Source organism: Euphorbia lathyris, chromosome 4, assembly GCF_963576675.1.
Source record: "Euphorbia lathyris chromosome 4, ddEupLath1.1, whole genome shotgun sequence".
Taxonomy (NCBI): domain Eukaryota; kingdom Viridiplantae; phylum Streptophyta; class Magnoliopsida; order Malpighiales; family Euphorbiaceae; genus Euphorbia; species Euphorbia lathyris.
Genome location: NC_088913.1, coordinates 92,660,989 through 92,733,077, shown reverse-complemented (window position 1 = coordinate 92,733,077; position 72,089 = coordinate 92,660,989). Strand labels below are relative to the sequence as shown.

The window sequence follows — 72,089 nt, the reverse complement described above, 5'->3', positions numbered from 1 at the left end:
TGTTATGTTACGTTACGTTATGTTACTCTAAGTTACGTTACTCTGAGTTACGTTATGTTACGTTACGTTACATTACTCTAAGTTACGTTACTCCGAGTTACGTTACGTTACGTTACGTTACGTTACATTACGTTACGTTACGTTACGTTACGTTACGTTACGTTACGTTACGTTACGTTACGTTACGTTACATTTCGTTACGTTTCCTTACGTTTCGTTGCATTACGTTACGTTACGTTACGTTACGTTACGTTACCCTGAGTTATGCTACGTTACTCTGAGTTATGCTACGTTGCTCTGAGTTATGCTACGTTGCTCTGAGTTACAGTACTCTAAGTTACATTACATCATTACATTATATTACTCTAAGTTATGCTACGTTACTCTGAGTTATGTTACGTTACATTATGTTACGTTACTCTAAGTTACGTTATGTTACATTACGTTACTTTACGTTACTTTGAGTTACACTACGTTACTCTGAGTTACGCTACATTACTCTGAGTTACGCTACTCTAAGTTACATTACGTTACTATGAGTTATGTTACATTATGTTACTATGACTTACGTGACGTTCCTATGTTTTATGTTACGTTACTCTGAGTTACGTTACGTTACGTTACGTTACGTTGAGTTACGCTATGTTACTTTGAGTTACATTACTCTAAGTTACCTTACTTTACGTTACAACTATGAGTTACGTTATGTTATTCTGAGTTACGTTACATTACTCTAAGTTATGTTATGTTACTCTAAGTTACGTTACGTTACTCTAAGTTACGTTACTCTAAGTTACATTACGTTACATTACTATGAGTTATGTTATGTTACTATGAGTTACGTTATGTTACTATGAGTTACGTTACGTTACGTTACGTTACGTTATGTTACGTTACGTTACGTTACGTTACGCTATGTTACGTTACGTTAAGTTACGTTACGTTACGTAACGTTACGTTACGTTACGTTACGTTACGTTACGTTACGTTACGTTACGTTACGTTACGCTACGTTACGTTACGTTACGTTACGTTACGTTACTATGAGTTATGTTACGTTACGTTACACTATGTTACTCTGAGTTATGCTACGTTGCTCTGAGTTACAGTACTTTAAGTTACCTTAGTTTGCATTACGTTACATTACTCTAAGTTACGTTACTCTTAGTTACGTTACGTTAAGTTACGTTATATTACGTTACGTTATGCTACGTTACATTACGCTATGTTGCGTTACGTTACGTTACGTTACGCTACGTTGCGTTACGTTACGTTACGTTACGTTACGTTACGTTACGTTACGTTACGTTACGTTACGTTACGTTACGTTACGTTACGTTACGCTACATTACGTTACGCTACATTACGTTACGCTACGTTACGTTACGCTACGTTATGTTACGCTACGCTACGTTATGCTACGCTACGTTACGTTACGTTACGTTACATTACCTTACGTTACGTTACGTTACGTTACGCTACGCTACGCTACGTTAGGTTACGTTACGTTACGCTACGCTACATTAGGTTACGTTACGTTACGTTGCGTTACGTTACGTTACGTTACGTCACGTTACGTCACGTTACGTCACGTCACGTTACGTTACGTTACGTTACGTTACGTTACGTTACGTTACGTTACGTTACGTTACGTTACGTTACGTTACGTTACGTTACGTTACGTTACGTTACGTTACGTTACGTTACGTTACGTTACGTTACGTTACGTTACGTTACGTTACGTTACGTTATGTTACATTACGCTACGTTTCCTTACGTTTCGTTGCATTACGTTACGTTACGTTACTCTGAGTTATGCTACGTTACTCTGAGTTATGCTACGTTGCTTTGAGTTATGCTACATTGCTCTGAGTTATAGTACTCTAAGTTACATTACATCATTACGTTATGTTACTCTAAGTTATGCTACGTTACTCTGAGTTACGTTACGTTACATTATGTTACGTTACTCTAAGTTACGTTATGTTACGTTACGTTACTTTACGCTACTTTGAGTTACACTACGTTACTCTGAGTTACGCTACGTTACTCTGAGTTACGCTACATTACTCTGAGTTACGCTACTCTAAGTTACATTACGTTACTATGAGTTATGTTACATTATGTTACTATGACTTACGTGACGTTCCTATGTTTTATGTTACGTTACTCTGAGTTACGTTACGTTACGTTACGTTATGTTACGTTACTCTGAGTTACGTTACGTTATATTATGTTACGTTACGTTACGTTACGTTACGTTACATTACGTTACGTTACGTTACATTACGTTACGTCACGTTACGTCACGTCACGTTACGTTACGTTACGTTACGTTACGTCACGTTACGTTATGTTACGTTACGTTACGTTACGTTACGTCACGTTACGTTACGTTACGTTACGTTATGCTACGTTGCTCTGAGTTACAGTACTCTAAGTTACCTTAGTTTGCGTTACGTTACTATGAGTTGCATTCGGTTATGTTACTATGAGTTACGTTACGTTATTCTGAGTTACGTTACGTTACTCTAAGTTACGTTATGTTACTCTAAGTTACGTTATGTTACTATAAGTTACATTACGTTACGTTATATTATGCTATGTTACGTTACTCTAAGTTACGTTACGTTACGTAGCTCTAAGTTACGTTACTCTTAGTTATGTTACGTTACTATTAGTTACGTTATGATACGTTATATTATGTTACGCTACATTACTTTAAGTTACCTTACTTTACGGTATGTTACTATGAACTGCATTACGTTATGTTACTATGAGTTAGGTTACCTTCTTATGAGTTATGTTACGTTATTCTGAGTTATGTTACATTACTCTGAGTTACGTCACGTTATGCTAAATTACATTACTCTAACTTATGTTACTCGAAGTTATGTTACGTCAGGTTGAGTTACATTACGTTACTCACAGTTACTCTACGTTACTCCGAGTTACTCTACGTTACTCTGACTTACATTACTCTAAGTTACCTTACTTTATGTTATGTTACTATGAGTTACCTTACTTTACATTACGTTACTATGAGTTACGTGAGGTTTCTATGAGTTATGTTACGTTATTCTGAGTTACGTTACGTTATTCTGAGTTACGTTACGTTATGTTACGTTGCGTTACGATACGTTACATTACATTATTCTCAGTTACGTTACGTTATGTTACGTTACGTTACGATACGTTACGTTACGTTACGTTACGTTGAGTTACGCTATGTTACTCTAAGTTACATTACTCTAAGTTACCTTACTTTACGTTACTACTATGAGTTACGTTATGTTATGTTACTATAAGTTACGTTATGTTATTCTGAGTTACGTTACATTACTCTAAGTTATGTTATGTTACTCTAAGTTATGTTACGTTACTCTAAGTTACGTTACTCTAAGTTACATTATGTTACGTTACTATGAGTTATTTTATGTTACTATGAGTTACGTTACGTTACGTTACGGTACGTTACGTTACGTTACGGTACGTTACGTTACGATCGTTACGTTACGTTACGTTACGTTACGTTACGTTACGTTACGTTACGTTACGTTACGTTACGTTACGTTACGTTACGTTACGTTACGTTACGTTACGTTACGTTACGTTACGTTACGTTACGTTACGTTACGTTACGTTACTATGAGTTATGTTACGTTACGTTACGTTACGTTACGTTACACTACGTTACTTTGAGTTATGCTACAATACTCTGAGTTACATTACTGTAAGTTACCTTACTTTACATTATGTTACTATTATGAGTTACGCTACATTATGTTACTATGAGTTACGTTACGTTATGTTACTATGAGTTACGTTACGTTATTCTAAGTTACGTTACGTTACTCTAAGTTACGTTGCTCTAAATTATGTTACGTTACTATGAGTTACATTACGTTACGTTACGTTACTCTAAGTTTCATTACGTCACTCTAAGTTTCATTACGTTACTCTAAGTTTCGTTACCTTACTCTAAGTTTCGTTACTCTAAGTTACGTTACGTTACTCTGAGTTACGCTATGTTACTCTGAGTTACATTACTCTAAGTTACGTTACGCTGCGTTACGTTACTATGAGTTATGTTACGTTATGTTACTATGACTGACGTGACGTTCCTATGTGTTATTTTACGTTATTCTGAGTTACATTACGGTATACTAAGTTACGTTACTCTGAGTTACGTTATGTTACGTTACATTACTCTAAGTTACGTTATGTTACGTTACATTACTCTAAGTTACGTTACGTTACGTTACGTTACGTTACGTTACGTTACTCTGAGTTACACTACTCTAAGTTAGGTTACGCTACATTACATTACTATGAGTTATGTTACGTTATGTTACTATGACTTATATGACATTCCTATATGTTACGTTACGTTATTCTGAGTTACATTACGGTACACTAAGTTATGTTACACTAAGTTAATATACGTTACGTTACGTTATGTTACTCTAAGTTACGTTACTCTGAGTTACGTTATGTTACGTTACATTACTCTAAGTTACGTTACTCCGAGTTACGTTATGTTATGTTATGTTACGTTACGTTATGTTACTCTAAGTTACGTTACTCTGAGTTACGTTATGTTACGTTACATTACTCTAAGTTACGTTACTCCGAGTTACGTTACGTTACGTTACGTTACGTTACGTTACGTTACGTTACGTTACGTTACGTTACGTTACGTTACGTTACGTTACGTTACGTTACGTTACATTTCGTTACGTTTCCTTACGTTTCGTTGCATTACGTTACGTTACGTTACGTTACGTTACGTTACCCTGAGTTATGCTACGTTACTCTGAGTTATGCTACGTTGCTCTGAGTTATGCTACGTTGCTCTGAGTTACAGTACTCTAAGTTACATTACATCATTACATTATATTACTCTAAGTTATGCTACGTTACTCTGAGTTATGTTACGTTACATTATGTTACGTTACTCTAAGTTACGTTATGTTACATTACGTTACTTTACGTTACTTTGAGTTACACTACGTTACTCTGAGTTACGCTACATTACTCTGAGTTACGCTACTCTAAGTTACATTACGTTACTATGAGTTATGTTACATTATGTTACTATGACTTACGTGACGTTCCTATGTTTTATGTTACGTTACTCTGAGTTACGTTACGTTACGTTACGTTACGTTGAGTTACGCTATGTTACTTTGAGTTACATTACTCTAAGTTACCTTACTTTACGTTAAAACTATGAGTTACGTTATGTTATTCTGAGTTACGTTACATTACTCTAAGTTATGTTATGTTACTCTAAGTTACGTTACGTTACTCTAAGTTACGTTACTCTAAGTTACATTACGTTACATTACTATGAGTTATGTTATGTTACTATGAGTTACGTTATGTTACTATGAGTTACGTTACGTTACGTTACGTTACGTTATGTTACGTTACGTTACGTTACGTTACGCTATGTTACGTTACGTTACGCTATGTTACGTTACGTTAAGTTACGTTACGTTACGTAACGTTACGTTACGTTACGTTACGTTACGTTACGTTACGTTACGTTACGTTACGTTACGCTACGTTACGTTACGTTACGTTACGTTACGTTACGTTACTATGAGTTATGTTACGTTACGTTACACTATGTTACTCTGAGTTATGCTACGTTGCTCTGAGTTACAGTACTTTAAGTTACCTTAGTTTGCATTACGTTACATTACTCTAAGTTACGTTACTCTTAGTTACGTTACGTTAAGTTACGTTATATTACGTTACGTTATGCTACGTTACATTACGCTATGTTGCGTTACGTTACGTTACGTTACGCTACGTTGCGTTACGTTACGTTACGTTACGTTACGTTACGTTACGTTACGTTACGTTACGCTACATTACGTTACGCTACATTACGTTACGCTACGTTACGTTACGCTACGTTATGTTACGCTACGCTACGTTATGCTACGCTACGTTACGTTACGTTACGTTACATTACCTTACGTTACGTTACGTTACGTTACGCTACGCTACGCTACGTTAGGTTACGTTACGTTACGCTACGCTACATTAGGTTACGTTACGTTACGTTACGTTACGTTACGTTACGTTACGTTGCGTTACGTTACGTTACGTTACGTTTTGTTACGTTACGTTACGTTACGTCACGTTACGTCACGTTACGTCACGTCACGTTACGTTACGTCACGTTACGTTACGTTACGTTACGTTACGTTACGTTACGTTATGTTACGTTACGTTACGTTACGTTACGTTACGTTACGTTACGTTACGTTACGTTACGTTACGTTACGTTACGTTACGTTACGTTACGTTACGTTATGTTACATTACGCTACGTTTCCTTACGTTTCGTTGCATTACGTTACGTTACTCTGAGTTATGCTACGTTACTCTGAGTTATGCTACGTTGCTTTGAGTTATGCTACATTGCTCTGAGTTATAGTACTCTAAGTTACATTACATCATTACGTTATGTTACTCTAAGTTATGCTACGTTACTCTGAGTTACGTTACGTTACATTATGTTACGTTACTCTAAGTTACGTTATGTTACGTTACGTTACTTTACGCTACTTTGAGTTACACTACGTTACTCTGAGTTACGCTACGTTACTCTGAGTTACGCTACATTACTCTGAGTTACGCTACTCTAAGTTACATTACGTTACTATGAGTTATGTTACATTATGTTACTATGACTTACGTGACGTTCTTATGTTTTATGTTACGTTACTCTGAGTTACGTTACGTTACGTTACGTTATGTTACGTTACTCTGAGTTACGTTACGTTATATTATGTTACGTTACGTTACGTTACGTTACGTTACATTACGTTACGTTACGTTACATTACGTTACGTCATGTTACGTCACGTCACGTTACGTTACGTTACGTTACGTCACGTTACGTTATGTTACGTTACGTTACGTTACGTTACGTTACGTCACGTTACGTTACGTTACGTTACGTTATGCTACGTTGCTCTGAGTTACAGTACTCTAAGTTACCTTAGTTTGCGTTACGTTACTATGAGTTGCATTCGGTTATGTTACTATGAGTTACGTTACGTTATTCTGAGTTACGTTACGTTACTCTAAGTTACGTTATGTTACTCTAAGTTACGTTATGTTACTATAAGTTACATTACGTTACGTTATATTATGCTATGTTACGTTACTCTAAGTTACGTTACGTTACGTAGCTCTAAGTTACGTTACTCTTAGTTATGTTACGTTACTATTAGTTACGTTATGATACGTTATATTATGTTACGCTACATTACTTTAAGTTACCTTACTTTACGGTATGTTACTATGAACTGCATTACGTTATGTTACTATGAGTTAGGTTACCTTCTTATGAGTTATGTTACGTTATTCTGAGTTATGTTACATTACTCTGAGTTACGTCACGTTATGCTAAATTACATTACTCTAACTTATGTTACTCGAAGTTATGTTACGTCAGGTTGAGTTACATTACGTTACTCACAGTTACTCTACGTTACTCCGAGTTACTCTACGTTACTCTGACTTACATTACTCTAAGTTACCTTACTTTATGTTATGTTACTATGAGTTACCTTACTTTACATTACGTTACTATGAGTTACGTGAGGTTTCTATGAGTTATGTTACGTTATTCTGAGTTACGTTACGTTATTCTGAGTTACGTTACGTTATGTTACGTTGCGTTACGATACGTTACATTACATTATTCTCAGTTACGTTACGTTATGTTACGTTACGTTACGATACGTTACGTTACGTTACGTTACGTTGAGTTACGCTATGTTACTCTAAGTTACATTACTCTAAGTTACCTTACTTTACGTTACTACTATGAGTTACGTTATGTTATGTTACTATAAGTTACGTTATGTTATTCTGAGTTACGTTACATTACTCTAAGTTATGTTATGTTACTCTAAGTTATGTTACGTTACTTTAAGTTACGTTACTCTAAGTTACATTATGTTACGTTACTATGAGTTATTTTATGTTACTATGAGTTACGTTACGTTACGTTACGGTACGTTACGTTACGTTACGTTACGGTACGTTACGTTACGATCGTTACGTTACGTTACGTTACGTTACGTTACGTTACGTTACGTTACGTTACGTTACGTTACGTTACGTTACGTTACGTTACGTTACGTTACGTTACGTTACTATGAGTTATGTTACGTTACGTTACGTTACGTTACGTTACGTTACGTTACACTACGTTACTTTGAGTTATGCTACAATACTCTGAGTTACATTACTGTAAGTTACCTTACTTTACATTATGTTACTATTATGAGTTACGCTACATTATGTTACTATGAGTTACGTTACGTTATGTTACTATGAGTTACGTTACGTTATTCTAAGTTACGTTACGTTACTCTAAGTTACGTTGCTCTAAATTATGTTACGTTACTATGAGTTACATTACGTTACGTTACGTTACTCTAAGTTTCATTACGTCACTCTAAGTTTCATTACGTTACTCTAAGTTTCGTTACCTTACTCTAAGTTTCGTTACTCTAAGTTACGTTACGTTACGTTGAGTTACGTTACGTTACGTTGAGTTACGTTACGTTACGTTGAGTTACGTTACGTTACCATGAGTATGTTATGTTAGTCTAAGTTACGTTGCTCTGAGTTATGTTATGTTACTCTGAGTTATGATACGTTACGTTACTATGAGTTATGTTACGTTACGTTGAGTTAAATTACGTTATGTTGAGTTACACTACGTTGAGTTACGATACGTTACTCTGATTTACCTTACTTTACATTACGTTATGTTACGTTACGTTACCTTACCTTACTTTACCTTATGTTATGTTATGTTACGTTACGTTATGTTACGTTGTGTTGTAGTATGTTATGTTGCATTACATCACGTTATGTTACGTTACATCACGTGAGGTTACTTTATGTTACGTTACTATGAGTTACGTTATGTTACTCTGAGTTACGCTACGTTACTCTGAGTTACATTACTCTAAGTTACCTTCCTTTACGTTAGGTTACTATGAGTTACGTTACATTCTGTTACTATGAGTTACGTTATGTTCCTATGAGTTATGTTACATTATTTCGAGTTACATTACATTACTCTCAATTATGTTACGTTACTATGAGTTACGTTATGTTATGTTATGTTATATTATGTTACTCTGAATTACTCTAAGTTACTCTAAGTTACTCTAAGTTACTCTGAGTTACTCTACGTTACTCTGAGTTACATTACGTGACTATAAGTTACGTTTTGTTACCATGAGTTTCGTTATGTTACTATGAGTTACGTTACGTTATTCTGAGTTACGTTACTCTAAGTTACATTATGTTACGTTACTATGAGTTACGTTATGTTATGTTACTATGAGTTACGTTATGTTACTCTAAGTTACGCTACATTACTCTGAGTTACATTACTCTAAGTTACCTTACTTTATGCTACATGATTATGAGTTAGGTTATGTTATGTTACTATGAGTTACGTTACTCTGAGTTACGATACATTACTCTGAGTTATGTTATGTTACGTTACGTTACGTTACGTTACGTTACGTTACGTTACGTTATGTTACGTTACGTTACGTTACGTTACGTTACGTTACGTTACGTTACGTTACGTTACGTTACGTTACGTTACGTTACGTTACGTTACGTTACGTTACGTTACGTTACGTTACGTTACGTTACTTTAGGTTACGTTACGTTACTTTACGTTACGTCACGCTACACTACGATACGTTACGTTGCATTACGTTACTCTGATTTATGTTACTTTACTCTGAGTCACGTTACGTTACGTTATTTAATATTATATGAGTTTTTATTATGTATAACAACAAAACAAATTTTTTTGAAGAAGAAGTTGATTCAATATTAAATATAAATCGAAAGTTTGAAAGGATGATATGAAATCTTTGAAGGATTGAAGTTGTTAGGTTATTGATTTGAAATGAGATCTAGGTGCAATAATATCCACGTTCCATCCCTTCATTCTTTTAAATCCTATTTAAAAATATTCATTTTTATCATAGCATTGATAAATTAAAAGAACATAAATATCTAAATATGGATTAATTAGATGTGAAAGTACAAAACTAAACCTTGAATTTCACAATTGCTGTTATATTTAGAGCATGATATTACACATGGTTGTCAAAACCGGACCGGTCAAACAACTGGAAAAGATAAAGGATCAAGGGTTTGAGGTTTAATCGAGATCCAACCGGTAATAAAAAATCATATGCAAATTATATTTTTATTCATATGTAATTTTATAACATAGTATAGTATCAACTATATTCATAAAAATTATACTAATATAATAACATTTATTTACTATCAAAACATGATATCAAATTAATAAATTTAACATGACAAATAAATATAAAAATTAAAGAAAATATATACTTTTAAAATTAATAGTGATTATTTTTTTATTAATAACTAACATGTAAATATGCTAATAGGATATGTATTTTATAATTCAACTTAAATTTATATTTATTAGATTTTTAAAATTTATTTGTATATATTCAAAAAACTTTTCTCTATTATCGATAGTTTCAAAGGAGAGTCCCTTGCCAGAGCCTCTCAGTGTTGTGATGTCCATCTCGTGGGATGGAGCAGGCCAAGAGAGGGGGTTGTGAAGCTGAATACTGATGGTTCCTGCCTCAGTAACGGTAAGATTGCGGCTGGAGGTGTGCTTAGAGATGTAGGGGGCGTCTGGCTTTCTGGGTTCTCCCAGAATTTAGGGTTGGGTTCTTCCTTTTCTGCGGAGCTCTGGGCTATTCTTACTGGAATCAATCTTGCTAAAAGGCTGGGTGTTAAGAGGCTCTCTGTGGAGTCTGATAATTTGGAAGCAATCAAAATGATTTCTGAGAATCATTCTATGGGTCTTAACAGTCGCAACCTCATCAAAGCTATTATAAGGCTTTGCTCCTCCTTTGAGTTCGTAGAGTTCAGACACATTTTTAGAGAGCAGAATCGTGTTGCTGATCGCTTGGCGGCGGCGGGCCATGAAGGGACGTTAGGCGTTACTACCCTTCCTGTTTCCCCTAGTTTCATCTCTCATCTTCTCTTAGAAGATAGGATTGGGGTTAGCTTCCCTAGGCTAATTCCTGGGTAGTTTGTTGTTATTCGTTTTTCTTTTCCTTTTCTACCAAAAAAAAAATCTAAATGCTAATTTACTGTATTAATATTGAGAAAATATAATAATTGTTTAATGATATTTATCTAAATAAAAAAATAATACTAAATCATATTTTAATTATTTAAGTTATAACATTATTATTTATTCTTAAATAGTTAATACAAGACATAAGTGAAATAGTAGTGTAGTGGTAAGTATTAGAATTTATAGACTAAAGGTCTAAGGTTGGAATCATATCTTTGTCAAAATTTATATATATTTTTTAAGTAAACATGTCTAAAAGCAAACCGGACCAAACCGCTTAACCGACATTGGGTCAACCGATTCATGGTTGAACCGGCAGGTTTGAGCGGGTCTGAACGGTTTTCAAGGATTTAATAACCGGACCACCTCCGATCCGAAATTGTGACCGGTTCTGATCGAACCGGGTTGGACCGGCCGGATCGTTCCGGGTTTGATAACCTTGATATTACATTCATTTATAGTGAAAAAACTATTCCTTAGAATTTGGATTGAATCTTGTATGTTGGAATGAATCTCCAACATTTGTTTTTTTAATTATTTAATTTTACTATATTTAGTGACTTTTATGTTATAGTTATTTTATAAATTTGAATAAATCAAATTGAACATTACCTAACGGATCGTGATAGAGTAGGATATATTTATTCTCAAATAGATAATAAAAACATAGTCATGAAAAAACAATTGACAATATTATAATATTTAATATTTAATTTATTTGATTAATTATTTTGTAAGTATTAAGGGATAAAGTGTAAAAATACCCCTCATGTTTACAACTAGAAGTAATTTTACTCTTATCATCTAAAATAGTGTAATTTTATCCCTAACTTTGATAGCCAAGAGAAATTTTACCCCTAAAGTAGATAAATTGGAAAAAATTGAAAAATAATTCATAAATTATTTTCTCGGTCATGAATCTTGGCATCTAAATTTCACATGTATCGTCATTTTATCACTCATTAGTAATAGTTTATAAACATATGATTAAACGTGAAAAAAATTAAAAAAAATATACCATATTTTGTATGAGCTGGGAAAAAAATTTAAATTTTTTTCCGAATTCATAAATATTAATTTCTAATTCTATTATTAAATCACAAAAATATGATACTTTTTTTAGAACCAACTGATACACAATTGGTGCAGAATAAAAAATAAAATATCAATGTCTTATAATAATATCTGAAATTAACCCAACTTGCCAATATTAGGGGTAAAATTGCTTCTGTCTACTAAATATTAGAAATAAAATCGCACAATTTTAGATATTAAGTATAAAATTACTCCTAACTGTAAATGTTAAGTGTGTTTTGCAGCTTATTCCAGATATTAAAATTAAATAAAATCTATAATTTATCTTTACTATTGATATCTTTAATACATTTGAAGGAACTCTGATCTTTTTTTTTATTAATTTATAAAGAATGTTTTTAGTAGATGATTTTTTTCATTATCTGTAATTTATTATACTTTTAATCTATATAGATATATTTTTTTTATCAATTTCTTTTTGTTTTATAGAAAAGAAAATAAACTTGTAAAAAACAAATGTGATATGTAATGATTGAAATAAAATTTGGTTCTCTAATTATTTATTTTTTTATAATGGAGTCTTTAAATATAATTTTCACACACATTGACCCCTCAATGTGTGTGAAAATAAAAAAAATTTAGGAGTTTAATTCTTGAAATCTTAAAAGTTCAAGAAGTTAATCATGTACGTTTTGATACGTATTTTTTATAATGGTGTATTTTGACTTTTTTTTTACTTAACATTTTATTACTTCTAAGAAAATCATTCATTACTTTCTATAGTTTTTATTTATTTATAAAACTGCAATAAATAAGTAGATTTCGTTACTAAATAATTCAATTTGTTACAGTATTTTTTATCATAGTAAAGCGGTTGTAGCTGATACATTGCATATGGCTATAAAGTACACTTGTTGAAGCAAAAACTAGTAAATAGCTATGAAAGTGTTATAATTGTAGCTATTTGTATATATTAGCTACAAAAATTAATTTATAGCTAACTTTTGTAGCTGCTAATTATTAATATTGCTATAGATGGGTAAACTTTGTAGCTAAATATTAATTAGCTACAATATTTTTATCATAGTTGAATAGTTGTAGCTAATACATTACGTGCTGCTACAAAAATATATTTACCTAAGCAAAAATTGGTTAACAGCTATAAAATGTATATCTGTAGCTATTAGTATACATTAGCTACAAAAATATTTTTCATAGCTAATATTTGTAGCTATAGATCACATTTGTTGTAGTGAGGGGATCTATTTTATTTCTGATAAATGCTCCTACTTGTGTATTATCTGTTCTTATGATAAATTCTATGGGTAACAAATGATACCTAAACCCTTTAATTCCATTTTTAACAGCTAGTAATTCTTTTTCATTGATATGATAATTTTTCTCTGAGGGTTTCCAAGTTCCTGATCTATATCCACATATTAAAGGAGTTTCTTTGTCTATATCTTCTTTTTTTATATGTGATGAGTACTGCTCCCCACCCGATATCACTAGCATCTGTATATAATTCTAATTGATCATTATCTTTAGGTAGTCTTAATTTTGGAAGAACTTTTACTGCTTCTTTTATTTTTCTTATAGTATCAGTATGAGTTGTCGTCCATTCAAATACTTTATGTTTCTTAATTAGCTCTTGCAAGGGTTGTCGTAATTTTGGTAAGTCTTTTATATAATCTGATGCATAATTTATTATTCCTAGAAATTGTTGGACTTCTTTCTTAGTATCTAATTTTTCCTTAAAATTTTCGATTCGAGTTACGATATGATCTTGTAGTTGTAATCCTTCACTATCTATTATATATCCTAAATATTCTATTTTATTTTTAAAGATTTCTGATTTCTTTTCAGATAGAAGGATTCCATGTTGTCTTACTGTTTTTATAAATGCATCTAGGTGCTGTAAATGGTCTGCTATATTATTACTGTAGATTAATATATCATCGACATAAACTACACAGAATTCATTTAATTTTCTAAATATCGTATCCATTCTTCGTTGAAATATCTAGGGTGCATTTTGTTGGTCCCTTGTAAGGTTGCAAATATAGTTCCAAGGGGGGGTTAGGAACTATTTGACCTTTTTAAAGTTAGGGCAGATTTCTTTGTCTTAAGAAAAGAATATATGACAGCGGCGCTGAGTAATCAGCAAGACACTTACTTAGTCAACAGGTGACTAAGTCAGTTTCTTGGCTTAAGTTAGGAAATAGAACTTAGAGTCTATTCCTGAACCAAGTCGTTTGCAGCGCACAACTCAGCTTGACCTCTTTTACTTGGTCAGTTTTAGTTTATATTAAGCAAGCAATATATTAAGGAGTTAAGGGTTAGAAATACTTCACTCAGTGGAGTTATCCAGGTTCGGCTTCTTCTAAGCCTACGTCCTGTCCCCGGAACACGTTCCGAGATTTCCAATTCACTACTGAGCTCTTTAAAGGTAGAGCCTCAAAAACCCTTTACAAATCAGAAGCTGAGTATAACAAGAGTACCTTCCTCTATACCTCTACTCACTTCTATTTTAATTCACTAAGTACTAAAACCGAGTACTCAGCTTCTCCTTTCTAATTCTAGAAATGATTAAGATTTGCCCTAAACAACAATTGCTAGAACACCTTAGATGATTGAAGATCAATCACTCTAGACTTTTACATAGATATGAAATTGTAGTGTAAGATTTGCTTTGCTTTTGGATGCAGAACTTTTGTATGCTTTTTGGTCAGCGTAACGGCTTTTTACTTAAAAGTTCTGTATAAATGAAGATTCTAAAGGCTCTATTTATAGAGAGATGTGAAGGCATCTGGTTATTTCGAATTTCGAAATAACCGTTGGAGGGAAACGGCTACATGTCGTTTTCACTCAGTCTGTCAGCAGTTCTCTTAGCCAATCAGATTCCAACATCTTCTGTTCTTCGATCAGTGTGGCAGTATGTTCCTCCAATTTAGGTAACGTCAAACAGACAGCTTCCTGCGTCTTCTGTTCTTTACTAAATGAGGAAATACTTTGTCTGGAAGTTGCCTTATGCTCAGCGGCTGTCTTGTACGTTTGGTCGAGACAGCTCAGCAGCTTCTTGCCGAAGTTGTCTATGTGGATCTTCTGGATCCTTCTTTGCTCAGCTGCGTTTCAACACTCAACGATAGCGTTTTGTAGTACGAGGGCTGAGTGGTCTTGGCCTTGTTTGACTTGGGCTTTGACTTTCATATAGGGCTTAGGCCTTATGATCTTTATGTCTTATAACAATTATAAACTCAACATTGAACAAACACATTAGTAACAATAAATCGAAGCATTTAAACTTAGTGTGTTGTAGAATATTTAGTTGCACTTAAATAATTTTGTCAAATCAAAATCATGTGGAAAGGTGTTTCAACAAACTCCCCCATTTTGATGTTGGCAAAACTATTCAGCAAGGAACTCAGCATTGAGCTCCCCCATGATAGTTGACCGATTTGACTAAGTAAACTCCCCCGTCAGGGCTGAGCTACTGACTTAGTTTTATTCTAAACATTTTAAGGTTTAATTGAATAAGTCTAAGGTCAGTTTTCAAGTATAGGTCAGCTTATGGGATATATTCTATTTTACTCAGTTTTCAGCGGAAGATTTGTATAGTAAAAGAGTGCTGAGTAATTAATTTGTTCAATTGTTCATTTTAGACAAGTTCAAACATTATTTTTACGCAGCATACATTCAACATGCATTCTACTCATTTACTGAGTTTAATTTGTATTTAGAAGATGCATTCATAATACTTAGCATTGAAGGATAAATAACACAGGTTGAGTTAATAATGCAAGTATTGTATAAATGACATAGAACAGTCAGCATACATATTACATGAAGAAAGAAACAATAAGCTAAGTGTAGACTAAGTTGTGGTTGGCTATCTATTTCTTCTTCTTTTGCTGACTGTTGCCTTCAGCTTGAGTTATTCACTGATCTTTCTTCTCCCCCGTTTTGCCAGCACTGGGTGGAGGCAGTTTGAAAGAATCCAAAAGAACAGCTCTGGTGAGCTCAGCAGAGAAGGTCTTCAAACGATCAGCACTCTCATCTAATCCATCAAAGATAGGAGCACCGTTGCTGAGGACATCAGGATGAATACCAATATCAGCAACGCTAAGCATACTGAGTACATAAGCTTGTCCTTTTCCCAGCCATGTCATTATGTCTATCAGCGCAGCAAATGAGTTGTGCAAGGTTTTGAGAAGTGAAGTGTCATAGTGCTCGCGCTGAAGATTGGTGTGTCTAACATGGTCAAATATCTTCTGGGAAGTGGTCAGTATTTGATCCTGTTTGAGCTGGTCGGTGTCCATTTCTTCTTTGTGCAGATTGAGTAGACGAACTGCCTCACTGAGTTGCTCCATTGAGCACTGAGATGTGTTTGCTAGCTGGGCATTCGTTTTGTTTTGTTCAGTATGAAGCTGAGCAAACATCATCTTCAACTCAGAGGAAGTGGCAAGATTTGGGTTCACAGCTGACAGGTTCTGAATTTGTGAAGATAGTGAAGTAAGGCATTGTACCGTCTTCAGCTGGATCTCAGCCAGCTTAGCAATTGAGTCCTGCCTTGCTTGCTGTGCTTGAGAGGATAGTAAAACACTCAGCAGATCCTTTAGCTCCTTAACTTCAGTTAGGAGTTGAGTTACTTGGGAAGGCTGAGTAGTTTTCAGATTTGAGATGGCAACAGCAGGAGGGGTTGAGTGCTGAATATCTCTGATCAGAGCCTGCACTGAGTCAATGATACGTTGACTGGACTCAGTGACATTCATGGTGGCCTGAGAGATTGGAGGGATAGCAGTTTGACCGGATATAGAAGTAGTGGAAGTGTTGATGTGGTCAGTGACTGGAGTTGGAATTTCACTCTGCACTTGATTGGGTTGGATAGGTGTTGTGACAACAGGTGTATTCCTGGTTGAGTCAGCAGTGACTGGTATGGAGTTGTCTTCAAGATTTTGCTGAGTTTGGATTGGAGGGTCGGCAGGAGCAGTTGGTTCGGCTTGTTCATGGGTAGAAACAGAGGCTTGTTTTTCTGCTACTTGTGAAGGATGAGATGGTGCAGTAGGATTAGGCTTACTGAAGAATCTCATCTTGATCTTTGAAGGATCATTTACTGGAGTGCTGACTGGTTGGTTTAGAATGGTTGCCTTTACCAGTCTTCTTCGTCTCTTCTGCACAAGAGGAGGATCAGCTTGAGTGTTCTCAGCTGGAGGTGGAGAGACATCTGCATTCAGATCAGCAGTGTGCTGGTCAGTTTGCACTTCGTGTTGTTCAGCTTCATCAGCTGACTCAGTGCGAGTTTGATCAGCTTGATCATCTTCACTAACTGTCTCCTCGGAGTCAGCTCCTTCCTCTTGTTCTCATGCGGCTACTTCATCCTCAGTATTATCATTCTCAAGCTCTTCCTCGAGCTGAGAGATGAACTATTCGTTCAGTTCTACTTCATGTTCCCTTTGCTCAGCTTCTTCATCACAATGCTGAGCATGTTGTGATGCCGTGGTGACAACGAAGTCAAGTGGTAGGGCATCGATGGGTGAAAGGGAAGAAGTCTTCTACTTCTTCTGAGGAGGATCAGTTGTATCCTCAGGTGCAGGCTCATCTTGCCTGCTGCGTTTTTCGGCTGACTGAGTATTGTCTTGACTTGACTCAGTAGCCGATTTGGACCTCTTGGACTGGGGCTCAGCTTCCTTGGATGGGGTGCCAGTAGGCTTCCTTTTTCTGAGAGCTGTAGCTTTTATCCTTCGTCCTTTGGTTTAAACAATTACCTCAGCAGGTAGCTCATCTTCAGCTTGGTCTTTTGGCTGCTCAATGAATTTGCCTTTCTTCAAAGGCTGATTAAACTTGAGAGCACGTAGTGATGCTGCTGTGATCTCAGATCCCTTTATACATGCTTCTCCTTGTAGGTCTAGCTTATGGTCAAGTAAGATTTTAGTGATCAGTGAGCCCAGCCTAAGATTATTTGTGCTGCGCAGGAATCCAGCCACTAGAAATACTTGCATGTTGATCGGCTTGTATGTCAGCATGTGCCAGATGAAGCACATCTCGAAATGGGACGCTGAGCTGGAGCAGTGGATCTTTTGATAGATCAGGTTGATCAGCAAGTAATGGGCCATCTTCTGATGCTGACCCATTGACGAGCTGGATACTTCTCCAATGTACCCAGCAGGCTTGCAGAATATTTGATCGTAGTAGATGTCCTCCTGGTCACCATTCCTTCTTAGCTCGGCACCTTCAGTCTTGAGGCTGAGTAAGGATCCCAAATAATTTGGGTTGATGAAGATGGTCTTTCCCCGTACTTCAGTGACTAAATAGTCATGGTTCTTGGAGTCAGCTTTGAGGTTATGGTAGAATTCCATAACCAAGTCAGGGTAGGTTGGGAACCGTAGGGAGAATAACTCAGTCCAGCCGTTGTTCTTGATTCAATCGCAGAACGTCTGGGATACCCAGCGGGAGGGTTCCACTTTCCATTCTCGTACATTCTCGAATACTCGAATGTATTGTCTGGCTTTGGCTGGTTTCGCTTGAATGTCTTTTCCTTTGCCATGTCCAGCAGCTTTGGAGGGTGAAGGCTGAGTTGAGGGATTGTTTCTTGTTTGTTCATCGGTGGTGGTCTTGGAACGACCGGTACCGGAGATGTTGAAGGAGGCTTTAGTCATCTTGGGAGAGAAGTTTGTGATTTGAGGACTTAAGTTCTTAAGGAATTCTGAAGCTTTTGAAAGTTCAGTACGCGTAAAGAACAAGTAGTGGGGAAATGCCCACTATTTATAGACTTGACAATTTAGGGTTTCCGTTTGAATTTAGGTCAGTTTTGCCCTTGGGTTGTCCAATCGGCAGAAATCCTGACATTTATGACACTTCATGACATATTCGGCGCATGCGTTGTACATATGTCATTACGCGTGCGTTTGCATTGAATGCTAATGATTACTTTTACTCAGCGTTTGTTGTTGCAAACGTTCCATATTCTGAGTAGTCAGTTTTGTTCAGCGGATTGTTAGTGAGATAAGTTACTCGGTCTAAGATAACTTACTCAGTGTGCATTAATTACTGAGCATGTGATTTTGAATAATAGATTTTAAGCACTTAGCATGTTATCACTCAGCATGCATATATCACATTTGTACTTAGGAATTTAGGACAGTGGGTTAAACATACCAATGGCTTCTCTCAGTATGCTGAATTGCTCTCGTGTTAGAGGCTTTGTAAAGATATCAGCAATCTGCTCATCTGTTGGCACATAGGTCAGCTTGATTTCTTCCTTGAGTACATGATCTCTGATGAAGTGATGTCTTATGCTGACATGCTTCATCCTGCTGTGCTGGATTGGGTTCTTTGAGAGGTCAATTGCACTTTTGTTGTCGCATTTAACTTCAATTGTCTTTGTTTGAACACCATAATCTTCAAGTTGTTGCTTAATCCATAGGACTTGAGCAACACAGCTTCCAGCAGCAATGTACTCAGCTTCAGTGGTAGACAGGGCTACTGACGCCTGCTTCTTGCTGAACCAAGATACAAGACAACTTCCTAGGAAATGGCATCCTCCAGAGGTGCTTTTTCTTTCTAGCTTGTCCCGTCCATAGTCAGCGTCAGTGTATCCGATGAGTGTAAAATCATGAGTATTTGGATACCACAAGCCTGCATTCACTGAGCTTTGCAAATATCTAAGGATCCTTTTTACAGCTATGTAATGGGATTCCTTAGGGTTAGCCTGATATCTCGCACAATAACATACTGAGAACTGAATGTCCGGCCTACTTGCTGTTAAGTAAAGTAAAGATCCAATCATACCTCGGTACAACTTGCTGTCTACTGACTTGCCACTTTCACCAGCGCAGAGGACAGTGTCAGTGCCCATAGGAGTGGATATTGGCTTGCAATGTTCTAGTTCATATTTCTTCAATATCTCCTTGGCATATTTAGTTTGACTGATGAAGATGCCATTCTTTCCTTGTTTGATTTGAAGTCCAAGGAAGAAGTTGAGTTCTCCCATCATTGACATTTCGAACTCAGTCTGCATTTGCTTACTAAATTCCTTGCACATAGATTCATTAGTAGCACCAAATATAATATCATCTACATATATTTGAGCCAGCAGGGTATCTTTACCCTTCCTCTTAATGAATAAGGTTGTATCAGCTTGACCCCTGACATAATTTCTAGTCAGTAAGAAGTTGGTTAGCCTCTCATACCAAGCACGTGGTGCTTGTTTGAGACCATACAGAGCCTTTTTGAGTTTGTAAACGTGGTTTGGGAACTTAGGATCCTCAAACCCTGGAGGCTGATTAACATAGACTTCCTCGTTTATAACTCCATTAAGAAATGTACTCTTAACATCCATTTGAAATAATTTAAAATTCATATAAGATGCATATGCACATAAAATCCTAATTGCTTCTAGCCTTGCCACTAGGGCAAAGGTCTCACCGTAGTCAATACCTTCTTGCTGACTGTAGCCCTGAGCTACAAGTCTTGCTTTGTTTCTGACCACGTTTCCTTGTTCATCCAGCTTGTTCCTGAAGACCCATCTTGTTCCAATGGTCTTCTGGCTCCTTGGATGTGGTACTAGTTCCCATACGTCATTCCTCCTGAATTGGTCGAGTTCATCTTGCATGGCATTCATCCAGAATTCGTCATGCTCAGCTTCAGCAAAGTTCTTCGGTTCCTGAACTGAGACGAAGGCCACATTGCTGAGGTACTTCCTGAGTTGATTCCTAGTCATTAGGGTATTTCTAGCTGAGTCAAGAATTGCATTTTCTGAATGCCCTCTTGGGACTCTTATCTCCTTGGGTAGATTCGTGTCTTGTTCTATCCGTGTTTCAACATTCTCTGCAGAAGTAGATTGGTCAGTGAAAACAATTTTAGGTTCACTCTTACTCTTGGTCAGCCGTGTTGGTCCCTTGTAAGGTTGCAAATATAGTTCCAAGGGGGGGTTAGGAACTATTTGACGTTTTTAAATAAATTGGGCAAACTTCTTTTACTTAAGAAAAGAGTATATGACAGCGACGTTGAGTAATCAGCAAGACACTGGCTTGGTCAACTGGTGACTAGGTCAGTTTCTTTGCTTAAGTCAGGAATAGCACTTAGAGTCTATTCCTGAACTACGACTTTTGCAGTGCACAACTCAGCTTGACCTCTTTTACTTGGTCAGTTTTAGTTTGTATTAAGCAAGCAATATATTAAGGAGTTAAGGGTTAGAAAAACTTCACTCAGCGGAGTTATCCAGGTTCGGCTTCTTCTAAGCCTACGTCCTGTCCCCGGAACACGTTCCGAGATTTCCAATTCACTACTGAGCTCTTTAAAGGTAGAGACTCAAAAACCCTTTACAAATCAGAAGCTGAGTATAACAAGAGTACCTTCCTCTATACCTCTACTCACTTCTATTCTAATTCACTAAGTACTAAAACCGAGTACTCAGCTTCTCCTTTCTAATTCTAGAAATGATTAAGATTTTTCCTAAACAACAATTGCTAGAACACCTTAGATGATTGAAGATCAATCACTCTAGACTTTTACACAGATATGAAATTGTAGTGTAAGATTTACTTTGCTCAAAGTTCTGTATTTAATAAGGATTCTGAAAGCTCTATTTATAGAGAGCTATGAGGGCATATGGTTATTTCGAATTTCGAAATAACCGTTGGAGGGAAACGGCTACATGTCGTTTTCACTCAGTCTGTTCAACAGTTCTCTTAGCCAATCAGATTCCATCATCTTCTGTTCTTTGGTCAGTGTGACAGTATGTTCCTCCGAATCAGGTAATGTCAACCAGACAGCTTCCTGCGTCTTCTGTTCTTTACCAGAAGAGGAAATACTTGGTCTGGAAGTTGCCTCGTGCTCAACAGTTGTCTTGTACGTTTTGTCGAGACAGCTCAGCAGCTTCTAACCGAAGTTGTCTACGTGGATCTTCTGGATCCTTCATTTGCTCAGCTGCGTTTTAACACTCAACGGCAGCATTTTGTAATACGCGGGCTGAGTGGTCTTGGCCTTGTTTGACTTGGGCTTTGACTTCCATATAGGGCTTGGGCCTTATGATCTTTATGTCTTATAACAATTGTAAACTCAACATTGAACAAACACATTAGTAACAATAAATCAAAGCATTTAAACTTAGTGTGTTATAGAATATTTAATTGTACTAAAATAACTTTGTCAAATCAAAATCCTGTGAAAAGGTGTTTCAACAAACTCCCCCATTTTGATGTTGGCAAAACTATTCAGCAAGGAACTCAGCATTGAGCTCCCCCATGATAGTTGACCTATTTGATTAAGTAAACTCCCCCATCAGGGCTTAGCTACTGACTTAGTTTTATTCTAAACATTTTAAGGTTTAATTGAATAAGTCTAAGGTCAGTTTTCAAGTATAGGTCAGCTTATGGGATATATTCTATTTTACTCAGTCTTCAGCGGAAGTGTTGTATAGTAAAAGAGCGCTGAGTAATTAATTTGTTCAATGGTTCATTTTAGACAACTTCAAGCATTAATTTTTACGCAGCATGCATTTAACAGGTATTCTACTCATTTACTGAGTTTAATTTGTACTTAGAAGATGCATTCATAATACTTAGCACGGAAGGATAAATAACACAAGTTAAGTTAATAATGCAAGTATTTGTATTAGATAACATAGGATAGTCAGCATAGATATTACATGAAGAAGGAAATAAACTAAGTCTAATAGGCTATCTATTTCTTCTTCTTTTGCTGACTGCCTTCAGCTTGAGTTCTTCGTTGATCTTTCTTCTCCCCCGTTTTGCCAGCACCAGGTGGAGGCAGCTTGAAGGAATCCAAGAGAACAGCTCTGGTGAGCTCAGCGGAGAAGGTCTTTAAGCGATCAGCACTTTCATCTAACCCATCAAAGATAGGAGCACCGTTGCTAAGGACATCAGGATGAATACCAATGTCAGCAGCGCTAAGCATACTGAGCACATAAGCTTGTCCTTTTCCCAGCCATGTGATTGTATCTGTCAGCGCAGCAAAGGAGTTGTGGAAAGTTTTGAGAAGTGAAGTATCATAGTGCTCGTGCTGAAGATTATTGTATCTAACATGGTCAAATATCTGCTGGGAAGTGGTCAGTATTTGATCCTGTTTGAGCTGGTCGGTGTCCATTTCTTCTTTATGAAGGTTGAGTAGACGAACTGCCTCACTGAGTTGCTCCATTGAGCATTGAGATGTGTTTGCGAGCTGTGCATTGGTCTTGTTCTGTTCAGTATGAAGCTGAGAAAATAGCATCTTTAACTCAGAGGAAGTGGCTAGATTTGGGTTCGCAGCTGACAAATTCTGGATTTGAGAAGATAGAGAGGTGAGGCACTGTACCGTTGTCAGCTGGATCTCAGCCAGCTTAGCAATTGAGTCCTGCCTAGCTTGCTGTGCTTGTGAGGATAGTAAAATACTCAGCAGATCCTTGAGTTCCTTAACTTCATTGAGAAGTTGAGTTACTTGAGAAGGCTGAGTAGATTCGATGTGTGAAATGGCAGCAACAGGAGGAGTTGAGTGCTGAATGTCTCTAATCAGAGCCTGCACTGAGTCAATGATTCGTTGACTGGACTCAGTGACATTTATTGTTGCCTGAGAGATTGGATTGATAGCAGTTTGACCAGATAGAGAAGAGGTTGCTGGGTCAAGGACTGGAGTTGTTATTGGGTTCAGCACATGTGTTGATTGTGTGGGTGTTAGCTCAGTAGGTGCAGTTTCAGTGGTGCAGTCAGGTTGGATGGGTTCAGAACTAACTGGTACTGTATTGTCTTCGAGGTTCTGCGCGGTTTGGATTGGTGGGTTTGCAGAGTTAGGTTGTTCGGCTTGTTCCTGAGTAGAAACAGAGGCTTGTTTTTCTACTGCTTGTGAAGGCTGAGTAGATGGTGCAGAAGGAGTTGGCTTACGGAAGAAAGTCATTTTGATCTTTGAAGGATCATTCAATGGGGCGCTGACTGGTTGGTCTAAGATACTGGCCTTTACCAGTTTTCTTCTTGTCTTCTGTACAAGAGGAGGCTCAGCTTGATTTTCATTAGCTTGAGATGGAGAAACTTCTACATTCTGATCAGTAGTGTGCTGGTCAGTTTGCTCTTGTTGTTGTTCAGCTCCATCAGCAGACTCAGTGTGAGTTTGCTCAGCTTGATTTTCTTCACTAGCTGTCTCCTCAGAGTCAGCTTCTTCCTCTTCATTCTCAGTATCATCTTGCTCAAGCTCTTCCTCGAGTTGAGAGACGAAATGTTCGTCTAAGTCCACTTCATCTTCCCGTTGCTCAGTTTCTTCAGCATGATGCTGAGCATAATGCGAGTCCGCGGTGACAACAAAGTCAAGGGGAAGGACATTTATGGGTGAAAGGGTAGAAGTCTTCTGCTTCTTTTGAGGAGGATCAGTGGTATCCTCAGTTGCAGGCTCATCTTGCCTGTTGTGCTTTTCGGCTGACTGAGTATTGTCTTGGTTTGACTCAGCAGCCGATTTGGATCTCTTAGACTTAGGCTCAGTTTCCTTAGATGGGGTACCAGTAGGCTTCCTTTTTCTGGTAGCAGGAGCTTTTGTCCTTTTTCCTTTCGCTGGAACAATTACCTCAGCAGGTAGCTCTTCTTCAGCTTGCTCTTCTGGCTGCTCAACGAATTTTCCCTTCTTTAAGGGCTGATTGAACTTGAGAGCACGCAGTGATGCTGCTGTGATCTCAGATCCCTTTACACAAGCTTCTCCTTGGAGGTCAACCTTGTGATCAACTAGGATCTTAGTGATCCGTGAGCCTAGCCTAAGATTGTTTGTGCTGCGCAGGAATCCAGCTACTAGAAACACTGGCATGTTAATTGGCTTGTAGTTCAGCATGTGCCAGATGAAGCACATCTCAAAATGTGATGCTGAGCTGGAGCAGTGGATCTTTTGATAGATCAGGTGGATCAGCAAATAATGGGCCATTTTCTGATGCTGACCCATTGACGAGCTGGATACTTCTCCAACGTACCCAACAGGCTTACAGAAGGTTGGATCGTAGAAGATGTCATCCTGGTCACCATTCCTTCTTAGCTCGAGACCCTCAGTCTTGAGGCTGAGTAGGGATCCCAAGTAAGTTGGGTTGATGAAGATGGTCTTTCCCTGTACTTCAGTGACTAAATAGTCATGGTTCTTGGAGTCAGCTTTGAGGTTATGGTAGAATTTCATAACCAAGTTAGGGTAGGTTGGGAACCGTAAAGAGAATAACTCAGTCCAGCCGTTGTTCTTGATCCAATCGCAGAACGGTTGTTCTGAGTCGATGAAGGTCTGGGATACCCAGCAAGAAGGTTCCACTTTCCATTCTCGTACATTCTCGAATACGCGAATGTATTGTCTAGGTTTAGCTGGTCTCGCTTGAGCTTGAATGGCTTTTCCTTTGCCATATTCACCAGCTTTGGAGGGTGAAAGCTGAGTTGAGGGATTACTGTTTGTTTGTTCATCGGTGGTGGTCTTGGAATGACCGGCACCGGAGATGTTGAAGGAGGCTTTAGTCATTTTGGGAGAGAAGTGTGTGAATTTAGGACTTAAGTTCTTAAGGAATTCTGAAGCTTTTGAAAGTTCAGTACGCGTAAAGAACAGGTAGTGGGGAAATACCCACTATTTATAGACTTTTCAATTGGGGTTTCCGTTTGAATTTAGGTCGGTTTTGCCCTTGGGTTGTCCAATCGGTAGAAATCCTGACATTTATGACACATTCGGCGCATGCGTTGTACAGGTGTCATTACGCGTGCGTTTGCATTGAATGCTAATGATTACTTTTACTCAGCGTTTGTTGTTATAAACGTTCCATATTCTGAGTAGTCAGTTTTGTGCAACGGATAATTAGAGTAATAGTTACTCGGTCTGAGATAACTTACTCGGTGTGCATTAGTTACTGGGCATGTGAATTTGACAGATAATCTTTAAACACTCAGCATGTTAACATTCAGCATGCATTATATCACATTTGTACTTAGGAATTTAAGACAGTGGATTAAACATACCAATGGCTTCTCTCAGTATGCTGAATTGTTCTCGTGCTAGAGGCTTTGTAAAGATATCAGCAAGCTGCTCATCTGTTGGCACATAGGTCAGCTTTATTTCTTCCTTGAGTACATGATCTCTGATGAAGTGATGTCTTATGCTGACATGCTTCATCCTGCTGTGCTGGATTGGGTTCTTTGAGAGGTCAATTGTACTTTTGTTGTCGCATTTAACTTCAATTGTCTTTGTTTGAACACCATAATCTTCAAGTTGTTGCTTAATCCATAGGACTTGAGCAACACAGCTTCCAGCAATGTACTCAGCAGCTTCAGTGGTAGACAGGGCTACTGACGCCTGCTTCTTACTGAACCAAGATACAAGACAGCTTCCTAAGAAATGGCATCCTCCAGAGGTGCTTTTACTTTCTAGCTTGTCCCGTCCATAGTCAGCGTCAGTGTATCCGATGAGTGTAAAGTTATGAGTATTTGGATACCACAAGCCTGCATTCACTGAGCTTTGCAAATATCTAAAGATCCTTTTTATAGGTATGTAATGGGATTCCTTAGGGTTAGCTTGATATCTAGCACAATAACATACTGAGAACTGAATGTCCGGCCTACTTGCTGTTAAGTAAAGTAAAGAGCCAATCATACCTCGGTACAACTTGCTGTCTACTAACTTACCACTTTCGTCAGCGCAGAGGACAGTGTTAGTGCCCATAGGAGTGGATATTGACTTACAATGTTCTAGTTCATATTTCTTCAATATCTCCTTGGCATATTTAGTTTGACTGATGAAGGTGCCGTTCTTTCCTTGTTTGATTTGAAGTCCAAGGAAGAAGTTGAGTTCTCCCATCATTGACATCTCGAACTCAGTCTGCATTTGCTTACTAAATTTCTTGCACATAGATTCATTAGTAGCACCAAATATAATGTCATCTACATATATTTGAGCAAGCAGGGTATCTTTACCCTTCCTCTTAATGAATAAAGTTGTATCAGCTTGACCCCTGACATAGTTTCTAGTCAGTAAGAAGTTGGTCAGCCTCTCATACCAAGCACGTGGTGCTTGTTTGAGGCCATACAGAGTCTTTTTGAGTTTATAAACGTGGTTTGGGAACTTAGGATCCTCAAACCCTGGAGGCTGATTGACATAGACTTCCTCGTTTATCACTCCATTAAGAAATGCACTCTTAACATCCATTTGAAACAGTTTAAAATTCATATAAGATGCATATGCACATAAAATCCTAATTGCTTCTAGCCTTGCCACTGGGGCAAAGGTCTCACCGTAGTCAATACCTTCTTGCTGACTATAGCCCTGAGCTACAAGTCTTGCCTTGTTTCTGACCACGTTTCCTTGTTCATCCAGCTTGTTCCTGAAGACCCATCTTGTTCCAATGGTCTTTTGGCTCCTTGGATGTGGCACTAGCTCCCATACATTATTCCTCCTGAATTGGTCGAGTTCCTCTTGCATGGCATTCATCCAAAATTCATCATGCTCAGCTTCGGCAAAGTTCTTCGGCTCCTGAACTGAGACGAAAGCTACATTGTCGAGATACTTCTTGAGTTGATTCCTTATCATCAGCGTATTTCCAGCTGAGTCAAGAATTGCATTTTCTGAATGCCCTCTTGGGACTCTTATCTCCTTGGGTAGATTCGTGTCTTGTTCTATTCGTGTTTCAACATTCTCTGCAGAAGTAGTTTGGTCAGTGAAAACAATTTTAGGTTCACTCTTACTCTTGGTCAGCCGTTTTGTGACGGACTCAGTAGCTGGTTCTTGATCAGCAGGTGCTGAGTTTGGTTCATCTTCAATCAGTGGCTGGTATCTTCCTGCAGGGTCAGTTTCATCGAATTGCACATGTATAGATTCTTCTAACACTTGGGTTATCTTATTAAAAACTCTTGATAACACTGGAGAAATTTCTGATCGGATCACGTCCCTGTGAGGCGCCGTTGGGATCGGCCGGGGACACTCCGATGCTAAAGTCAGTAACAAATATGGAGAATAAACTGTATGGACAAAGCTTAGCGAAGAGTAAGAATATCTACCTCAATAGCCTAGACGTAGGCTATTTATAGTTTGATGGATTTGTAACTTCTAGGTAACTAGAGAGTCTCCATTAATGCTCATTTAATGGCGGTTACAAGTTACTCTTAACCTGGCGGGTTAAGACTATCATTTAATGATCATTATGGCCGAGTTGACGGTTAGCCGTTACTTAGGTAAATGGAGAGATTCGCCATAGAGATCCGCCAGCGGATCTCTTAGAGCTAACCCAGGGAGATCCACCGGGCGTCTTCCTATGCCACGTGGCATACTTGAGGCGATTATCTCTTTTGGTCCTTGGGATAATATCCCGATGTTATCAGAAGCCCCCTTAAAAGGCTTTTAAAGTCCTTCAGGGCTTTTGGACTTCTGCGCGCCGTTCTATACTTCGGTGAGCATTTTGTTCGATACTCTTTTATGGCCGACACGTATAGTGACATCATAGTTGTGACGGATGATTTGATTTCGTCTGTTCGTTAGATTTTGTCCCTTAGGTGGTATCTTTACTGGTGGCGAATCTATGAATGCGGAGGAGGATCCTCAAGTAGTGAGGGCGAAGAAGAAAGGGGATAACCCTATTTTTCCGTTTTCACTTAAAGATTGGAGTAGGTGGCCAGCCATACTCCATTATATGAACCTTTGTGAAGGGTTTGAAGCTGTTCTATTCCTTCTTGGAGGAAGTAAAGCTGCCCAGGGGTTCAATTTGTTACCTATCTTTGAGGTGAAATGATCCGCCCGCAGGACTTATAAATCCTTCTCTGGGAAGGATATGAGAGTGTAGAGACCTTGCGTCCAAGGATCGTTTTAACTCTATCGGTGACTATGATCCGCCTAGTGGCGGATCTATTGTGAATGTAGAGAACTCGGGATGTTCTTTTTGTAACATACTGAAATTGCAACAGTAAAGGATATAAAGTTGATCAACCATGTTTATTAATGGAAAAGACACCTTATTACAGCGAATAGGTCTTTTATAAAGGAGCTTCACTTGATAACCGTTTAACAAGAAAACCCACATGGGAAAAAAAGCTTGCTAAAGGAAAAAAGAGTACTCAAGACCGTGAGCGTGCTTCATTTTCTGACGAAGTATTTGCGGAGGTTTTGGAGATTCCACGTGCGTGGTAGCGTATTGCCCTCCGTATCTTGTATTTTGAATGTGGCTGGTCCAACCTTCTCCACTATCTGGTATGGACCTACCCAATTGATCCCTAACTTGCCTTTGCCTTCTCGAGATTGGATTTTATCAGCTTTACGAAGCACCAGATCCCCCATCTTCAAATCCACAAGCTTGACATTTTGGTCATGATAAGAAGCAATCCGCTGCTTATACGCTGCCATGCGCACATAGGATTGGTTTCTACGGTCTTCAACCCGATCTAGGCGGTCCCTTAACCGTTTATCATTGTCCTCTTCGCAATAAAAGGCCACTCGATCACTGGGGACTTGTATTTCAACTGGGATTACGGCCTCCACTCCATGAGAAAGGGCGAATGGCGTTTCTCCTGTAGCAGTTCTAGGAGTTGTACGATAGGCCCACAAAACACTCGTAAGCTGATCCGCCCATTTTTTGTCGTGTTCTCCTAGTCTCTTTTTTATCCCTTTTACAATCGTTCGGTTGGTTACTTCGGTCATTCCATTGGACTGAGGATAATAAACGGAAGCGAATCTGTTCAGGATGCCCAATCCCTCACAAAAAGCCTTGAATTTGCCACAGTTAAATTGTGTCCCGTTGTCGGTGATAATAGTATGTGGAATGCCGTATCTTCCCATGATGTTGTCCCTAACAAACTCCACTATCCGCTCCGCTGTAATGGAGGAAACAGCCTCGGCTTCCACCCATTTGGTGAAATGGTCCACCGCCACTATTACATACCTCTTTTGCCGGCGAGTTGGAGGAAATGGGCCAACAATGTCTATTCCCCAGAGGGCGAACGGACGGCCTTCTATGATTGGTTTTTGGATGTGCTTGGTGGTGTGTGACTCATTTGCATGAATCTGGCAACTGTGACAAGATTCTACCAAACTCTGGGCGTCTAACTCGGCCGTGGGCCAGTAGAAACCTGCTAACCTGGATTTTTTCAAAATCGTGGCGGATGCCTCGTGTGATCCACAAGATCCCTCATGTAGCTCTTTAAGGATTTGCTGTCCCTCCTCAGGTAGAATGCACTTCAGCCAAGGATGGCTAAAGGATTTTCTATAAAGACCCTCATTGATCAAGGAGAAATAAGCTGCCCTTCTGATTATCCTTCGCGACTCTTCTTTATCTTCAGCTAATGTTCCATTTAGCAAGTATTGGCGGATAACCGTCCTCCAATCATCTTCCACTGTTGTGAGTAGGGTTACTTCTGTAGATACAAATGCCGGGGCCATTTTTACCTCGAAGGGACATTCCGGATCCGCCCAGTTTGCCTCACAAGAAGCCATTTTGGCCAATTGATCCGCCTCTGTGTTGGATTCTCTTGGTATGTGAACCAATTCCCATCTGGCTTCTTTAGCTTCAAGGTTATCTAGCAATTTTTTGACTTCTGCTACATATTTGGCCAGGATCTCGTCTTTTACCTCGTAATTCTTGATGACTTGGTTGACCATTAGTTTTGAATCGCTGTAGATCACGATCCGCTCCGGGGTGATCTCTTGAAGTATACGTAGACCCAATATCAGGGCCTCGTACTCAGCAGCATTATTAGTGGCATGGAAATTTAATTTTGCTGCGTACCGCAATTTTATGTAATGGGGACCCTTGATCACAACTCCCACCCCTGCTCCCTCCGCCGATGAAGCCCCGTCGGTATACATCGACCATTCTTCTGATGGAGGTTTGGGATGAGATATCCCCTCATCAGTGAATTCATTCACGAAGTCCGCCAGGACTTGACTTTTCAATGATGACCTGCTTTCATATCTTACATCAAATTCGCCTAGGCGGATCGCCCATTCCATCAACCTTCCCGAAGTGTCCGGCTTCTGCAATACTTTTCTCATTGGTATATTGGTACGAACTATTACTGTATGCGCCTGAAAATATGGCCTAAGGCGTATTGTCCTGGTTACAACAGCCAGTGCCATTTTATCTAGTCTTGAATATCTGGTTTCAGCATCTTTCAAAACCTTGCTCACGTAATAAATTGGGAACTGTTGGCCATCCTCCTCTCGTATCATGACCGTGCATACGGCTTTATCCGTGACCGATACATACATGTATAAATCTTCTCCCTTCAAAGGTCGACTCATCATAGGTGGTTCTGTGAGGAACCGCTTGATTCCTTCAAAGGCATTCTGACAATCTTCATTCCACTCGAATGCTTTTTGCTGTTTGATAACTTCGAAAAAAGGCTGACATCTACGGGCTGAGCAAGAAATAAACCTGCCCAAGGCTATGATACGCCCGTTAAGGCGTTGTACCTCCTTGATGTTCCGGGGCGCTTGCATCTCAAGAACTGCTTTGACTTTGTCAGGGTTTGGGCTAACTCCTTTTTCACTGATCATGAATCCTAAAAATTTTCCATATGTAGCTCCAAAAGTGCATTTCTCGGGATTTAACTTGATGTTGTGGTGTCGCAGTACGCCCAGTACTTCCTTTATATCTTCTGCATGCCTTTCTGCCGTCGTGCTTTTAATGATCATGTCATCTACGTAGACGGAATAATTACCACTTTTATTGTCTGCGAATATCTTGTTCATCATCCTCTGATAGGTAGCTCCCACATTCTTGAGCCCGAAGGGCATAACTTTGAAACAATAAGTGGCCTGATGTGTTACGAACGAGGTCTTGATTCTATCCGAGGGCTCCATAGGGATTTGATGATAACTAGACTTTACATCAGTAAAGGAATACATTGCGTGACCGGCAGTTCCATCTACAAGCATGTCTATGCACGGTAGAGGATAATTATCTTTGGGGCAAGCTTTATTAAGATCTGTGAAATCGATGCACATACGATAAGACCCGCCAGCTTTCTTGACTAGTACGACGTTCGCCAACCACTGGGTATACAGCACCTCCTCGATGGCATCCGCCTTTTGGAGCTTGGCGATTTCATCCTCAATCACTTTTTGCCTTTTCGGACCATGGTTTCTCCTCTTCTGAGCCACAGGAACCGCGTTTTTGTCAATGTTGAGTTTATGGGTGATCACGTCTGGGCTAATCCCGGGGAGTACTTCATCCTTCCACGCGAAAACATCTTCAGTTTCGCCAAGTACTTTGGTGATTGCGTCTCTGATCTCACCTTGTAGACTTTTAGCTATCCGCACCTGCTTCCCATCCGCCACAGGGTACATTTCGATTTCCCCCAAAGCCATTGTGACGCGTTCCTCCTCATCCTCCTCCTTAGATTGAGGGCAAATCATTAAGGATGCAGAATATGTCTCTTGGGCCACTTTTTGACAACCTTTGACCATCATTCATCCCTTGACCGTGGGAATGTAGAGTGTTAAATGGCGAATGGAGATAAGAGCTGCAACTTCGGAGATAAAAGGTCGTCCAAGGATAATATTGTAAGCTAATTGTCCATCTAAGATCGAAAACTCCAAATCTTCTCTCCAAACTTGATCATCCCCAGTAAGCTCGCAGTCCAAAGTAACCTGACCTTTCGTCTGAATGGTATGACCAGTTACTCCTAAAATATCGACCATAGTTGGTTCTACCCGGACATGATCAATTTTGAGTTTGGCGAATGCTCCTCGCGTAATGATGTTACATGAACTTCCCGTATCAATCATTACGCGCCTTATTTCCCAACCTTCAACCCTCATGGTGACAACCAGTGCGTCCGCATGGGGTGCAATCTTCTGACCTGTATCTGAAAAAGGGCGGTTTAATGACATTCTCTCAAGGGTGGTCATCCTTGCCTTCTTTGCCGTTGGCTGATAACCAGGTCCGCCAGCTATGACGTTAATTATGTTTTTTCTCTTCCTTTTCGTCGAGTCCTCCTTGAGTCTATCATCTTCTCTTCCTTCTATTTGGATAAATCGATCCAATTTACCTTGTCCACCGAGTCGTTTGGTTTTTCGAGTCAACTTCCAGCGAGCATCCGCATAGCCATTTTCCTTGTGACATTTATAACAATTCTTAGGAGTGGTCGTATCTGTGCGACCAACACTTGGCGGTGTAATTATCAGTGATTTAATCTCAGAGGAGGAATTTCGTCTTTCCTTCGTCATGATGTTTCAGTGTGAACAAAAAATCCTTTATTTGACCAAGGATTCCACGTTCACCGCACCAATTGATAAGACTGGAGAAATTTCTGATCGGATCACGTCCCTGTGAGGCGCGGTTGGGATCGGCCGAGGACACTCCGATGCTAAAGTCAGTAACAAATATGGAGAATAAACTGTATGGACAAAGCTTAGCGAAGAGTAAGAATATCTACCTTAATAGCCTAGACGTAGGCTATTTATAGTTTGATGGATTTGTAACTTCTAGGTAACTAGAGAGTCTCCATTAATGCTCATTTAATGGCGGTTACAAGTTACTCTTAACCTGGCGGGTTAAGACTATTAATGATTCATTTAATGATCATTATGGCCGAGTTGATGGTTAGCCGTTACTTAGGTAAATGGAGAGATTCGCCATAGAGATCCGCCAGCGGATCTCTTAGAGCTAACCCAGGGAGATCCACCGGGCGTCTTCCTATGCCACGTGGCATACTTGAGGCGATTATCTCTTTTGGTCCTTGCGATAATATCCCGATGTTATCAACTCTGTATGCTTTGCTGTTTGTTGAGTAGCCTAGAAAGATAGCCTCATCAGCTTTTGAATCAAATTTTGCTAAGCTATCTTTGGTATTTAAAATGAAACATCTACAGCCAAAGGCACGAAAGTATCCAATATTGGGCTTTCGTCCTTTCCAAAGTTCATAAGGGGTTTTCTTAAGTATAGGTCTAACTAGAGCCCTATTAAGAATATAGCATGCTATGTTAACAGCTTCACCCCAAAAATACTTTGGAAGCCTATGCTCATCCAGCATTGTCCTGGCTATTTCAACCAGAGTTCTGTTCTTCCTTTCTACAACCCCATTTTGCCGAGGTGTTCTAGGAGCAGAAAAATTATGGTCAATGCCGCTGGCTTCACAGAATTCAACAAACTTTTGGTTTTTGAATTCTCCACCATTATCACTACGGATATGAGCTAATTTTAGGTCTTTCTCATTTTCAATTTTTTTAACCAAATTTGAAAATGTCTCAAAGGTCTCATCCTTGCTGGTCAGCAAGATAACCCACGTGTACCGAGAGAAGTCATCTACAATGACCAAGGAAAATCTTCTTCCACCCAGACTCAGCGACTGGACTGGACCAAAGAGATCCAAGTGTAGTAACTCTAATGGACGTTTAGTTGAGACAATATTCTTACTATGAAAAGATTGTTTGGTTTGTTTTCCAGCTTGGCAAGCGTGGCATAGTTGATCTTTTTGAAATTTAAGTTCAGGCAGTCCCTCAACCAATTGCTTTCTTGCTAATTTGGCCAGGAGGTCCATGCTTACATGACCAAGTCTCCTGTGCCATAGCCAGGAATTTTCTTCCTTTGTGACTAAGCATACAGTTTTTGAAAACTTCTTTTCTAGGTTTAGCATAAAGACGTTATCTATCCGAGGGGCAGTTAAAATCAACTCATTTGTTTTTCCCTCATATAGTTTACATCCAATAGCATCAAATATAACTTTTCTCCCATTGTCACATAGCTGAGCTACGCTGAGTAAGTTATATTTGAGTCCGCTGACTAGGGAGACAGATTCAATAATAGGATTACCTCCAATGGTGCCTGACCCTACTATCTTACCCTTCTTGTTGTCTCCAAAACTTACGCTTCCTCCTCGTTTACGTTCAAATGTGATGAACTGAGTTTCATCACCTGTCATATGCCTTGAGCATGCGCTGTCAATATACCACATTTTTGACTTCTCGGCACATCTCAGGCTTACCTGCATTGTGATCAGTTTCCTTTAGGTACCCAATTCTTTTTGGGTCCTGACTTGTTAGGTTCAACAGGTAAAGCATCATATTTTATCTTATGGCGACATACATTGATAGTATGGCCATTTTTTCCATAGAAGTCACAACCGACCTTCTGTTTATGATTTTTTACTGACTTGTCAGCACCCCAGTGCTGAGCGTGCCAGCACACCTTAGTGGTGTGTCCTAACTTCCCACAAAAGTCACACTGGACTCTTCGCTGGGGATTTCGTATAGCTGAAATCAATACAAGAACTAAAAGTTTAGTACATATTAGCAAAATAAATGAGAACAAATGTGAACTAATAGAACCACAAACTTATAATTGTCCAAATAGTACTAAAGAAATAATCATAACTAGAAGTATAAGAATTAGATTTAAAATTCAAGATTTAGAATATGAGATAATTGTAGGAGTAACAGAATATGATAGTACATATGCACTATTATTAGGATACAACTTTTTAAATAAAATAAAATATAAGATAAATAATGAAGGAATTACGATAGAAGATCAAGACAAAATCAGGTATATTAATAAAATATGAACATACGACAACAACTTGATAAAAAAGAGCGAAAATTACAAACAATAAACAATATTATGACAGAAACAATAATAGAATCTCAAATAAACTACTTAGAAATTGAATCTAAACAGCAAAGATTAGAAAGTGAGATTAAACAATTAAAATCTCTATTAGAGAAACCTAAGAAAGAATGGATCAAACTCGAGGATGGATGGACAAAAAGAATTTATAAAAATGAGTGACTCTAACCAAAAATTAGACCAAATATGAACAGAAATTGTAGCTAAAGAACAATTGAAGAACACTCTTAGTCTAATACAAGAAAATCAAATCCAAATCCAAGAAATGATAACACAGGAATTAACAAAACTATGGAATACATCGGAAATACCCACTTTTAAGATAATTTTAGAAAAATTAAACATGTTAGTAGCAAATATTGATAAAAGAAAAAGACCCTTAGAAGAAGAAAGCTCTAGCATTACTTTAGGAGAAAACCTAAATGTTACTATAACACAAACTAAAACCCCAGAAATAGTACCCATAGATGCATGGAGACGAAGTAAAGAACCAATAATGATGGATATAAGTGAAATAAAACCTAAACTCTCTGAAAAGGTGAATAAAACCTTAGATCTTTTAACCGCATTACATAAAAAAGGACAATTCTAATGGCAGAACAAGAACATAGTGTAATAACATTTCTTAAGAATCACGCCCAAGAAATTATTGAAAAAGAACGATACAAGTATGAACCGCTAAAAAATAGAAAACATAAAGAAAATGATGTAAAAACATCCAATATAGACGTACGCACCGAAGTAGAATATCTTCAACTAAAGGTAGAAAAACAAAATCAAGAATTAAAAGACCTGCAAAAAGAAAATATTAAATTAATTATAAATTCTAATACAGAATGGGTAGACAAATATAAAAAATATAAGCATAAGTTTAAAAACACTAAAAAAGAATTAAAGGAAACCAAATTATAATTAAAACAAACAAAATCAGAATTAAGCCACATTAAAGACGAATTAAAAGAATTAAATGAAGAAGTAGACGTCTTAAGAACAATGGTTAAAAAAGTGAAAGGAAAAACTATTCACATTAGTAATAGTAGTAGTGATAGTTCAGATAATCAAAGTGAAGGTGAAACTAAACTAAAAATTATTGGATACATAGAAGAAGAAAATAAGGATGAAACAAAATTAATAGCAGAAAATAACGAGATAATAAAAGCATCAGAACAAATGAAAAATATTAATGCCATTATAGAAGAAGAACCAGAAAGTGATATAGAAAATACCGAATACACTAGGTATGAAGAATCAGATATAGGATCAGAAAATATAGTAAATGAAGATGCAGATAATTATCCAGAAGAAAAAATGATAGACCTCAATTTAAAAGTGGTGACTAAAAAGGCACCTACAATACCAAGACATATACCAAGAGGACAACAAGGAGACTTTAAAGAATTTATAGATCTATGTCTCAAGGATTAAATCCAAATGGATACTTTTTAGACTTAGATAATGTCTATGATGAACAAGAAATAAGTAGACGAATAAATGATTGGAATTTAGGAATGTATATAGCCTTAATGAATTCATCTCACACTGAAAATTTAGATTATATGTATGACCTAATATCTAAAACAATGATAGGAAAAGTAGGATTTTGGATGGAATCAATAACTCATCAGTTAAGACCACAAATAGAAGCTTGTGCTCATGATTGGAAATCAATGTTATTATTATTTGATATGGTATTAAAAAGAGAATTTTTAGGAGAAAGATGGTTAGTAGCTAGAGAAACAGTATTAGCTGAAAGAAAAGCCGAAATAATAATGAATTTGAATAACATGAAATGTTGTAAAATCAGTAAATTACCAGAATATACTATCAGTTTTACTAAGTTCTTTTATGAAGCTAGATTCTTACCACAAGAAGGATTGATATATCAACAACTATATTATGACCATTTACCAAACCCGTACAACATAGAAGTGTCAAAAGAATATACTCAATTAGAACCAAAAGAAAATACATTAGGAGAAAGAATAAGAGTTTTACGAGCTTATCTTATGAGAAAATGTGAAGAATATAGAGTTCAACAAAAGGTTAAAAAGGATAAGAAACTAGGATTACGAGAAATATGTGGATTCACTAAAAAACGATTAGTTTTTGGTTGTGATGATAAAGTTAGACGAAAATATAGACGATATAACCATAATCGTAATTATAGAAATAATCGTAATTATAGAAATAATCGTAATTATGGAAATAATCCTACATATAAGAAGTCTTATACTAAAAATGATGATTATGGACGATTTCGACGAAAAAGATTTAGCCGATATAAAAATAATCTAGAAAATAGGAACAGATTTAGATATAAACGAAAGTTTAGGAAAAGACGAGAAAGACCCTTAAGAGATAAAAAAAATACTAAGCTTACAGAATGTAAATGTTGGAACTGTAATGAGAAAGGACATTATGCCAATAAATGCCCTAAATTAAAACAAAAAGGTGTCAAGTATATAGGAACAACAGAATTTATAATGAGTCTAGAACAAATAAGAGCAAATGATGATACATGGCATAAAGAAGATGAATTTTATATTAGTGAAATAGAAGATTCTAATTCTGAAATAGAACAATTAGAATATGAAGATAGTGAAACTGATAACTAATGGTAGCTATATATGTAGAAGCCCCAGTAGAATATAAACCTAATAAGATTATAAAACGTCGTATATTTATAGATAGTGGAGCTGATATATGTTTAGCGAAGAAAGATGTACTAGTTCCCCATAAATGGAAAAGATCTAAAGGACATAAGGTCAGAGTTACAGGATTTAATGAACAAATGAAAGAATTAGATATTATAGCCGAAAACATGAGATTAATACTTAACAAGACAATCTTTCGATTACCCATAATTTATCAAGAAAATAATATGAAACAACATATATTATTAGGAAATAATTTCCTTGAACTCAATTTTTCCAAGTTGAAATTGTCAAAAATATAGATTTTAGGGTTATAGGTTCAGAATCTCGATAGGGATTTTTAAAATCTCTGGACGAACAGCGAAGCAGGAATTTCAGGAATAATTTTTCTCCCTGAAAAGTGCCTGTCGCGACCGAGATTCCTGGAATCTCGATCGTGACACGTGATTTTATGGCCAAAAATTGCACTAAAATTTACACCTTTCCCTATTCCAACTCTAAATTATAACCTTTTCTTCTCCCATATTAATTACTCATCAATCACACCTATACATCACCTCCCACTTTCACCAATCATCCAAAACCAAAGATTTTTCATCTTCCCCACATATCTTTCCCTATTCATCATCTTCTCCACACTCAAACCCTAACCTTATCCCACCATTATTCTTATGTTCTCTCATCTCTCTACTTTCTCAACAAAATTTCAAGCAAAAATGCCTAGACAAAATAGAGTAGCACATAAAACACAAGCCACTCAAGCTAATCGATTACGAGTCCAATATGGAGCGACTTTCGACATCGAGACGGATGTGGAAGGACGTCGCTATAGACATTTTTCTGAGAACAAGATGGAGTTCACCGACATGTAATTTTTAGATTTTGATACGGTAAGTGCTTTTCCTTCTCCGAGTGGATTGATGAGTTTTTAACCATTCTTGGTTGGAAGAAGTTTGCTAGGATGTGTTTTCTGCACATTGAGTCGGATATTGTGAAACTTTTAGTCACTTTGAATTATGATAAGAAGCATGGAATAATTTTTTTTAGAAATAAGGGTATAAGATTTGAGGTTGGGTATGAGGAGATGGGTGAATGGTTTGGCTTTCCTACACAAGATTTTTATCACAAGCCAAAAAAAATTAACGCACACACGGTTTGGAACTTTTTGACGGATTTGGATGTTTTTCGTCCGAAGAACACTTCAAGCAAATTGATTAATGATAATTGTGTCTTTTATTTTCATAAGTTTTTATCCTATTCCCTATTTGATAGAGTTGAAGGGTCAAAAGTGCAAAGTCGTGATTTGTTTGTGCTTGATTGTATTTTTAAGCATTTGAAGATTGATAGTATCAGAATGATGTTCGATAATTTGCACCGAGCTTCTGTTTCCAAAAATAGGCAAGTTCCTATGGGTAATTTAATTACCGGAATTGTTTTGGGAGCACGGGACGAATTAGCGGATTTTCAAAACCTCCCTCATAATTTTGGATTGCCTCTCTTGGATATTTCGGCACTTCAAAGGGCCAATTTAGTGCTTAAGCTAGGACCACCTGCATTTAAATCGTATAAGGAGAGAACTATGAGTCTATTTGCTAGTTTGGGTGGTGGTGCTTCGAGTTCCCATGGTTTAGGTACACAAGAGGGTATTGATGATAATGAAGAGGATGAAGAGGAGGAAAATGTTGGAGGGCAAGAGCAAGAGCATGAGCAAGAAGAAGAAGAGCCACGAGTTAATGTCGAGGCTAATGTTGAAGAGCAAGTAGGTTGGCAACGGGTCTTGGACCAAGTGAATGCGAACAATCGTCAAATGAATTTGAGGTTGGATGAAGTTGTTGCCGACAATCGACAAATGAGTTCAAGAATCACCGTAGTGGATGTAAACATCCATAATTTGAGGAGGGAGCACACGTTCAAAACAACACGTATGTTCATCCGGATAGAAACGACTCTTCCCCAGCGGACGACACTTCAACAAGACTCTTCATCAACTATAAATAAAGGGTTCATTTCATCATTTAAGAGAGTTAGATAGTCAAAAATTCTAGTTTGTAATTTTGTAAACTCATACTTAATGTACACAAGTTGTTCAATTAGTTAGATACAAACACAGATATTGTCGTTTAAGTTCGAGTATTGTTCAAAGTCAAGTTTACACTCTGTAGAAGACCGATCGTAGTTTCTATTTCGAGGATTCAGCGAGAAGAACCATTGCATGAAGCGCTCCAGGGTTTGACAAGCCTACGAAGTTTGAGGAAAGGATTGACAACCCGGAACTCAAATTAGTTAAATGCTATCCAATTTTCTTTTTCTCTGTTAACTTGTGACGATTCATAACAAATTAATAAATTATCTTTTCAATGCAAGTCATTTCTATTGTTGTTATTTTCAAGTCTGATCTAGCGACATTCTTAAAAGTAATAAACCTGGTGTTTTTAATAAAAACCTTTTACACAAATTATATTTCCAAGAAAACTATGTTGAACACTTAAGATAATTAAGATTTATATTTGATATCTACGACACTATGGTTTATCAAATATAAAACACCAATTTGATTAAGGTATGCGATCTTGTCCGACCGTAGAAAGATTGTCTGCAGTTCAACGCCCATTAATTGAATTAATCGAAAAATTGTTACACACTGATAATCAAATCAAAGTTATAAGTTGCTTTCTTGCTTTGTGTTTACAAGTTTTGAATTTACTTGTTCCTAAAACATAATTTCTGCAATTGTATTCTAAACTATTGACAGAATTGGATTCTGAATCCATAACCTTTTAATCCATTTAAACCAATAAACGATTTTCTATTAAACCAAGATAAAACGAATTTAATCAAATTAAATAAGTTTTTATAACTAAGCGTTCCTTGTGGGTTCGATATCTTTTATTACTACAAGCGAAAGTCGTGCACTTGCGGAAATCGCTCAATAAAGGTGCTTCAACCATATTTTTGCCTTGTCTTTTAAAGAGAAAGAGAACAGCTTTAACCTGATCACATCATCCACTACCCCTCTATTCATTCTGAAAGTGTTACATATGGTAACAAAATCTTGAATATGAGCGTTGGGGTCTTCATTTGGGTACCCACTGAATTGGACAGCAGCTCGTAGCATTTGTATCATTGATGCTTTGACTTCGAATAGGTTGTTCCCTGATGGTTGTCGAATCCACCAAAAATAAAATATAACTTCACAGCCCTCAGGCTTGCACAAGGGTAAGCAAAGGTCGTACCCAAAGGACTAATACTGATCTAATTTGTAAATATAACCAAGCAAATAAATAAAAAGTAAAAAGGGGGGATTGGAATAGTTGATTGCTAAATTAACAAAAGTAATAAAGTTGAGTTGAATTGAATAAAATGATTAATTAGAATTTCAGCTAAGGGATTCTCAGGCAAGGAATTTAGTTAGTCTTGATCATTGACAGAAATGATGTTTCTTCTAAATTACATATCAGATTAGTTTGGTATATTCTTCCTAAATAACGAATTAACCAAGTAAGACTGTAGTTAACTCCTAATTAACGAATAACCTTACCTCAGCGGCCAAGATTCAACCTATTAACAGCGTTAGGAATTAGAAGAACCTAATCTAAGCCAACTGATTCTCAGCGATATCGATTCAGAAACTTAATTACTCATTCACTTGATTTGATAAAGTCAAAAATAGATGTATTAATGTCACATGGAGAGTTCTCAGTTGTCAATCTGATTATCCCCAAATACAATCTAGACTTCAACTTTATAGCATCAATTGCTACTTATTCAGATTCAACTAAATAATGACTCGTTGATTACCTAGTTTAATCAGACAACTATATGCCAGTTTAATCAAATCAACAATCGGCCTTATCATTCAAAAGCAAACTAATAATTGAGATAAAATCCCTAAGCACAGTGAATAAACAAATGATATGAATAAAGAGAAAATACTAGAAGAGAAACGATCTCACAATACTTGAAGATTCATGCCTTTGAATTATCCCTTAACCGAAATAAAGGGGTTTAGCTACGAATAGCCATAAAGAACAAAATAAATGTTTCTGAGTTCTTCCTCTCTCAAAGATACGTTCTCTGGGAATGTAAAAAGTCTAAGAAAAGAGAGAGAGAGATAATCTAATCTAATGTTTTGTAGAAAAAATATATCCCTAAAAATTAGTTAACCAAAGAATATCTTTCCCAATCACAAATCTTTTCTAATCTTCCCATATCTCCTAATTTCGTGCATGCTTAGTCATTCCTAATTGTCCAGGTTCATTCTTGATAGAATAAAGGAGAGTCCTGATCAATTCTCGAGTCTGCGATTCCTGAAATCCTTAGTCTTGGGCAAGACTAATTCCATTTTCGTTTCAGCTCCTCTAAATCAGCTCCAAATTCCCTTTTAGTCCAAATTTGTTTGAAGTTAAGTCCAATTCCGCTCCTTTTAATCATTTGAGTCCTGTGAAGACAAATCATACCAAAACAAGCAATAATATCCGAAATAACACTAAATTAATTAAATAACCTAGCACTAAAGTGGACATTTGAACGTTGAATTTGACACTTATCAGAACACCCCACACTTACCCAATGTTTGTCCCTAAGCATATTAGATCATGTCAACAGTTCTTTACTCTTATGATTTCGTGTTTACCAACCTTTCCCGATCCCCCCTCATAATGTAAAGATTATCAGTCATCAACTCTTAAAGCCAAGACACTATTCATGTTTAAACATGCAATGTAACCACTTGAAAAATCTCAGCAAATAAGCTTTTGACCATGTACATAAGGTATGAATTAAAATCAACAACACCCTCACGGAAATCGCTCATTGCACTCAAGTGTTTAGGCTATAATTAATTTCAAGAAATCACTCATGTCGCAACCTAGAATAAAATTACCATAAGCTTGCCAATATATCAAATCTCCACCACTTAGTATGAATTCAAGATACTAAATCAAAGGGACTTAAAACAGGGTGTAGCGTAGGCTGGGGTTAAGGTTTGGAAAAGAAATAAGGAAGAAAGGGAAATCGAGAGTAATAAAAATGTACGTTTACTCTGAAAATGGCCAAAATGGAATCAAGACACGATTATTTACAAACGACTCACAATTCTTAAACTTCAGATTGAATGAATGCTTAAGACAAACTTAAACAACTATAGACATACTAAAATGAATAAGTTAACGAAACATTTTTTTTTCTTTTTTTTTTTCTTTTTGCTTCTGTTTTTTTCTCTTTTTTTGTGCCTCTGATATTTTCTTTTTCTCTTTTTTTTTTCTTTGAGGCTTTTTTTTTCTTTTTTTTCTAAAGATAATATTTCAAACTAGAATAAGAAAGCTACTACTTTCCAAGCTAATGTCCATTTAGACACCTTTTGAAGCACAACCACATATAAGCAACAGTCTTGTGCTAAATCCTCATACTTTGATGAGCTTGTGGTTAATTCGAATACGGAGATTGCTTAAAGCAACAGCTAAACACATAAATAAGCGAGAGAATGTACAGACTCTGATGGCTAGAACATCCCTGGCCAAGGGATTTGAACAGGGGTGTGTCAAGAATGGGGAAAGGCTCAAATGTGGCTAACTAAGGGCTGGTACTGTTATTTTTTGTTAGTCCTGGACAAGACTAAGGGTGCAAAGTTTATTTTGAAATGGCTAACAGAAAAAAAAACCTATTGCCCTTATCATTTTTAATACTCGAATACATCAATGTGGTCTCGAAATGCATAACATGGCAAGTTCTAGAATTTCAAACTAGAATTGGACAACACTCAGAAAAATATAGAACAAAGTGTAATGTTTTTGTTCTTGCATTTAGGCTCAAAAACTTTCCAAAAATTGGGGTAAATTGGTGTTGTTTCATTCAAAACGTCTGTCATGTAATGGGAAATTAATCAAGTGGTTCATATGCATGCTCAAGACAATTGTGCAACCCTGACCTTTTGAAATCGACAGCTCTACTCAAAATAAGACTTAGGGGTTTAAGAACTAAGTTGGCAACCTAGTTTCAACCGAGTGCAAAACTGAGAGCTAGCATTGTTATTTCTAGGGACAAAACAAAGGGTGGACACCCTACACTATTGCATACAAAAATAGACAGAAATTTTGGAAAGAACATGCAATAAATGAGGCAATGAAACAGTATATCTCCATGAAAGTTAGACAAAATCAAAACAAACAAACAAAACACACTTCTATATCAAAAAACCCTTCCCCACTTTCTCCTCGCACTGTCTCGGTGCGGAAATCACACAATTAGGGGCGAAGGGCAGCAAACAGGAGAAAAATAAAGTGAAAGAGAAATTGTGCTTACTGCCCTTTTTGGAGGAGGGAACCTCCTGTCTCATCTTTCTATGGGAAGGTTTGAAAAAAAGTTCACATACTCGAAGTAAGCCTCTTGATTTGCACGTATTTCCTTGATCTCATTTAACATTCCTGTATCAAAAAAAACAAAGATTGCCCTCCTCGGCGTAACAAATGCATATTTTTCAAAACTTCTGTATCAAGAGGTGGTGTGGTACAGGCTATGTGTCTATCAGTTTGTGCAACATTCACAAAGATTCACAGCCAAAGATGTGATCAAATATCCCAAATATAAATACTTGGGTCATCGTATCCTTATTTCTAGCTGCGTAATTAATGGCCAAGAAAGGATGCATCAAACAAACAACAGGATTGAGAAAATAACGAGCTTTGGTCTTAGATGGCTTGAACTTGGGTGCAGACTCAAGTGTAAAATCCTTAAAAAATATATATATGTTCATCAAAATCACATATGCATCAGATTTCACAAATCAGGAATACAGAAATACACCAATCTCAATGCAAAACTCGGTTATGGACCAGTGATGATCTTGATTTATCAACCTAAAATGAAAACAATCAAAACCTATATCCAATTTTCACGAATCATACTGAAACTCAAAGATTCTATAAAATTCATGTATCATCTCATCAAAGATGGGATAATTCATGGCAAAGAAGTTCTCCCAAATTGTTCCACTAACAAATTTATCAAAATTAGATTTCAAATTTAACTCAACCAAACCAAAATAGCATCATTTACACAAAGTGAACTTTCAAAAGGCTTGGTTTTCAGAGACACATACCTGGCTTGGTGGATTGAGTCTGCAAATTGTAGATTGGTGCTGGATGTGGAACCGATTGACGCTACTGTGAAGTTGCAAGATGTCGCGAATTGAAGGTTGTGGCTTGAAGGATGCGATTGAAAGATGAAATTGAAATGGGAATTTAAAGGAAGTGGCTGTGGTGTTCCAATTTGTGGAAAATTGAGGGAGTGAAGAAAAAGAAAAATGAGTGGGATGGTGGGTGAAGTGAATGGAGGGTGAATTGTGAGGGTGAAAGAAAGAAATTTGAAATGGCCGTGGTGGAGTGATTGGGAGTTGAAAATGGTGAAGGTAGAAAATGAGGGAAGGAAGTGGCGATGGTTATGAGTGAGTGGCGGTGATATGAGGGAGTGAGGGTTTCGTAATTCCAATTTGGAATTGGGGAAGGCAGGGAATGGAAGAGAGATAGTAGGATGGTGGGGTAGCATAGGTTATGAAGGATTTAATTGTGATTTTTTTTTCCTTTTTTACCCCTCACATCTCTAATTTTCATGATAAACATTCTTGGGCTTCCATTAACTCCATAACTCATTCTTTTGGGCCTTTATTCCTCCATTCTTTTTTTTTCCTTCACACCTGAAACTCAAAACTCAACAATTAAAGCCTTTGGAGAAGATGATGTTAGTTAAGTTAGTTATTTAAAATAAAAATAAATCAAATGAAAACAAAATTGTGAACATTAGTCTTGGGCAAGACCAAAACTGGGCTGCCTCCCAATAGCGCCTCTAGTTAGCGTCTATGGCCAGACGTAATCAAGCTCCAGTGTTAGTCTCCTGGGTCAAGATATTGCACTTCTTCGAGGACTCCAATTGGGATATTCTCATAAAACGGCTTAAGTCGGTGGCCGTTTACTTTTTGCACATTCCCATTCTGGTTTTGGTGCCTGCAAAATGGAAGGTGAAAGGCATTGAGTGGTGCGTGAAATTGTCTTAACATTAGAATTCTTCGGTTTCAATTTCAGAGCTGCCATCTCTTGCATAACTTCCCGCGCATCTTCTCTAAGCTCCACGCCCTTCTCCTTTATTTTGCTGTTCATATCTAAGCTTTCTTCTATCACTACCGGCAACTTGTCTTCCCTACATACTTCAAAATCTTGTTGTGTTATTGGTTCAACAACATCTATACCACAAACAGAATGCACTTCATTAGGAAATTTCATGGTGTCATAAACATCAAATTGAACAATTTTACCATCAAACTCCATAGTTAGTGTTCCTTTGTGAACATCAATTTTTGTCCGAGCTGTTGTTAGGAATGGTCTACCTAATAGGATTTCTGATGAATCTGAAGGGTGATCTTCATCTTCCATGTCTATGACATAGAAATCAGCTGGAAAAATTAAACCATTAACCTGAACTAGAACATCTTCCAACAAACCTTCGGGATAAACAATAGATCGGTTAGCAAGTTGAAGCACTACTCCTGTTTCCTCAAGAGGTCCAGCATATAAAGACAAATAAATAGACATAGCACTACAAGAAAATAACAGCATACCAACGACATTTTACCAACGACACAAATGTCGTTAATAATAGCTATAACATACCTACTACTTACATACTAAATTATTCAATCAATACAATAAAAGAAAATACCCAGAAAATACAAACGACTTACATACGACATAAGTTACCAACGACTTATGTCGTTGGCAATACTAATAACATTAGATGGAAATGACATGTCGTTGGTAGTATAGAGAACATACCAACAACATACAAACAAAATATTTATTTGAAAATTATAAAAAAAAATATATTTTTAAATTTTTATTACTAAAGTATCACTTAAAATATAAATAAATTACTAATAAAAAAAGGTTAAGATGCAAAAATACCCCTAACGTTTTGGGTTAGGAGCAATTTTACCCCTAATGTTGATAAATTGGGTCAATTTGAGAAATAATTCATCAAACTGTCTTCTCGATCATGAATCTTGTCATCTACACTTCACGCATGCGTTATTTTATCAAAAACATATGTTGGGATGTGAAAAAAATAAGAAAAAAATATTAAAAATATACTGTCTTTTGTACGAATTAGACAAAAAAATTTAAAAAATTCACCGAATTTATAAATATTAATCTCTAATTTTATTATTAAATTACAAAAAAAATTATATCCTTTTTTTAGAACAAATTGATATGCAATTGGTGCAAAATAAAGAAAAAAATGACTGTATTTTATAATAGTGTCTGAAATTGATCTAATTTATCAACGTTAGGGGTAAAATTGCTCTTCGCTACAAACATTAAGGATAAAATTGCACCATTTTAGACGTTAGGGGTAAAATTGCTCCTAACCCAAATGTTAAGGTATTTATACACCTTAACCCATAAAAAAATAAACAATAAAATAAAATATCCAATTTTGCCCCCCAAATTTCCCCCTTTATTCTCCCACTTATATGCCAAACTTTCCCCCTAAAATTTTTCACTGTGCAGCAATTTTACCCTAATCAAAATAGATGGGAACATCACCTCTCATTCTGCCGCTCACGTAGTTCCAAATTTCTCATCTTCTAGCTTCAGTTTCTTATATTCTCCCAAATCTCCGTTTGTCGCATTTCCCCCAATTTCTAGCTTCTTTCAATCTGACCACACTGTTCCTCAAAACCATGTAATCTCTTAATGTTAAGCCCAAAATATACCTAAAATATCATTAACATTTACATCATTTTTATTACGAATTTGTGTTATTTATATTTGTTTAGATTACTTTTACTTTCGAATATCTTTCTTTCTTGCAAGGTACTTGAATATTTGGTAAAATCCAAATAGGAACGAAAAATGATCAAAAACAGAAGAAAAGCCCTTCAAAAGGAGTCAAAGACGACGTAAATCGAAAGCGCCAAGTCGAGGACACGAACGAAAGCAAGAAGTAAGGAAACCTGCCGGGCCGCGACAGTGGATCCCAGACCCGCGGTCGCGACACGCGCGGTACAACCAATTCTCCCCTTCGTCCGTTGCTCAGCTCAGTGCTACGTCATTCACGGCCGCGGATTACTATCCTCGGTAAGTGCAGAAAATTTACAAAGAGCATTTAACACATGCTGAGAATCCAAGAAACGCGTTCGTTCAAGTGGATAAAGACGTCCTTTCACAACGGACACGACTCTTAACCAACGGATACATCACTTCAAACACAACCCTTCAACATCTATAAATAAAGAGTTGATGTTGAGAAAAAGGGTAATGAAATGCTATAATATAGATATAGAAATCAGAGCGTAGAACTTATGTCGAAGTTCTAAGTAAAAACATTTCGAGAGTTAGAAATTAGATTCTGTACAAAACAAGATGAGGTACACATATTGTTTATAGTTTAATTACAACTCAGTAGCGTTTAGACATTGTTCCAGTTTTAGTTTGCATCATGGTAGTGGCCGACCGAATCCCTATTACGAAGTTACAGCGAGAAGATTGAGTAAAGTGTTCGCCCCCGAGCCTGACAACCTCCTAGGAAACCCAAGGAAGCGGAACCGATCAAGCCCTTCACTTGCACGCCCTCGAAGAACTCGATGCTTCTTATTCTCTGTAAACTTGTATCAATTTACATTTCATCTAATAAAGTTCGTTCTATTCGACAAATCGTTATGCAGCACTTATGGTAACCAATCTAATATAAGTGAGGCTGGTGTTTTCATTAATATGCACTTGAATTCAAAATCATTACAAGGAAACTTTGTTGAACACTTAGGCAAATTATCATCTCGAAAGAGTGTTAATTTGAGTAAGGGCAACTATTCCGAAAGGGTTTTGTTGAGTTCAAAGCCAATTAATTAGAGGTTCCGTCATTTATTTCATCATCATAATAATACAAAGTTTAAGTTGTTTTCTTTGCTTAATGCAAATGAACAAATTCATTCCTTTTTCTAATAAGTTCTAAATGTTCCTGTTTTGTAAAATTCATCCTTAAAATCAGAAGATCTTTCTAACAATCGATTTATTCTAAATATATAATCTTATTCCAGCATTTTCAAGTACTCAAAGTTTTCAAATTCAATCAAATAAATTTCCTAAATTCAATTAATCCAATTTTCACTTTTATTTACATTTTATAAATCTAACAAGTTCGAAATTAAAGATTCAAAAATAAGTTTTTTCGTTAAAAAACGTATCTCTGTGGGATCGATATTTTTATTACTACAAGCGAAACCGTGCACTTGCGGAAATCGCTCAACAAGTTTTTGGCGCCGTTGCCGGGGATACGCCAAAATTTTTGACAAAAATTTTATTTTTCGTATTTTATTTTCGAATCTAGGTTTACACATTATTTTTATACAACTTTTACATTTTATTTATTTTCAGTTTATATAACATATTTGTTTTCAATTTTGTTTTGAAGGTAGTTTGGGCCGTGCAACGATTTCAAGTTCATGCGCAGTTCGCGAAGTTCGGGCACACCACTAGACCTTCTTGATCCAGAAATTGAAAGAACACTTAAGAAAAACAACAAAAACAAAGACAAAACACCCTTAAAAACCAAAGTAGTCCAGCCAGAAAATATGGCCGATCCACCGACACTTATGGATTATGCTAGGCCAGGAATGGCCGGTGTAACTAATAGTGTAGTTAGACCCCGTATAAACGCAAATCAATTTGAAATTAAGCCTGCTTTACTTAATATGTTGCAAAACAACGTAACGTTTTACGGACTACCTAACGAAAACCCTAATGCCCATTTGACAAATTTCTTAGAAATTTGTGACACTTTTAAAATCACTGATGTAACAGCCGAAGCAATCAAACTTCGCCTCTTTCCTTTCACTTTGAAGGATAAGGCAAAAATTTGGTTAACTTCTATGCCTGCTGCAACATTTGAAACTTGGGACCAATTAGCCCAAGCGTTTTTATCAAAATATTTTCCTTTAGCAAAAACCGCAAGAGTCATCAAAGAATTGACATCTTTTACCCAAAATGATAATGAAACTCTTTATGAGGCTTGGGAACGTTTTAAAGAACTTCAACGTTTATGCCCACACCACCAACTGCCAGATGCACTTTTAATGCAGACATTCTATAATGGATTAAATCCTACAACTAGAGGTTCATTAGATGCTATGTCTGGAGGGTTATTTATGAAGAAGACGTCCGCCCAAGCAAGAGAACTTTTGGAGGAAATGGCAATCAACAAAAGTATGTGGCCCGCAGAGCGTGGACATATACCAATGACGAAACCATCATCCTCAGGTACATCATCGGTTAAAGGTATAATGAATCTTGATCCAGTTGCGATGTTACAAGCCCAATTTTCTGCTTTATCGCACAAAATTGATAGGTTTATGGCACCGTGCGATCCTAATGATCCGATCCAGACAGACATTGATTACGAAGGTATGAATGAGATAGAACAGGTAAATTTTGTCCAAGGACAAAACCAAACTACTAATCCTTATTCTAATACTTATAATCCTGGATGGAGAAATCATCCTAACTTTAACTGGAAAGATAGTAATAATAATAATAATGCAAATGCTAATCAATATCGTGTAAATAATTATCAAAATCAAACAAGAGATACGATTAGCACTTTATCTTCAAAAATCGACAAATTTATAGATGCTATGAATGGAAAGGTAAGTAATCAAGACGATGGTTTTAAACGGATCGAAAATAAATTCGATCAGCTTATCAAAAACCAATCATCTAGCATCCATAATTTGGAGGTTCAAATTGGACAACTTGCTAAATCAATTCCATCCCGTAAAGAGGGAAGTCTTCCCAGCCAAACGGAAGAAAATCCGAAAGAGCATGTTAAGGCTATCACTCTTCGTTCGGGGAAAAACTACTTAGGTCCGAAAATGCCCGGAAATTCAACTTTACCTGGAAATGATTCACCAAAATCCAAAGAAGATACATTAAAACAAAAAGATACACCAATTGACTCTAATCCGAAACCCTTTGTACCAAAGCCACCTTTTCCACACAGGGTCCGAAATAAGGACCATGATAAACAACTGTTATCATTTTTGGACAAACTTAAAAATTTGCATATAAATTTAACATTCATGGATGCAATTACGCAAATTCCTAACTATGGAAAATTCTTGAAAGATTTAATTTAAAAAAAGATTAGTTGGGAAGGAATTTCATCCATTTCACTTTCTGAAGAATGTAGTTCGATAGTATCAAGCAAATTACCTACTAAACTCAAAGATCCCGGATGCTTTACCATTCCGTGTACTTTGGGAAATATGGAATTCCCAAGCTGTCTTTGTGATTTAGGAGCTAATATAAACTTGATGCCATTGTCTATTTTTGAGAAATTAGGATTAGAAGAAGACATCAAGCGTACCAATATGGTTTTGCAATTAGCGGATCAATCCATTAAAAGACCATATGGTATAATTGAAGACGTTTTGGTAAAAGTTGACAAATTTATTTTTCCTAATGATTTTGTTATCTTAGATTTTGCTTATGATGCTAATTGTCCGCTAATCTTTGGTAGACCATTCATGAACACGGGACGTGCTCTAGTTGATGTGTCGGAAGGAAAAGTAGTTTTACGAATAGGTGACGATAAGATCGAGTTCGATATGAATCAAGCGATGAAATATCCTATGGAGGATTTCGCTTGTATGAAGCTTGATTTAATTGAAGAATGTGTTAATGACATTGTTCAAAGAGAAGAAATAATAGAACCTGTAATGGGCGAAGAATTAGAAGATAAGGACCCAGAGCCTTTGATTCGAGAAGATGGACCAGTTCCGCCTTCAGTAATAGTTCCACCTAAATTAGAACTTAAAGAACTACCAAACCATCTGAGATACACTTTCCTAGGCGGAAGTGATACTCTACCTATAATCATCTCTAACAAATTAACAGAAAATCAAGAAGAAAAATTGAAAGAAGTTGTTAGAAATAGAATAGGAAGTATGGGATGACAGATTTCAGATTTAAAAGGAATTAATCCTAGTATTGTAATGCATAGGATTCACTTAGAAGAAGATAAGCCACCTAAAGCGGATAGACAAAGACGTTTAAATCCGAATATGAAAGAAGTAGTCAAAAATGAGATTACTAAACTCTTAGACAATGGAATCATTTATCCTATTTCGGATAGTGAATGGGTTAGCCCAATCCATTGTGTACCCAAAAAGGGAGGCATAACTGTAGTAAGGAATGATGGAGGTGAATTAATACCTACGCGAACCACCACTGGTTGGAGGGTTTGTATAGATTATAGGAACCTAAATAAGGCAACTAGGAAAGATCATTTTCCTTTACCTTTCATTGATCAAATGATCGAAAGGATAGCCGGTCATGCATTTTATTGTTTTCTTGATGGCTATTCCGGATTCTTTCAAATATATATTTACCCGGATGACCAAGATAAAACAACCTTCACATGTCCTTATGGAACATTTGCATATAGGAGAATGCCTTTTGGTCTATGTAATGCACCAGCAACTTTTCAACGTTGCATGACTGCAATTTTTAATGATTTCATCGAAGATATCATGGAAGTATTTATGGATGATTTTTCAGTTTATGGAGATTCTTTTGATGCATGTTTAAAAAACTTAGATAGAGTTCTTTCTAGATGCGAAGAAACGAATTTGGTATTAAATTGGGAAAAATGTCATTTCATGGTCGACGAAGGAATTGTTTTAGGTCATAAAATATCTGAAAAGGGATTAGAAGTGGATAGAGCAAAAACTTCAGTAATAGAAAAATTACCCCCACCAACAACTGTCAAGGGAGTAAGATCATTTCTAGGACATGCACGTTTTTACAGACGATTTATAAAAAACTTTTCTGTAATCTCCAAACCACTTACTAATTTGCTTATGAAGGATTCAACCTTCGATTTTAATGAAGATTGCATTAAAGCTTTCGAGACATTGAAAACAGCTTTAGTCAGTGCACCCATAATCGCTAAACCCGATTGGGATTTACCTTTTGAAATCATGTGTGATGCAAGTGACCTAGCTGTAGGATGTGTTTTAGGTCAAAGAAAGGATAAAAGATTACATGTTATATATTATGCAAGTCACACATTGTCCGGTGCACAGTTAAATTACACAACAACAGAAAAAGAGATGTTAGCCGTAGTATTTGCATGTGATAAGTTTAGGTCATACTTATTAGGATCTAAAGTTATTATTTATACAGATCATGTAGCTTTACGTTATCTGTTTGCTAAGAAAGATGCAAAACCGCGTCTGATTAGATGGGTTTTGTTGTTACAAGAATTTGATATAGAAATTAAAGACAAAAAAGGGGTAGAAAACCTTGTCGCCGATCATCTATCAAGACTAGAAGATGAAAACGGTCCTATAGGTGAAACTGTCGGTATACGAGATGATTTCCCCGATGAACATCTCTATCATGTAGAAAGTATCATGTCACCATGGTATGCAGATTTTGCTAATTATCTTGCAACCGATATCGTTCCGGAAGGATTATCTCCCCAACAGAGGAAGAAATTTTTCTTCGATATTAAACAATATTATTGGGAAGATCCCTTTCTATTTAAATCATGTGGTGACGGGATAATTAGGAGATGTGTTGGAGAAAATGAATATGAATCTATAATAACAGAATGTCATTCCAGCTCGTATGGAGGACATAATGGAGTTAATAAAACGGTAGCTAAAATATTAGAATGTGGTTTCTTTTGGCCTACAATGTTTAAGGACGTTGGTTCATTTATTTCTCGTTGTGATAAATGCCAAAGAATGGGAAATTTAGGAAGGAAAGATGAGATGCCCCTCAAAAACGTGTTGGAAGTTGAAATCTTCGACATGTGGGGAATTGATTTCATGGGACCTTTTCTGCCTTCCAATGGTAAAACTTACATATTAGTAGCCGTTGATTATGTTTCGAAGTGGGTTGAAGCAATTGCAGCCCCTACGAATGATTCTAAAGTAGTTATTACTTTTCTTGACGATATATTTTGTAGATTCGGTTGTCCTAGGTACGTTGTTAGTGATGGCGGTACCCATTTCATAAATCGGAATTTCGATATGCTTATGAAAAAATATGGAGTACGCCACCGCGTGTCAACGCCATACCATCCTCAGTCGAATGGTCAGGCGGAGATCTCAAATAGAGAACTCAAATGGATTTTAGAGAAAACTGTTTCGTCATCAAGAAAAGATTGGTCACAAAAACTCAATAATGCGCTATGGGCATACCGTACTGCATTTAAATCACCAATAGGAATGACTCCGTACCGTTTGGTGTATGGAAAAGCATGTCATTTACCAGTTGAATTAGAACATAAAGCCTATTGGGCTATTAGAAAACTTAATTTTGATTTACAACAAGCAGGAAAGAAACGTTTGCTCGATTTAAATGAGTTAGATGAGTTACGTCATCTAGCGTATGAAAATGCGAGGATTTATAAAGAAAAAGTGAAAAAATGGCACGATGCCAAGATTAAAGTCAAACACTTTAATGTTGGAGATAAGGTGCTGTTATTCAATTCACGGCTTCGTATATTTCCGGGAAAACTTAAGTCTAGATGGGACGGACCGTATTTAGTCGTCAAAACGTTCGACTATGGTTCTTTGGAACTTGAGGAAACTAATGGTAAACGTTTCAAAGTTAACGGTAATCGATGTAAAATCTATTACGAAAATATTTCCGAAATAGGAACTAATTTCGTAACAAGATTTCCTGACATATAAATCATTTTATTTTTCTAATAGTTAGTTTTTATTTTTATTTTTATTTTTATTTATTTTTTTATTTTTTTATTTATTTTTTATTTTGTTTTGTTTTAGATTATATCATTTTATTAGAATTTTAGATATATAAAAAATATATTCAAGTCATGATTTTAATTAATTTTTAGGAATTTCATAAAAATTAGAAAATTCAGTGATTCTCAGTTGAGAATTTCAGATTCTCAGTTGAGAATTCACATATTTGAAATGAGGTAGAAATATTTCTGGACTTATAGAGAATTTCAAATTCTCAGTTGAGAATTTAGGCATGGCTAGAAGTCAGGAAACTTTCTGGACTTGTAGAGGATTTCAGATTCTCAGTTGAGAATTCTGATTGAAAATTGAAGGGAAAAATTTCTGAACTTACCGAGGATGAGGATTCTCGGTAGAGGATCAGGAGTTTAGAGTTTTGACAACTGATTTTCGCAGGAAAATCAGCGTGCCGCGACCGCGGGTCAGCATCCTCGGTCGCGACACGGGGGAAATTTTGCCCAGATTGAACCTTTTCTCAGCAGTTGTAACTATTCAGAATGAAACACTAAGTTTTTCTCATTTCTAAAAGGTTTGTTTCATGCCTTTTCACTTCGAAACAACACCTCTTTTCGTCCTAGGATCTTATATATAGGTACTAGAGGTCCAGTTTTCTGTCACTTTCGTTTTCATCTCTATCAGAACTATCTCTGATTTTCTTACCATTCATAAAATCCAAACACTAAGTTCAGAACTTTTCTTCCTTACTCTTTCCAAAAATCATGGCTTCCTCAAACACTTCATCTAAGAAAGTTATTACTTCACGCAATAAACATGTGGATATATCAGAGCGTTATGGATGTAACTTTCCTATCTTCAATCACGATGAGGGAAGGCGCTTCCTGAAACTTCGATACACTTTCTTTGTCGGAATGCTGTACATGGACGACTTTCTTAATGATCAATTAGGAATTAAGGAAGATATGAGTCGTTACATGGAGCGACTAGGATGGACCAGATTTGTCGATATGAAGTTTCCTATAATTGGAGACTGGGTGTTAGAGTTTTTCTGCACTGTGTGTTTTGTTAACAAGCGTCGTGTGCGTCTCAGTTTTCGTCGGGATGGCAAAACTTTCACTTTTGGATATCCTGAATTGCATGCTTGGTTTGGTTTTCCTTTGAAGGATGCTACCAAACGTCATCATGGAAGAGATATGACGTCCACTGATATTTGGCGAATGCTCACCGGTATCTGGCCTTTCCACCCAAAACTTTCCCATAATAAGTCTTTCTATTCCAACTCTATACTATATTTGCATAAGTTTCTGAGTCACAGCCTGTTCGGTCGCACATTCAGTAGTGTCGTCCAAGAATCTGATCTTTATGTCCTTGGCGATATATTTCAAGGCAATGTGGTTGATTCTTAAAAAATTCTGATGGAGGGTCTTGTTGCCGCATCTAGATCCAAGGCTAAGAAGGTTGGGTTCGGGAATAGTATATATGGAATAATTCTAGGGACCAAGGGAAGTATTTCTGTTCCTTGGAGTGATGCTGAATCTTTCCCGATGCTAGACTATGAATTCTTAGAATTTGAAGGTCTAGTGAAGCGAGTTTTTCGATCAGGACCAAATTTTCTTTCTGCACAAGAACGCCAAGCCTTCGTGCAGTTGAAAATAGAACGATATAGGGCTAAGAAAATCCCGATTGAAGGGGATGAATTTTTAGCATAGTTTGTGTTTTGTTTGTTTGTAAATAAATGTTAATAAATAAAAATTTCTCTTTTGCATTATACTTTGTTTTTTATTATATGGTTACATTTTAATTTCATAAATTTAGATCAATGAATCAATTAAATGCAAACTTAATCATTTCATTAACTAATTAATTGATTAATAATTAAATTTCAAGTTCCTAACATAAGATTCATTTAACTTAACTTAATGAATGCACATAAATGTTTCAATTAATTTTAGTTCCAAACCTTTCATATTCATAATTTTAACATTCATTAATTAATGCAATTTTTATTTTAATTTTCCATTAATAAGGATAAACCTTTGGTTTTCCTTATCATTTAATGATTTTCATTTATGTTTTAAGTACAGATTTCATTTTTCAAGAAGTTCAGGATATAATTTATCAAGAAAATGCACGAAATAAAGTAAATAAGCTGAATTTGGGTAGCTACGAGGTGATCCGCGACCGCGGATGCGCTTCCACGGTAACATCAGAAAAATTCCAGAGAATTTCAGACACAAGATTCGCTGCCCAGCACGATTCGCGGCCGCGAATGTTGGATTCTCGGTAACTTCAGATTTTTTTCTTCTCAAATTTCAGAGGATATGTTAGTTGAAAAACGCGATCCGCGACCGCGGATATACATCCACGACCGCGACACGCGTAATTCAGGCACTCTAGGTCCGGTTTTAGACCTATTTTTCCATTCTTCCTATACCTTTTCCTTTTCTATTTAACCTATACCTATTTTTCTTCCTATTCATCCTCTATTTACACCTTTTCCTATTCAACCTCTAACTATATTAATTACTCTTCCTATTTCTACTCTAACTATTTACCTTGTTATTCAAACCCTATATATACCTATTACCTACACACACCTTACATCACCTCCAAATTTAACCAATCCCCTACTCTTACCTCTTCCCAATACTTTACTTTTACTTTTCCCAATTTCATCATTACCCTTTTCAATCACCTACACCTTTCAATTCCAAGAATTCACAACCATTCTACTTCATCTTCAACCTCAAGCTTTTCTCTCTTTTCATCTTTTTCTCTAAAACCCTAACATTTATAACACATAAACACCACAACCATGCCTAGAGCAAAGCGTGTTGGACACAAGCCAGCTGTAACTGAGGCTAATCACCTTAGGGTTAGTTGTGGGGCTTATTTCGACATTCATTCTGAAGAAGAAGAAGTTGGCCGTTTCAAGCACTTTTCACACGCCAATCGTAAGTTCGTGGATATGCAGTTTCTTGACTTTGATTCGGTAAGAAAGTTGAACTTCTCTACACAAATTACTGCTTTTATTGAAACTTTGGGATGGGAAACTTTTGCTTCTATGCGTTTTCCACAAATTCAAGAGTATGTGGTTGAGTTTTTGGTTACTTTAACAATGAACAAGAAGATGACTGAAATTTCTTTTCGGAATAAGGGTATTACCTATACAGTTGATTATGAGGCTATGGGTAACATGTTTGGTTTCCCTACTAGTGACTTTTATGATAAGCCTCGGGATTTTGATAATAACTCTTTTTGGCAAACTCTGTCTGACCAAACTTCTTTTGATTCTAAGAACACTTCAAGCAAGTTGATTAAGGACAATTGCGTGTTCTTCTTTCACAAGTATTTGAGTTTTTCACTTTTTGGTCATGTTGAGAGTTCGAAGATTCAAGTCCGGGATTTGTTTGTTTGGGATTGTTTGTTCAAGGGTTTACGGGTTGATAGCATTGGAATGATTTTTGACAACTTGTATCGTGCTTCGAGGGCTCACACCACTCAAGTCCCTCTCGGTAATTTGATCACCGCTATTGTTTTGGGTGCACGGGATGAATTGACTGATTTTGATATGTCCACCTACCATGGATATGTTCCAATTTTGGACATTGCGGCTCTTGAGCGGGCTCATTTATTGGTTTCTGCGGCTCCTCCTGTTTTTATTTCGTATGCTACCCGTATTGCACATCTTCGTGGCACTATGGGTGGAGGTGCTTCTAGTTCTCATAATGTAGGTACCGATGAAGAAGGTGCGGAGGAAGGTGGAGACGCTGCCCCACAAGCCCAAGCAACCCAAGACACTGATCCGGTGGATTTAAAGCGGATTTTGAACCAAATCAACGCAAATAATCGACAAATGAATTTGAGAATTGATAATTTGGTGGAGAACAATATGGTGATGAATGACAACCTCAATACTTTGAGGCGTGCGCATCGTTCAACTCGGCATCGGATGCTTTCATTTTTCCGACGCCGAAATGTGGAAACTTCACCAACACCTCCGGATTCCCCGCCACATGCTTAGGTTTTATCTTTTATTTTTATCTTATCTTATTTCAATTTCAGTTTCGTACATTTTTATATTTATTATGTTTCGTACAATTTCTAATTTCACTTTAATTTTATGATGAATGTTTTTTCTATATCTTTCGTTTATTTCCGTTTGTTTTATCTTTAGTGTTTTATCTCCATTTTTGCCCCCATGAGGACATGGTCCAATTTAAGTGTGGGAGGAGATATATACATATATCATTTTATGCAAACGAATGAATGAATGTATGCAAATGAATGAATGAATGTATGCATCACTTGTTTTTCAAAATATAAAAGCAACATATATATTGCAACACTTTTTAACTATAATGCAACGCAAATTTTTTTTTGTAAAAAAAAAAAAAAAAAACTTTTTAAATTAATCATAAGTTAAAATTTTTATGACTATGTTTAGGTTATCATTATCGATAGAAATAAATATTTCTATACGGGTAATATTTTTCACAAATCTTCGACACGATTTTAAGTAAAATTGTCTCGAGTGAATGTATTTAAGTAAAAAATTCTTTATTTTCAATCTCTATTTCATATCATGAAATTCATGATACAATAAATCTTATTTTAAATTTTCAATTAGGTTTATAGGCATTAAATTTGAACTAACAAATTTTTTAGCTCGGTTTTGATTTTGTCTTACATTAACACCAATTGAAGTTTTTAAGGAAACTATAGCCATAATACATGTTGAATTTTAAGTCAATATAGGATGAATGTGCTAATTTTCTTTTTCCCAATTCATATTAATTAATCAATAAATCATATTCTTAACTTTTGGCCACGATTGAGACCAACCTTATCACAATCGAGGTATGAAAGGGAAGAAATTAATAAGTAAAGCGTACTTTTGGCCACGGTTGCGACTACCCTTATCACGATCGAGGTATGAAAGGAACGTTTAAATTAGAAAAATTAAGCGTGTTTAAAGTTTAAAGTAACGATTGCGTCCACCCATGGCATGGTCGGTACCTCTTAAGCGAACACAAAACAATTACATATAAAGTTACGATCGAGACCACCCTTATCACGGGCGTAACTAAGCAAATAAATTAAACTAAATACTCATATATAATAATTCAAGTTTGGGAAAGGAAGTTTGGTGCTTTGAAATGCCTTGAGATGGAAAACTCAATAACATGCGTGCTTACATCGTCCCGAATACTTCAATTTAAAAATTGAAATACAAGACGAATGATATATCGTATTTATACTAAGTTAGTTTGATATTTTGCGTATAAATTTGCCATACGAAGTTAGTCTTTTCGGCTTAACTAATTTAAAAGGTAAACACAAAGATATATGTTTTATTTTCATAAAGAGATTAGTTAAAGAATAAGTTCAGTGAAATTTTGCTCGGGACTAGCAAAAGATTAAGTGTGGAGATTTGTTAAGCCCAAAATATACCTAAAATATCATTAACATTTACATCATTTTTATTACGAATTTGTGTTATTTATATCTGTTTAGATTACTTTTACTTTCGAATATCTTTCTTTCTTGCAAGGTACTTGAATATTTGGTAAAATCCAAATAGGAACGAAAAAGGATCAAAAACAGAAGAAAAGCCCTTCAAAAGGAGTCAAAGACGACGTAAATCGAAAGCGCCAAGTCGAGGACACGAACGAAAGCAAGAAGTAAGGAAACCTGCCGGGCCGCGACAGTGGATCCCAGACCCGCGGCCGCGACACGCGCGGTACAACCAATTCTCCCCTTCGTCCGTCGCTCAGCTCAGTGCTACGTCATTCACGGCCGCGGATTACTATCCTCGGTAAGTGCAGAAAATTTACAAAGAGCATTTAACACATGCTGAGAATCCAAGAAACGCGTTCGTTCAAGTGGATAAAGACGTCCTTTCACAACGGACACGACTCTTAACCAACGGATACATCACTTCAAACACAACCCTTCAACATCTATAAATAAAGAGTTGATGTTGAGAAAAAGGGTAATGAAATGCTATAATATAGATATAGAAATCAGAGCGTAGAACTTATGTCGAAGTTCTAAGTAAAAACATTTCGAGAGTTAGAAATTAGATTCTGTACAAAACAAGATGAGGTACACATGTTGTTTATAGTTTAATTACAACTCAGTAGCGTTTAGACATTGTTCCAGTTTTAGTTTGCATTATGGTAGTGGCTGACCGAATCCCTATTACGAAGTTACAGCGAGAAGATTGAGTAAAGTGTTCGCCCCCGAGCCTGACAACCTCCTAGGAAACCCAAGGAAGCGGAACCGATCAAGCCCTTCACTTGCACGCCCTCGAAGAACTCGATGCTCCTTATTCTCTGTAAACTTGTATCAATTTACATTTCATCTAATAAAGTCCGTTCTATTCGACAAATCGTTATGCAGCACTTATGGTAACCAATCCAATATAAGTGAGGCTGGTGTTTTCATTAATATGCACTTGAATTCAAAATCATTACAAGGAAACTTTGTTGAACACTTAGGCAAATTATCATCTCGAAAGAGTGTTAATTTGAATAAGGGCAACTATCCCGAAAGGGTTTTGTCGCGTTCAAAGCCAATTAATTAGAGGTTCCGTCATTTATTTCATCATCATAATAATACAAAGTTTAAGTTGTTTTCTTTGCTTAATGCAAATGAACAAATTCATTCCTTTTTCTAATAAGTTCTAAATGTTTCTGTTTTGTAAAATTCATCCTTAAAATCAGAAGATCTTTCTAACAATCGATTTATTCTAAATATATAATCTTATTCCAGCATTTTCAAGTACTCAAACTTTTCAAATTCAATGAAATAAATTTCCTAAATTCAATTAATCCAATTTTCACTTTTATTTACATTTTATAAATCTAACAAGTTCGAAATTAAAGATTCAAAAATAAGTTTTTTCGTTAAAAAACGTATCTCTGTGGGATCGATATTTTTATTACTACAAGCGAAACCGTGCACTTGCGGAAATCGCTCAACACTTAACCTTCTAGAACTAAGCTAAAGAGAAGGGAGAGCGGGATACTGACTGGAAGATCGTCTAACAGAAAATTAATTTAGGGCAAACATAGAGTTTGGTGGTTTCTAGGGTTGAAGCCCATCAAAAGAGGTATGTGCTTCTATTGCAATTACTGATATCATTTACTTGAGGAATTGAAGTTCTATGGTTTGGATATTGGATCTCTTAATGAATCTGTAGTCTTCTGTTTTTGCAACTCTGAGTTTTAACTTGGGTATTTTGATTTTCAGTTACCTAGGCTGTTTCTTCTGTGTATGAATAGATAGTTTGTCTATTGTTATTATGTTGGATGATGTTGTTCTAATTTGTTTTGCTCATTAGTGTTTGTATGATTTGATTTGGCTGCAAAAACTCTGGTTTGTGTTCATTAGTGACTGATGTTCAAGCATGTGGCTATCTAATTGGGAAGCCTGATACTGGTTTTGTAATAATGAAGATGGTAAATTGAAATCTAATTTCACAAGCTATGTTGAACAGCTAAGAATTTAAAGTATTTCTTTACAGCTGGCCTTTTTTTCTCCCTTGTTCTAGTTTGGAGAACTCTGAGTTTTGCTCCTGGAAAATTGGAAATATTTGATTGAGTGCCTCTTTCAGTTGCAGATCAAGTTTGATGTGCTTGTTTGTTCTGCTATACTTTTTCAGAACTAATCTGCAAGTTTTACCTGATATGTGTATCAATCTCAATACTGTTTGGCTGTTTGATTCTTTTTAGTGGAAGGAAAATTTGAAAGTTAAGTAAGCCTTAAACTTTTACTTAAGTTCGGGATTTTACTAGGAATGATATTCTTCGATGTTTCGTCTGATTGCAACCCTGTTTCGATTTTCTTATATTAGTTTAATTTTAACCGCTGTTTTCATGTCGACCCTTTTTGCTTTAAAATATTTCTCTCTGTTTATTTCTGCTTGTGTAATATATATCATATTTATTTTGGTCTAAACTACATGCGATAACATAAATGAACATTTCAGATTCCGTCTTGAACATATGTTCGGATCCTTTCCTCACGCTAGTCGCATATTTTGTCCGTGCCTCTATAAGCTTCTACCTCCATAACTCGGTGTAAGAAAGTCTTCCCCTAAACATGAATCTTTATTGCGTATAGATAGGGCCAACCGATAAAGAAAGCCGACTTTCTCGGCTCTCTTTCCAAAAGGCAGTTGCACTAATCACCTTCTTTCTAGGAAGCTGAATCTCCAACACCTGCCATTGAAACAACAAGTAAAATATGTGTTTCCTCAAAGGTTTTTCAATAGTTCAATTGTCAAAAAATATCTTCTTTCACTTTGGCCCACAAACCATAAGCGCACTCTAGCAAACCGTTATGACCACCCAGGCTTGGTGAAATTAGTTGCTGTTTGAAAGCTGTTAACATTCTCTAACAAACGACCATCTGAACTAGTAGTAGTGGACTTTTCATTTATATGACTCCATTGGCAATCAATGTAACTCCAAGAAGAAATCTCATCTTTCTGAAAACTAAGTAAAGATCCATTCACATTTCCATATAAGAGAGTATCAAACCCACCTCGGAAATTGATCAATGAATGACCTGTTTCTTCTTGACATTGAGATTGAGATTGAAACAAGGATAATTGATTAGTGCTAGGACTGCCATTTTCCCCCTCTTCCATTCCCAATTTATGGTCTTCATCATCATCATCAAATCCATAAGGAATTAAGGAGGGAAGATGATTATCTCCAGTTCCATTGTAGGATCAAGTCTTAGCAAGTGCCATTAAGAGAAAGAGAGTGACAAAGTTACTTTGAGAGAAGTATATGAAAAGATACAACTAGTTGACAGGCTGGTTAAAAAGTCTTAAGTAAGATATTGTTATATTTCGTATTGGGATTGTTAGCTGGCAGGCAGAGCTGAAATACAGAAGCGAAGGCAACGCCGGATCTTTTGCCAAACCACGTCTTTCTTTCGAGATAAGATAAGAGTATATATATATATATGATATATATGATGCTTCCTCTACTTGTTCCTTTTTTGCTTCACCACGTGCCTTCATTCTATTTCTATTTCTTTACTTACTTACATTAATTCCATGCTTCGGGACTACACTAACCATGGAATTTTGGTTATCTATAAAATATACCAACTCTTCATTATAAATGCTCTAATCATCCACTACAAAATTCATCATTCTGCTCCAAAGACTTCATATTAGTTGTTTTCCTGAATTTTTCACATGCTATGACTATGCTTTTTCTGTTTTTTTTTTTTAATACAACCGAACCATGTTTTATTTTATATATGATATTTATTTTGGTCTAAACCATATGTGATAACATAAATGAACATTTCTGATTCCGTCTTGAACATATGTTCGGATCCTTTCCTCACGCCAGTCGATATTTTATCCGTGCCTCTATAAGCTTCTACCTCCATAACTCGGTGTAAGAAAGTCTTCGCCTAAACATGAATCTTTAGTGCGTGTAGATAGGACCAACCGATAAAGAAGGCCGACTTTCTCGACTCTCTTTGCTTATCAAACATAGAGTTAGTTTATAATGATTATAACCAACTAACCTAAATCTTTATCAAATTTCCACAATTATCACGCAACCCCTCACCAATAAAAAGCCCACACATGTACAAAGTGAGGTCAAAATTGAGAGTAATAATGGTCTAAATGCCAAACTAATAAATGATTAACATATGTTTAATTTCTACTAGTGTTCTTTCAATAATAATAAATGATTGATCAAGAACTTTGTGAAGGAAAGTTCTGTGTAAAAGGAGACATGTTTTAGCACTTTCTTGGCTCACCGCAAATCTAGCCACCCAATCAAACAAAACCCCACATGCACCCAAAATCTCCGATTCGTTGCTCCAAAAAAAACATGAACTTTCTTAATCCCATTTTCATCTTTATTCTCTTCTTCTCTTCGTTTTCTTCTTCTTCAGATATCTCTCACCTCTTTGAAACTTGGTTCAAAGAACATGGCAACATATACGCTTCCCAGGAAGAGAAGCTTCATAGACTCAAAGTGTTTGAGGATGACTATGAATTTGTCCGACATCATAACAGCCACACCGATTCTTCTTATACCCTTTCTCTTAATGCTTTTGCTGATCTCACTCACCATGAGTTTAAGACCTCCCGCTTGGATTTTTTTGACCAAATACAAATAGAAGTATTCAACCTTTTCTCTTCTGAATTTTACAAGTAGCTATGCTCATAACAAGGTACCTGGTGGAAAGAACCTCAAGTATCGAAAAGTTTTCTCTTTTGTTTCTTAAACATCACCTAAATTATTTTCCATCTGTGCTTGTAAGTACATGGTCTTCAATTATCAATTTCTTCATAGGAATTTGCCTATCTGAATGTTTTTATTCTTCTGCTCGTAGGCAATGTGGTTCAATAATGAATTTGCCTAGCTGAATGTTTTTGTTCTTCTGCTTGTAGCCAATGGGGTTCAATAATGAATGTGAACATATCACTTTTATTGAGTGGATGGAAGGATTTAAGCTGTCAAGCTATGTGGAGAAGGTTGAGTATTTATGATTGAGTTTTCATCTCCACTTGACCAAGCAAAATATGTTATGGACAGCAATTCCCCGTAGTACGACTTTAATTATGATTGAGTATTTATGATAGAGTTTTCTTCTACTAGTTGTAGCCAATGGGGTTAAAAATATACGACTTTAATTACATGAAATTGATTGCTTATTTTAATTTCATGATAGACAACATATACTATACACTCATTCATTGATGAAATTATACATATTTTGAAGTTAGTATATTAATTTATGATCATTTACTGCAAAACAATAAGCTTCCTTAGTTTCAGAGAGTTGATACTTTCTTTGTTCTTTTCCTTTTTTTTCTTAAATTGTATTAAAAATGGTGCCCCTGTGGTGATTTTGTATGAATTGGTTTTATGGTTAAATTGAAACAGAAGTTGAATAATTGAAATTCTTTCTCAACTTGCTGTCCCATATTCAACAAAAGTTTCTATTTTTTTTTGTAGGCAATAGAATTGGGTCGAGAACCTACACCATCTGTTGACTATACTGCTCAATTAGAGCAAGAAGTTGGAGATTTGAAAGAAAAATATGGCTCCATGCAGGAAGAACTAACTCAGTTGCGCCAACAACTAAATAATCGTAATGATGAACAAATTAATCGTAATGACGAACGATTTAGAGAATTGATTCGGGAGATGGTTCCTAATCTTTCTACAAATCAGACGGGACAAAGTTCTGAGAGTAGGCCACATCTACCTCCTTAGCCATAGTAACCAATTACTTCTTGCTAGCTTGATTATCTTATTAGGATTGTGATTTTGGAATATTTTTCTTGCTAGCTTGATTGTCCTGTCTTTTTGCTATATTAGGATTGTGATTTTGGAATAGTTCATATCACTTTCAAAACTCTAACCCTTAAACCTCCAAAAACTAGAATATTGGAGTAATTTTGGATATATTGTGTAATTATTTTGGATATATTATCTTATTAGTTTGATGACTTGATTAGTTTTAGAATTAATATAATATGAAATTTAATTATTTATCAGGTACAATATATAGTTTGTATAGTTTGTAGTTTTACCAACAACATTGTTATAAAATTGAGGTATATATTACCAACGACGGTATTACAAACGACTTTCATATCATTGAATTTAGAAACCACGTACAAACGACTTCCCAACAACACACGTTAGCAACGACAGAATTACCGACGACTTACAAACGATACATATATTTCTAAATTGGCGCCAAAAATTATTTACCGTCGGTTCACTAACGGGAAAGTTGACGCTATTTTCCGCACCAATTAATTTCGCGCCAAATTCAATGCAAATATTACCGACGGTATGCCGACGACATATATTAACGACGATTTACCAACGACATATGTCATGTCCAATAATGACACCGATTGATTTTTATGGCTGGTCACTTACAACTTACAAACGACTATGTCGTCGTTAATGCAAACGACAATGATTTTGTCGTCGGTAATTATTTTCCCAACACGCAATCTGACTACGGCACAAGTTTCGTTTGTATGTCGTCGGTAACCTATATTACCAACGAAAATCTTATTATTACCAACGACATTACGTCGTAGGTAAACTGTTTTTTTCTTGTAGTGTAGGCATGATATTTATAGATGCTCCTAAATCACACATTGCCCTCTTAATACTAGTGTTCCCAATTTGACAAGAAATAGCAAACATACCTTTATCCTTACACTTTTGGGGCATTTTCCCTTGGAGTACAGCAGACACATTCTCAGCCATGGTAATCTTTTCACACCCAATTTGTTTTATCTTGTTAGCACACAATTCTTTGAGAAATTTAGCATATCGAGGGATTTGTCTAATAACATCAAGCAATGGAATATTTACCTCAACCTTGCGGAACGTCTCAAAGATGTCTTTCTCCTCCTTTTCTTTCTTTCATTTGGCTAAACGACTAGGAAAAGGTGGTCTAATTACCATAGGTGTGTGTTGATTTGTGGCTTTTTCTCCGGATGACTTACCAGCTGAACTTTCTGTCTCATTTTCGAATACCTCCTCTTTGCTTACAGATTTCTCTGACACGGGCTGTTCTAGTTCGGAAGCAGATTTAATGCTGGGCAAGACTAAATCTTTTCCGCTGCGAAGTGAGATTGCACTCACATTTTGCCTCGGATCCGCCTCATTTTGCGAAGGTAACTTCCCTTGGGACTGTATTGCACCCAGATTGGTTGCTATTTGACTCATTTGTTTTTCCAAGTTTTGGAAGTTTGCTTGAACATTGGCATTGACCTTGCATTGTTCTTCCTGAAATTTCAGCAAGTTAGACACAACAGACTGATCAATAAAACTAGACGCCATACCTGAATTTAGATCCGTTTGAACGGGACTATATTGTTGAGGTCTTTAGTACTGTTGGGGAATATTCGGTTGAACCACATTATTTTGCTGCTTGTAGCTTAGGTATGGATGATCCCGCAGTCCAGGATTATATGTATTCGAGTATGGATCATACTTCCTTGGAGGATGTCCCTGATATCCGAGGACGACATTGATCTGTTCCGGTGTACCTTCGTGCAATGTGGGACATTCATCTGTGGCATGACCAATAACTGTGCAAATCCCACACGCCTTAGCTTGAACTGTTATTCCTACAACCAAATTTTGAACAAGCGACGTCAAAGCATTTAGTTTTTCCTCAATGGAAGAAGTACTTACCTCATAAGTTTTGCTTGGAGCATCTTTTTGCTTCCCAAATTGTTAGGAAGTTGCTGCCATACTTTTGATCAGCTCTTTAGCTGCAGTTGGCATTTTATCAAAGAGGCTTCCCCCACTAGCAGCATCTATCATCTTTCTTTCCATGCCTAACATTCCCTCATAAAAATATTGAATCAAGGAATGTTCAGTTACCCCATGTTGGGGACAGCTTGCACACAGCCTTTTGAACCTCTCCCGATAATCATGGAGTGTTTCAACATCCTTTTGCTTGATGCCGCTAATCTCTCTACGGATCATTGCTGCATGTGAGGTTGGAAAATACTTTTCTAAGAATGCTTGGGCCATGTCGGTCCATGTTGTGATGGATCCGGAGCGCATGTTGAGAAACCAATCTTTAGCTGCATCCTGCAAAGAAAAAGGAAAAGCTCTTAATTTCACTTGTTCCTTAGTAATTCCTTGTGGGCTCATACCTGAACAGATAGCATGAAACTCTTTCAGATGATTTGCGGGTTTTCACTTTCCATCCCATGGAATTTAGGTAAGTAATGGATCAGCCCTGACTTAAGTTCGAATGCCGCATCTAGGTTTGGATATGTGACGCACAAGGGTTGCTGATCAGCTTGAGGTGCATAAAGTTGCCTCAATGTTCGTTCCGCCATGGTTTCTACTTCAGATGGTACACTTTCCTCGCTGGAAATTTCCTCTTCTTCACTAGAACTGTAAGTTTCAGCACTTTGTAATTTCTGCAACCTCACTTCTTTACAAAATCTTCTTGCTAGCAATTCAATTTCTGATTCAAAAGCAGTTGCTTTGAAGTTTCTGACCTGGTCATAAATGGCTTTAAATCAAGTTAGATTAGTCTCCGGCAACGGCGCCAAAATTTGACGGTTGTCGAATCCACCAAAAATAAAATATAACTTCACAGCCCTCAGGCTTGCACAAGGGTAAGCAAAGGTCGTACCCAAAGGACTAATACTGATCTAATTTGTAAATATAACCAAGCAAATAAATAAAAAGTAAAAAGGGGGATTGGAATAGTTGATTGCTAAATTAACAAAAGAATAAAGTTGAGTTGAAATTGAATAAAATGATTAATTAGACTTTCAGCTAAGGGATTCTCAGGCAAGGAATTTAGTTAGTCTTGATCATTGACAGAAATGATGTTTCTTCTAAATTACATATCAGATTAGTTTGGTATATTCTTCCTAAATAATGAATTAACCAAGTAAGACTGTAGTTAACTCCTAATTAACGAATAACCTTACCTCAGCGACCAAGATTCAACCCGTTAACAGCATTAGGAATTAGAAGAACCTAATCTAAGCCAACCAATTCTCAGCGATATCAATTCAGAAACTTAATTACTCATTCACTTGATGTGATAAAGTCAAAAATAGATGTATTAATGTCACATGGAGAGTTCTCAGTTGTCAATCTGATTATCCCCAAATACAATCTAGACTTCAACTTTATAGCATCAATTGCTACTTATTCAGATTCAACTAAATAATGACTCATTGATTACCTAGTTTAATCAGACAGCTATATGCCAGTTTAATCAAATGAGCAATCGGCCTTATCATTCAAAAGCAAACTAACAATTGAGATAAAATCCCTAAACACAGTGAATAAACAAATGATATGAATAAAGAGAAAATACTAGAAGAGAAACGATCTCACAATACTTAAAGATTCCTGCCTTTGAATTATCTCTTAACCGAAATAAAGGGGTTTAGCTACGAATAGCCATAAAGAACAAAATAAATGTTTCTGAGTTCTTCCTCTCTCAAATATACGTTCTCTGGGAATGTAAAAAGTCTAAGAAAAGAGAGAGAGAGAGAGAGATAATCTAATCTAATGTTTTGTAGAGAAAATATATCCCTAAAAATTAGCTAACCAAAGAATATCTTTCCCAATCACAAATCTTTTCTAATCTTCCCATATCTCCTAATTTCGTGCATGCTTAGTCATTCCCAACTGTCCAGGTTCATTCTTGATAGAATAAAGGAGAGTCCTGATCAATTCTTGAGTCTGCGATTCCCGAAATCCTTAGTCTTGGGCAAGACTAATTCCATTTTCGTTTCAGCTCCTCTGAATCAGCTCCAAATTACCTTTTAGTCCAAATTTGTTTCAAGTTAAGTCCAATTCCGCTCCTTTTAATCATTTGAGTCCTGTGGAGAGAAATCATACCAAAACAAGCAATAATATCCGAAATAAAACTAATTAATTAAATAACCTAGCACTAAAGTGGACATTTGAACGTTGAATTGTACACTTATCATTCCCCTTGTTAGGCATCACAATACATGATGACTGCCCTTCAGTGATAGGTCTAGAATAATCTCTTATCCTCATGAATGGTGGATTGTTGTTTTCACCTTCACCTTCAGGCATAGGTGGGGGATCGGCTCCACGACCAGCCATTCTTCTTTGTCTTGTCTTTGTCTTTTTCTTGCTCGTCTAGTTGCTGCTTGATTCCTTCTGCACGTTCTTTTTATCTCAAGATCGAAAAGAAAGGCCGGTGGTCCAGCTCTATGCATAGACTGCAAGAAAAACCTACCTTTGGCTACACTATTGAACAAACAGATCAAAAACACCTAGTTTTATAGAAATCTTCAGATAAAATTGTTGCTATCAATCCCCGGCAACGACGCCAAAAACTTGTTGTCCTAAAAGTAGACTCTAGCAAGTGCACTAGAAATAAGTAATATTTCAGTAAGGAGAGTATCGTCTCTTCAGGGATTGATGAATAATTTTAATCCGAAAAACCTTATAAAACATAGTGTTCATAGTAACGTAACTTCTTTCTTTAGTTGGAAATGGTTTTGTAAGACTTGGTTAGAAATCGCTAAAGAGAAACAGATCTTCTAATAGTTCGATTACAGAATACTGAATTTTCACAATAAAAAGGTGGAACAAGTTAAGCCAATGGTAAGAACAAGGAGCTACAGTATGACTTTGGTCTATTTATTCATGAATGCAATATGGTGCGGTCAAGGTCTCTGCTTTAGGTTCACTTAATTCAACTCTTGTGTGTTCTTAAGATCCTAAGACTTACTACAACTTCAGGCGTCCTTAAAGATGGTTCTTTCTTGCATTAAACATAAAGCAGCATTTCCTTTCAGAAAAGCCTTGATATGAAACCTTAATATTCTTATTTCAGGTTGCACATATTTAATGATAGATACGTGAGAATGAAAGCAGTCTCCCATCATTCATAAACACTAGATACCACGTATTGAAACATGAATTGAAGAGCATCATTAAATACCATATGTATAAACTACATTCATTCATAAAAAGATTAAGAGTATTTATAGCTCCAGCCCTTAGCCGGCTTAGCCCATTCAAGAGACTACTCACTCATGGTACCAAGTGAACAGCCAAACGATAAGTAGTAACTCTCCATTGATGGAGGTTGTTGGCTCTTTCAGAGAGTTTTCTGCTTCCTAAGATAAAGCTTCTCTCTCACAAAATTATCCAAAAGAAAGTGTGTTCCTTCCCTCCACCTACTGCTCACTATATAAACGAGGAAAGGCCCAAAATAAAATTGATAACAACCCAAATTATTCTTGAATAAGGAATAAGGGAAAATAAATAGAAATAATGGCAATTAATAGCTATTAAAGGGGAATAAAGACTTGACTGTTCGAATACCT

At 36.6% G+C, this 72,089-nt stretch overlaps 1 non-coding gene across 1 annotated transcript; it reads right to left on the bottom strand.

Annotated features, from left to right (window-relative positions):
- Positions 1–50,425: 50,425 nt before the first annotated feature.
- On the bottom strand, positions 50,426–50,532 carry LOC136228281 (small nucleolar RNA R71). Its single transcript, XR_010688609.1, has one exon. It is a non-coding gene; the product is annotated as a small nucleolar RNA R71 (small nucleolar RNA).
- Positions 50,533–72,089: the final 21,557 nt, after the last annotated feature.